At 39.0% G+C, this 72,089-nt stretch overlaps 1 protein-coding gene and 2 non-coding genes across 3 annotated transcripts; 2 read left to right on the forward strand and 1 right to left on the reverse strand.

Annotated features, from left to right (window-relative positions):
• Window positions 1-5,896: 5,896 nt before the first annotated feature.
• Window positions 5,897-6,002, forward strand: LOC145565122 (small nucleolar RNA R71). Its single transcript, XR_014094971.1, has one exon. It is a non-coding gene; the product is annotated as a small nucleolar RNA R71 (small nucleolar RNA).
• Window positions 6,003-21,014: 15,012 nt separating this feature from the next.
• LOC145566230 (small nucleolar RNA R71) lies at window positions 21,015-21,120 on the forward strand. The gene has a single exon (XR_014095385.1). It is a non-coding gene; the product is annotated as a small nucleolar RNA R71 (small nucleolar RNA).
• Window positions 21,121-43,124: 22,004 nt separating this feature from the next.
• Window positions 43,125-44,967, reverse strand: LOC145631734 (uncharacterized). The gene is made up of 4 exons (XM_081683899.1): window positions 44,456-44,967; window positions 43,980-44,333; window positions 43,608-43,705; window positions 43,125-43,456 (listed from the first exon to the last, which is right to left on the reverse strand). Exons 1-4 carry the CDS (start codon window positions 44,965-44,967, stop codon window positions 43,125-43,127), a joined length of 1,296 nt encoding a protein of 431 aa, XP_081540025.1.
• Window positions 44,968-72,089: the final 27,122 nt, after the last annotated feature.

Genomic DNA, 72,089 nt, shown 5'->3' on the forward strand with positions numbered 1-72,089 from the left:
AAACAGGAAGGCGAGCTTCCTGAAACTATCGATGGACCCGGCTGGCAGATTACCAAACCATTGTTGGGCAATGCCCTTCAATGTAGCCGGGAAGCACCGACACCAAGTGGCATCATCCAACCCCTGCAGATACATGAGGTTGGTGTAAGCCATGAGGTGGTCTTCCGGATTGGTGGTACCGTCATAGGTACCAACCAAGACATTCTTAACCTTGGCCGGCTGGGCCGCCTCGGTTATCTCCCAGGTGAACGCAGAAGGCTGTTCACCCAGGCGCAGCAGACAGAGCTTCCAGTCCAATGGCTGGACATTTGGATATGCTGCCTGACCTCCAAAGAGAGCCGGCTGCATGAGGTGAGGAGAATACTGTCCGTAAGCCTGAGTAGGCACGTACGGTACAACTCCAATCATATGAGGGCCATAATGGACGGTATTACCGCCTGTCTGGCTCTCATGCAAGGAGGGTGCACTCCCTGTAGAAAAGTTGTTGAAGCTGTCTGGAAAGTTCGACGTTGAAGCCGACTCAGACAGCGATTGGTTTCTCTTCCAGTTTATGATCTCCCGGGCATCGAGAATTGATTTTTTACTTCCCACCGGTTGCTGAGTCCGGCGGGTGTTGCTGGTATTCCTCTTCGGGAGAAGAATTTTTGACCAATCAATGGTCCCGGCTGCCTTCTCCTTTGGATGAGGAGTTGGCTGCCGCTCTCTGACTGACTTCCCCTTTTCTAGAGGAGTCTTCTTGGCCGACTGGCCTTTACTGGGGCCAGCCCGGCTCTGGGTGATCAACTCTTTAATTTCACCCTTGAAACTTGTCATGAATCTCATGAGTTTGTCTTGGGTGATAGGGGCTGATCCAGCGGCCGTTTGGGTTTCCCCTTCCGGCTGCCCAGAGGGTCGGCTTGTACCCGCCTGGGAGGCACCCCGCTCCAGAGTGTCTCTCGGCCGGATGCGCTTGATTCTGAGAGAGCCGTCATCGGCTGTAAAGGTTTCGACCTGAGGATCTTCATCCTCATGGTCTGTAAAGACTTCTGGGTCATCGCCCAGACGGTTAGGGGGTGGCACATACTCTTGAACCATCTTCGAGGTACTCTCCCCACAGACGTCGCCAAATGTTTTGGGTGTTTTTGTCCCTCGGGAGAGTTACAACACGAAGTCTGATCCGGCTGAGCTGTACCTGCAAAATAACGGAGACTCCGGGTGGTTGGAGCTCCGCCTCCGACGGTCAAGTTAGTAACTTGAGAGAAAATAAAGAGAACGGAAATTTAGGTAGATATCTGCTCGGATTCCAAGCTCAGGTCTTTCTCTGATGTGAGAGAATGCAGGTGTAATAAATGATTGAATCTGTCCCCAAAGTGGGAAATATCTCCCTATTTATAGGGTCCTTGGAAAACGTGCCCCTATCTAGGTCACCTGACCTACTTTCAGTGGGCTGCGCCGTAAAATAGCGCTTCTAGGGATTTGGGCCCTTGAAGGCCGCAATTTCAGAGGTGTATCTGAGGGCGCTAAGTGTCAAGAGGATGTTAGGCCACGTGGGCCATCCTGAGCTCGACACGTGGCTTCCTCTCATTGGTCCACGTGTCTAGGGTATTTTTACCCTAAACAAAATGTATAAGATCTTCTTGATTTATCTTATTTCCTGCTCTGTAGGTGTATCTTTGGCAAGTATCTTCTTGATTGATATGCTTGATGCTGCTTTCCTTGTTTATTTCAATCAAGCCGTTTTGTGTATTCTTGCTAATTTATTGGCCTTGGATTGGTGCCCTAAGTACAATGGGTCGTGTGATAATACGGGCCCAACAGGTGGTGCGTTAACTGGGTTGGAGTGCAAGGTTGATTCAGTGTTAATTGCGGTTTGTGTTACGCATGATTTGGTGAGTTGTGGTGGCTGGTTGCAGCTGCTACTGGTGGCTGATTGTTGCGGGATATTGGTCGTGATTGGAGGGTGGTTATTGCGGCTGGTTGTAGGCTGATTTGTGGTGAAAAGTGTGTGTTAAAATGCGGGAGTAGGGGAAGTGCGTGAACAGGGGAGCTGCGCTGGAGTAGGGCACGACGGCCGCGCCCGCGCCCGCGGTGAGCCCGCGGCCAGACCGCAGAGAGTTCCTGGTCGATTCTGCTGTTTTAGTGCAATAAAACCCGCGCCCGCAGCTTGAAGACCTGCGTCTGCGGCTATCATGGCTGCTGGGTTATGTTGCAACACTTAATTGATTTTGAATCTAAAACCTCGAAAACATCGAGCTTTAACATCGGAACTCCGAAAATGACAATTTGAATCGCGTCTTGTCCCGAGCAATCACGTACACGAACAACCGAACATGAGGGAGAAATAAGAGACAAATAAAATAAAATAAATACCATGGAAATAAATAAAGTAAAAATAAAAGAAATAAAACTAAAACTATGAATTAAGGACTAAAATCATGAAAAACTAATTAAAACCCTAAATGAGTTATTAAAATGGAAAACTAAGAAAAATTATATGAAAATTTAGAAAGAAAATATAGAAAAAGGACCTAAATCTTATTCTTTTGAGCGCCATAAATGACCCTCATCAGCGTATCCCTTGCATCGCACATCAACTCAAAGGGTAAATCCCATCTAGGGGCTTGGACAATGGGAGTAGAAATCAAAGCTTTCTTTAACTTGTTGAAAGCTTCCAAACACTTATCATCAAACACAAACTCCACATCCTTTTGAAGAAGATCATTGAGAGGCCTTTCAATGAAAGAAAAATCCTTGATGAATCTTCTATAGAACCCGGTATGGCCTAAAAATGATCTCACACCCTTCACATTAACCGAAGGTGGAAACTTTTCAATAACCTCAATCTTTGCCTTGTCCACCTCAATGCCTTTGTGAGAAATTTTGTGCCCAAGGACTATGCCTTCTTCAACCATAAAATGGCATTTTTCCCAATTCAACACCAAGTTCACCTTCTCACACCTTGCCAAGCACTTTTCAAGATTTTCAAGGCACGCCTCAAAGGAAACTCCACCTACGAAAAAGTAATCCATAAACACCTCCATCTCCTCCTCCAACATGTCTCCAAAGATACTCATCATACACCGTTGCAAAGTGGCGGAAGCATTGCAAAGGCCGAATGGCATTCTCCTATAAGTAAAGGTAACAAGTAAAAGTAGTTTTCTCTTGGTCATCGAGATGAATAGGAGTGTGGAAAAATCCCGAGTAACCATCAAGGAAACAATATTACTTGTGCCTCGTTAGTCTTTCAAGCATTTGATCAATGAAAGGAAGGGGAAAGTGATCTTTCTTGGTGGATGTGTTTATACGTCTATAGTCTATACACATTTGCCAACCAGTGACCGTCCTTGTCGGAATAAGCTCACCTTTTTCATTCTTCACGACGGTCATGCCTCCCTTATTTGAAACGATATGAACGGCTCTGACCCACCTAGAGCTTGAGATGGGGAATATTATTCCCGCATCTAAAAGCTTGGTAATATATTTCTTCACTACCTCCCCCATTTGGGGATGTAATTTCTGTTGTCGTTCAATAAAAGGAAGAGCACCCTCCTCAAGGGTTATGTGGTGTGTACATAAAGCGGGGCTTATACCTTTGAGGTCATCAATGGTATAACCCAAAGCACCTTGGTGCCTTCTCAAAACACTGCATAACGCTTGAGCTTGACTTTCACTCAAAGATGCACTAACGATCATGGGGTAAGTAGAATTTGGGCCTAAGAGCTCATACCTAAGGTGTAATGGTAGAGGTTTGAGCTCTACCATGGGAACACCTTAACCTTTCTTGGTTGAAGCCGCTTCCAAAGCCTCTTTGCTTGAGATTTTCATGCATATTTGCTCATCACTTCCTTCAACACTCCCATCTAACAAATTCTTATACAAAGCCATTTCCTTGCTAGGAGCACCTATATTTTCCTTGTTCAACGAAACACACTCAAGAGGATCATTAGTTGTGAGCAAGTGCTCATGCATTGAATGTACAAGATTGTCTAAAATTTCAACTCTCATGCAATTCTCAAGAGTTGAAGAAGGATATTTCATACTTTCATTAAAATTAAATTAAACTCCCTCATCTCCAATTTTAAGTGAAATCTTAGCACTTTTGACATCAATCAAAGCACCCGAAGTAGCAAGAAATGGTCTACCAAGAATAATAGGAATTGTGGAATCCTCATCTATGTCAAGGACCACAAAATCTATCGGAATGATGAAATTTCCTACCCTTACGGGAACATCCTCTACCTTACCCCATGGAATCCTAATTGATCTATTGGCTAATTGCAAGGTAATGTTGGTAGGTAAAAGTTCTCCTTTCTCTAGTCTTTGATAAACCGAGTATGGCATAATGCTAACACTAGCTCCTAAGTCACACAAAGCATTATCAATTTACATTTTATAAATAGCAAAAGGGATAGAAAAGTTTCCGGGATCCTTTAACTTGGGTGGGATTTGTTCATTACGATTGCACTACAATTCTCAGTCAAGTTAACCATTTCCGCCACATCACATGTCCTCTTTCCACTCAAGATTTCCTTAAGGAACTTTGCATAATTTAGCATTTGTTCTATCTCATCGGTGAAAGGAAGCATAAGAAGAAGTTGTCTAAGCATCTCTATAAATTTCCCAAATTGCTCGTCTAATTTGTGCCTATTAAACTTTTGGGGGTAAGGGAGCTTGGGCTTGTAGACTTCTTTTTCTTTCTCTTTCACCTTCTCAACTTGTTCCTTAGTGACTTCTTCAACCAAAGGGTTCTCATCTCCCTCATTCTCAATTTGACTCTTGCTAGGACTCTCTTTAGCATCACTTTTCTTAGAAACCTCACTCTCAAGGACCCTACCACTCCTAGTCACAATATAGGGCTCTTAGGATTTAAGCTTGGTGAAGTTAAAGAAGAAATATTTGTAAATTCCTTAAACTCACTAGCCAATTGAGAAATTTGGGTCTCCAACCCCTTATGGTAAGTTAACATGTCATTAAACTTCTCATTGCTTAGGGTCATGTAGGTGTTCAACAATTTGGCTTGCTCCTCTATGACATCCTCCAAGAAACTCCTAGAGGAAAATGGTTGATCATAAAAATTATCACTTTGCCCTTGGGTATTTGGAAAAAATCCAAGTGGGGTAACTCTTTAAACATTCGTTTGAAGATTTCCCCTACTTTGCTTACTCCAATTACCTCTACATTGATTTTAGCCACAATCGTGATTATGGTTACTATAACCTTGGTTATAAGCCCCATATCCTTGGCCATGACTTTGACCATTATAACCATGTTTGTTATAGCTACCACAAATCCCTTGGATTCCACGGTTTCTATAACCACTATTTTGGTTATAATTATCATAGTTCCATTGGCTGTGATAATTCCTATTTCCAACATTCCTTTGAGCATCAAATCTAGGTCCAACATTGTTATTAGCAACAAAATTCACATGTTCATTCTCATTCCCAACACATTCATCACAAGGAACATTAGGGCAAATAGAAGCTTCATGGTCATTCATTCCACACAAATCACAAGACCAACATTCTCTAACCATGCAACAAGAAGAAGGAAGAGAGTTAAGGGAAGAAGATGTACCTCTCCCATTAATTTGGTAGGGAAGAATCGGTGCTTATGAGGTTGCACTCTCGAGCTTAAACTTGATAGAAACTACCTCCTTCCCTAAGTCTGAAATTTGAGTTGACAAATTGTTGATAGCATTGAGTTGTTCAATAAAGCATCCCGTAGTGCTACTCTTGTTTATCGGCTCTTTCTCATCATCTTGCCATTCCATGTAGTGTCTAACTACATCCTCAATGATATCTACAACCTCTTCATCGGTCTTGTTCATGATTGGGCCTCCGGCTCTCGCATCAAGAACTGACCTCCCTTGAGGACTTAAACCGCCATAAAAAATTTGAATGATTAGGTAGTGGGGATTCCATGGTGAGGACACTTGCGTTGATACTCTTTGTATATCTCCCATGCTTCATAGAGGCTTTCACTAGACCTTTGCTTGAAACCTTGAATCAAAGATCTTGCCTCCGCCGTTTTCTTTTGAGGGAAGAAACGGGAAAGGAATTCTTTGGTGACTTCATCCCAAATTCTCAAAGAATTAGGCTTCACTTCCTTATCTAGCCATTCTTGAGCTCTTCCAATTAGAGAGAAAGGAAGTAGTTTAAGCCTTATGAATTCTCGAGCAACCCCGTTCACCTTAATTGTGTTGCAATATTTCTCGAATTCCTTATGATGATTTAGAGGACTTTCATTTACTCCTCAATTATATTTCCGCCTTTCAATCAAAGTTATCATTGCCGGTTTGATTTCAAAATTACTATCCGGGATCAATAATGGAGCAATCCCGTTCTCATACTTGTATGCACCTGGAGTACCTAACTCCTTCAATGTAACCCTTGGGACTTCTCCTATGTTAACTTGTACACACAAACTCAAAGGAAAATATTAGTAACACGACTACAAATGTAGCCAAAAGAGAAAAATCTTTTTGTATTTTCAAATTTTAGTGAAATAGACTCAACAACAATAGCAAACAACTATGCCACTCCCCGGCAACGGCGCCATTTTGATCAATGGTTGAGACTAGGTCGTTGGACTAATCTTCCCTTGGCCAAACAAAATTTGTATTCACTAAACACACCCTTATAACTAGCATAGGAGTAAGCGGAGGGTCGAACCACTAGGAATGGGAGGTGAATACTAATGCTAAAGCTTAGCTATCTCGAAGTAATGAAGTAAGGTGTGTATATTCTACAACAATCAAACAATCAAGATGAAATCAAATATATCAAACACTAGGGTTTAGGATCCACATATACTTGCAATGAATACAACTGATTCATATTGGAATTGACTAAGTCGAGTGTTGCGAGGAAAAATCAATTAAGCAATAAAGAGAGTATGGTAGGCTAATCTCCTAGACGTCAAACTAGCGCCAACTATGAGAGACTCTAGCTAGGAACTTTACAAACCAACTCAATCGACAAATGCAAGCCACAAATCAATTGTCTGTATCAATGTGAACTTTCAATGCAATCTAGTGCGAGTAACTAGGTTGATCACTCCTAAATTAAACACACACATGCACATAATCAATCAACCAATTTAATCACAACATCAACTCCATCAATTTCCCCCAATTAGCATAAATCCATTACTCATATATGCTTCACCATTACCCTAGCAAGAAAACTACTCACAATCCATGGAAATCAATATCAAAACTAAGTTAAACAACAAATTCCTCATCATCATATTAATCAAGCTAAAATCAATAGACTTGAACAATTAACAAATTAATTGAAATCAAAAGCTAAAGATTGCATTAAAGTAAAAGAAATCCTTACAAAATTGCTTCAAATCAATGGAGAAAATACTTAGAATCATCAATCTTTAATCATCAATCAAGAACTTCTCTCTACAATTTAGAGTTTCTCTCTCTACAAAATCTAATCTAATTCTATTCTAATTATAAAAGAATTCTTTCTCCCTCTAAGAATAGAGGGAAAATCTAAATATCGTAAAACTAACAAAGAGAAATTAGTTAGATCGTCCAAAATTGACCCGTATAGGCGCGACCAACTACCAGGGGGAGCACGACCGCGCAAAATTGGGTAAGGAACAGAGATCCAGAAAGGCGCGCTTGCGCCACCAGGCCGCGCGGCCGCGCCATAGTCGCGCGCGCCCGCTCCTGGGAATAAGGCAGCCCCCTTCACCATCATTTTGATGGTCCTTGTGCGCTCCTCTCTATGCGCTTGATAAACATGGTACAAGGAAAACCGAAAACTATATGATTGTGGGTTCAACATGAGAATTCGTGCCCCCACGGCTTGAAAGCACGGTCAAAGGTCTAAAGGAACTTGCACTTCTCCATGCTTAAGCTTCAAATGGAGCACATTAGGCATCCTAATCAATGCCAAACTTGGGAAGGGGTCTCGTGTAATAACCCGTATTTTATTTAAAATATGTATTTCGTAAAAGTATTTAAATAATTTTAATGTTTTAATTTTGGTATTAATTATTTATTCTATATAAATTTGCAAATATTTTATAAAAAGGGAAAGTTTATTGAATTAATTATTTTATAAAAGTTGGGATTTATTTTAGGAAAATATCATTTTAATAAATTTTATTAGGGAAGGGATAAGGAAAATTAAAAGAGGAAAGTTTAGGGAAAGGGTTAGTAGAGAAGGGGTACAAATATCCCACTTATGAGGCAAATCAACTTTGCCCAGAGTGGAGAAAACCCAAGGTAAACTTTTTTTTTCCACTTCCCCTTTCTTTTTTTTTCGGCTACCCTTTCCCCCCACCACTGCTGACCACCGGCAGCAGGTGGCCGCTGGCGCCAACAACATCAGCCGCCTGCAGCAGGTGGCCGTCGTGTTTCCTCCTCCCCTTTTTCGGTTTTTTTTTTTTTTTTTTTTTAAAAAACAAATTCAATCTTTATTGTTAAAAATTAATCTATGCTTGAATCTAATTATTAATTATGAGTTTTGGGATTTGATTTTGATGTTTTATTATAAGTAATATGTTAATTAATTTTCAGATTTATGTTTTAACTAGTGTTGGTGCACGAGCGCGATGCGCGCGCATCAATTTGTCAACCGGGATTGATAAATTGGTTATAAATCAACAAGCCGAATGTTATGATAATATTTTAGAACAACATTTTAATTTGGTGAATGTGTCTAATTTCTTATTCAAAAACATTTAGGATGCAAATAAGGTCTTCAATTTGTTGAGTTGATGGATATATTCTACTAGTTACAATGTGTTAGCTTAATAGGGCTAAGTATGTACATAGCCCAAACTTTATCCAATGAAAAATGTAGCTGGCCCAAATCCACTTTAAATTGGGGGTATTAAATTATTTCCCCATAAGTTATCATTTTTTTTGTTGTTCTTTTTAAAAAAAATATTGGGGAAATTTAATAAAAATGAAACAAGTCGAAGTAAATATGTTTGTTGAATTAATAATATATATTTTGATATTTGAGGTGAATTATTTAAAAGATTGAATTGTGTCTTATATAATTTAGATGATTATCTTTAATTGTCGAGTTAAATTATTACATGATATTTGTATTTACATTGAAAAATAAGAAATTAACTTTAGGTGTATTTTTGAAAAATGCTCATGTAGGTGTATAATAAAATTGGGTACTCAGTTTTTTCAATCTACCGCGGTTCTTGATTTATGTGCATAATATTATAAAACAATACAACTTCTTCCTTTTGTATGCTTTGAAAGATACTCGAAAAGACACAATATAACTGACGACTCGACAATGTAATAAAAGCCATCATCCCCATCACTTCTCTGTATTCACAAGTGTCTTTTCATTTCAACCTTCCTTCTTCTATTTTTTCTTTTCAAAGGTGCAATTCTCTGTAATTACAAAAAGCCTCTTTTGCTAAAACCTTCTTCCTCCACATTTCTTTTAAATTTTTCCATGGCAGGAAGTGATGATGACTCCCCTTTTGATGACTGGTGTAGGAATTTCCTTGTTAGAAGGAAAGATAATGTTAGGGGACAGATGTTTGCAGCTGACAAAGGAATAATTGCGCCGTCAAACAACTACACCTAAATCAAATACAATTATAACACTCGACTCAACCTATTACAAATATAGGGCAGGTAGAGGAGTCGAACCACAGGGAGAAATGCATAAACACCGCATTCATTACCTAGAGTCTAAGGTATATCGGAACAAGAAGTGTGGATAACTAAGAGATTAAACTAAGAACGAAATGGTATAAAATTAATATAACTAAGCACCAAGGGAAATGGGTAGATGTAGATGCCGCTTGATCATGCAATAACAAAGTAGAAAATCAATGGCAAACTAAACATGCATGAATATCGAAGTAAGGCCCAATCTAACCGCCTTCCGGGGTTAATCGGTTTCTCCTAACATAGCCTCTATGTTTCCACACTAGAACCATATATTAGAAGGTGCAATCAAAGAACTATCGATAGTAATGAATCTCAACTAAGTCAACTTCCGTTCCTTGTTAGCAAAGATTCACCTTTAATCAACTAACAATGTGCACTTGCAAGAAGATCAAAGAATATCAAGCATGCAAAGACTTTAATCACCATTAACATAACCCCAAAATTATAAGCATGAACAATTAGCAAGTACACCATCCCCACACCCTTGGCTAAGTGACTACTCACAAGTCATATTGAAGACAATATCAATCATCAAATCAACAAGCATCAACATGATCAATAAGCAAAGAAGGAAAATCAAAGCAAAGAAGGAAAATAAAAAACAAAGGTAAAGAGAAAGAGTAAGAGATTGCTCATTAATTGAAGATGAAGGTCTACAAAGGATTGAAAAAACTCCTTCTTCAAAATCCAAGTTATCAATGAAGAAAACCACACTTTCTCTCTCTACCAATGAAGACTAATAGTGTTTTTCTCTCTAGATTAAGCTAAAAAGTGCAGAAAATTAAAACTAAGTTCATCTAATTACATCAAAACGTTCTAAGATGAGACTTATATAGTCCGTACAGAGCCATCTGAGAAAAGGAGAGGTCCGACCGAACAATGGGAAGGTTCGGCCGGACTACAGGGTAGGTTCGGCCGAACCATGGGTAGGTTTGGCCGAACCTCCCTGATCCTGGTCTGGTCGAACTTCTGTGGTTCGACCACTCCTGCAGTATTGCCAAATTGCATCTTGTCCCTGCCTCGACGTTCGGCCGAACCACTTAGCAGGTTCGGCCACACCTTGGTTCGGTCACACCTTCAGGGGGTTCGGCCGAACCTACTTGATTCTTCCTTCCTTTAGCTTCTCTTGATCTTCATGCTCCTTCTCCATGGCACATCATGCATTCCAAAGTTCATCCAAAAAGGCCAAGAACCTACAAAACAACAAAGAAACACTAGAAAAAAAACAACAAAAAAGACAAAGGGAAAAGAAACACGCGAAAGGAAAGGGAAAGACAAAACTAAGGGAAAAATGCTTAAAAAGGCTTAAACAAGTGCAAATGAGGGGAGAATCCTTAGAGAAAAAGGATGGAAAAGTGGCATAAATGCCACTCATCAAAATCCCCCACACTTGCCTTTTTCTTGTCCTCAACCAAGGAATACTAAAACAAAAAGACAACACACACAACAAGCATTATATGACAAGGGTTAAGAAAATCAATCAAGCTTCACGATGGGAAATGCTCCAAATGGACTCCAACATAGGGACATGAATCAAAGAATGCTTACTTTTCTCAAATCAAAGAGGGGGAACACATTCTAAGATGCTCATGGTTGAAGGAGACAAACCTAAGCTAAGCGTAGAGAACTAATGATTTCATCCTCCGCCCTAGCCCTAACCAAGACGGTCCGTGTTCTCTCCACTAGCTTCAAATCATCCCCAAGTTAGCTCCTCATGATTCCTCGAGGGAACCGGAAAAATAAATTTTTATGTGGAATCATAAGGTTATCCCGACATCTCAACTATGCACACTCTCTCCATAGGATTGAAATCTATCTCCCTCCACCATTCTTTGGCCGCACTCCTTCAAGTCCAAGGGTCTTAACTCGGGTTGTATTGTCATGGCTAGGGGTTAAAGTTGGGAATTAATTTGAAAATTTTGGTGGTAAATCCTAAGTGAAGCAAAAGAGTGGCCATCTCTCAAGAACAACCTAAGAATTGAACCTAAATTCAAATTGCAACCTTCAATACAAAATTTCACAACATTACTCCATTTCTCTCATCATTTTCTCTTTCTTTTTTTTTTCATTTCTTTCACCCCCTTTTTTTTCAAATTCTTTTTCTTTTTGTCTTCATACGTTGCATCCTTCCTCACAAACTTTTTGCAAATATTTTCTTTCATGAAAAACTTCCAAAATCTCACTTGAACCAATATTCACAACTTTCTTGCCCCAAAACCAACACTCTCAAATTCAAACCTCACAAGCCAATGCTTCACTAACTACAAGGATTAGTAGAACATAGGTCGATAGGTTTGTAATATGGCTAGATCAAGAAAGGGGAATAAGGCCCAAATTGGTTAGCAAGTGGGTGGATGTAAAAATGAAAACCAAATTTGTAACAAAACACAAAGAAAACAAAGAAAAATGAGAAGAAATGCCCTCTTCCTCCTTTAAAGTTGTTTGGTCACGATCTCGGGAGCTAAATACCAACACAAAGATTAAGACATGCATAGTTAAGGATCCAAGCGCCGCTCACAAGAATGATGAAGGCTAGAACAAATGACGCTCACACGGGATAAAAATAAGCAAATACCAACAAAGGGAATCCTATTCACTACGGAGAGCAACACCATCTTACTACTTTCCCGTGAACTAGGGGTTCAAACGTCCTCAAAAGTTCTAAACCGGGCTACCTTAGCTTATAATGTGTCTAATTCAACCTTAAGCATTCTCAAACCATGTAAACCCTCATCAACTAGGAAGGTAAGCATTCAAAGACATGTCATCAAAAAGGCACACAAATTCTCAAATCCAAATGAATGAGCAAACCCACATAAAAAATATTTCAACTTGCCATAGTCATGCTTGTTACACAAAAGAGAACAAGAAAAACACACAAGAAAGAGGAAGAAATTAAAAAGGTTCATAATCGAGGCATGTAAATCAAATAAATCCCAATCGACATACACGTGATCGTTGATATCAACATCAACGATCCCAGGTTCCTTAGAACCAAAATCAATCAACCTCGAACCATTCAACTCTTCCTAAACTAGACCTAAACTAAGCACTCAAAGAAAAAGAAAAAGATGAAAGGTCTCACCAAATGCCGCTTGAAATAGAAGACAAGGTAATATATCCAATCTCACCAAGGGAGCTAGTGTTGCTTCTTAACGTCCTTCATCTCCGCTTTCAAGCTTCAAGAAAGGTGAGCCAAACAAAAGAAACTACAGCAAAACAAGAAAAAGTTAGAAAACAAAGAGAAAGACTAAAGAAATATACAAAAAGAAGAAAAAAATAAATAAAAGGCTATCTACAAAGTTTGGATTAAGGGGATTTGGATTTTTTTTGGGAGCATCTCCACCTACAAAAACTCAAGAATCATCAAAGAAAATCATCAGAAATCAGCAAAAATAATCATAAAACATCATCATCATCACCATCATCATCACAACATCATCATCTCATCACAACACCATCACAACATGACCATCATAACATCACCATCACAACGCCATCAACAATTACAAGGCCACTATCCTCACTATCCTCCTTATGTGCAAGCTAATACCCTACCACTCTACCCTCCTATGTACACTTCAACCAACCAAAAGGACATCCTCCCCCACACTATTCTTTTGCTCGTCCCGAGAAAAAGTTACAAGTTAGAAGACCGGGGGGGGGGGAAGGGAACCCTCATCACGGGTTATCATCTCCTTCCCCCTAGGTCGAGGGGGGTTGTCAGGATCAAACCCGGGAGTATCCATGAAAGGGTGGAAGGGTTGGTCGAAGTGCTTATAGGGCCACCCTTGGTCACCCCAACCGCCATCAAAAAGAGTACGGGTAGATGTGGATGCCGGGTCATAAGCCGGATCGCACCCACCCGGACGATAGGGGTCGTATGGTGGGGTGTCAACGCGTTGGGTAGGGTCGATGGGACCTTCCCAATAGGCGTAGCAAGGGGGGGGGGGGGTGGGGTTTTGAGGGTCATAGGGTCCCCAATGATTGACCGGACCCTCTTGAGGAGGTTGGTAAGGGTAGTTCACATAGGGCGCTTGAATGCCCGCTTGCACAAGATTGTCATAATTTGCCCTCGCGTAGTACCCCCATTGTTCAATGGAAGCTTAATTGTCTTGACGGATATCATCGAGGGTACTACGAAGGGCATTTAAATCAAAAGGAGGAATGGAAGAAGAGGAAGATGCCTCACCTCCCCCGTGAAAGGGGGGACGAATTGCTCTGCTTGGGGGACCGGTGGAGGTTGAGGAACTCCACCCCGGGCTCTAGGTCATCTCAGCTCATTGGGGATGTTTTGCTGAGGGATCTTCCATTTGAGAGGAGCGGAGTGGTCCACCGTAGTGAGGGTGGGGTCCGGGAGGACACACCACTCTATCTCCCTATCGACCAAGAGGATGAATCGGCGCTTGCTAGTGGTGTAGTTGATGAAGCGGTTGTGACGAAGGGCGCTTATGGAAAGAGCATAGGGAGGGGACTCGTCGGTGAGCTCCTCTCGGGATTGGTGCACGGGTGGGAGCAATTCAATTTGATCTTTTTATGCTCCATTCTTCAAAGAGAGAGCAATAATAGTAATCAGGCCACCCATGAAGATCTCATCACCGAGACGGTTATCCCTAGTATCCAAGAGTCGTTGGATGAAGGTGGAAGGGCATTGAAATTTGAGCCGCTGAGGGTTATCGTCCAAGAATAGGCAAGCAACCTCATCTTTTACCATGGAGCCGAGGTTTGCTTTGAAGAACACGGCATATTGGAGAAGCCGTACAAAATACGTCAAGGCTATGTGAATGATATTGTTGACCTTTGAGGCATTAGTTTGAAACCTATCCTTGTTGGTGATACTCCTCCACCACTCTTGCTCGTTGTAAGGTATGCGATGAGTGGAGGCCATTTCGGATGGGTGATCAAGTCCGGTGGCATGCCAAAAGAATATCTCATTTAGCTCACTTTTGGTTAAAGAGTGATCCTCGTTGAACATTCTAAAGTGGATCATAAGTTGAGGATCCTCATCAACATCTTCCGGCTCAATGACTTCCTTGCAAAGAGAGGCAAGGAATTCCAAAGTTACACGCTCGTAAGTGTAAGCGTGGAGGTGAATGAAGTCACCCCATCCAAAGTTTTGAGCCAACCTGACCTCCTCATCAAAAATACCTAGCTTCCTCAAAGTTGTGGGGCAAAAGAATCTTGTAGAACGGATTGGACGCTTGATGAGTGACTCATAGATGGGCTAAAATTGCTCGTCCGAAGCAACAATGTCGTGATCATTGATGCCGGGAGGAGGTGGGAATTGTGGTCCTGAAGATTCTCCCACTCTCTTCCTCTTTGACTTTCCTTTGCCTTTGCCGAGCATTTTGATTCTACAAATTCACCAAGAGCATATCATTAGAACAAATTGATAAGAAATGACATAAGAAGCTAAGAAGCTAGCTAGGGTAAAAGTGTATGCATGAGAGTATACAATTCAAGGCATGCATGAATACATTTGAACCAAGGCTTGAATAAGAATTCCTATGTCATTCCTATATGAGTCCTAACAAAGTCTAGGTGAAATTTCGCATGATGTCCCCTAATTTTCATGATAACCATTCATCAAACCATAAAAAACAAACCAAAACAATGAATAAAAATCTCCAACAACATCCAACTCATGAATTTATCAATCATAAAAAGATAACATGAACACCCTAGTATGAAATCAACATTCATAAGTAAAGACATTGAGATCAAAATAGAACCAAGGCATGTTATTACTAACCAATCATTTGCAACAAGTAAATCCAAAGAACCACATGAATCAAACAAGTTATTACTAACAATTTCAAGAATACCACAATTCATACTTAAACATGTAAAACATGGTAAAACTATGAGAAATTGAAGAAATAAACTTGCAAAAGCTAGGAAAACCATACCACAATTGATTGGAAGCGAGTAGAAACCCAAAAACACCAAAGCACTCAAACCCTTGAAATTGGGGAAAATGAAAAGATGGGATTTTTATGAGGAATTTTTGGTGGAGAATTGTAGAAATTGAGTAGAGGATGGAAAATAAGTGAGAAAAAGTGAATATTGGAGTGATTTTGATGGAGATTTGAGGTTGTAAGAGGGGTTGTAATGGAGGTTTAGAGTGAGAAGGAGGAGAATGGAGAAGGGGAGATGCGAAAATGGGAGTGATAAGCCACGAAAATCAGCAGCAATAATAAAATGGCAGCAACATACCCCTGGTTCGGCCGAACTACAGTAAACGTTCGGTCGAACATAACCCAGGTTCGGTCGAACCTAAGCTGCAGATCAATTTTTTCAAATCCTGGCAGAATGTTACAACAATTTTGCAAAAATGGAGGAGTGACCGAACCTAGGGACAGTTCGGTCGAACTACAGAACAAGGTCGGTCGAAACATCAAAAGGTCCGGTCGAACCTCAACTGGAACTTGATTTTTCAAATTTTGGCAGAATGGACTTGAAATTTTTCAAAAATTGAGGAGTGACCGAACCAAGGACAGTTCGGCCGAACTAAAATAAAAGTTCGGTCGAACCATCCCTAGGTTCGGTCGAACCTTCTGTCAAAATGCAAATTTGATCCCTTTAGTAGAATGCTGCCATAATTCCTTAAAAATGCTGTAGTGGCCGAAGATAAAGTGGTTCGGCCAAACTCCCTTAAAAAATCGCACAAGTAAAAATCGTCCTTAACACACATCTAAACACCATACAATCATGCTAGATGCAAAGCATATCAAAAATCCCAACACAATCAAAACTCATAAATCCTAACAATCCAAAATTGTAGATAGAAAGATAAAAGCAACAAGAAAGGAAGAAAGTAGAAAAGGGTTAGAAACTCGGGTTGCCTCCCGAAAGCGCTTTTGGTTAACGTCGTTAGCTCAACGTTCCTTGAGTTGATTAAGGAGGGTCAAATTGACGATGCACATCAAGAAGTGTCACAGAAATCGGTTCATCACTTGGGAATCCTTCATAATAGGGCTTGAGACGGTGACCGTTGACTTTGAAAGGAGAGTGGCCGTCTTGGGAGATTTCGTAGGCTCCATATGGAAACACTTCCATGACAATGTACGGCCCACTCCACCTTGATTGTAGTTTTCCCGGAAAGAGTTTCAATCGCGAGTTGAAGAGGAGCACCTTTTTCCCCTTGACAAAGTCTTTCTTGATGATTTGGGCATCGTGCCAAGCTTTGGTTCTCGCTTTGTACATACTTGCACTCTCATAAGCATTCATCCTCAACTCCTCTAACTCGTGCAACTCTAGAAGCCTTTGTTCTCCCGCATTATGGAGATCTAAGTTGACTTGCTTGATTGTCCAATGAGCACGATGCTCCATCTCCACGGGCAAATGACAATTATTTCCATAGACGAGCTTGTAGGGGGTGGTCCCTATCGGAGTCTTGAAGGCGGTCCAATAAGCCCATAGAGAATCAATGAGTTTGGAGGACCAATCCTTCCTCGTCCTAGCAACCGTCTTCTTCAAAATCACCTTAAGCTCTCTATTGGTGACCTCCGCTTGACCACTCGTTTAAGGGTGGTAAGCAAGCCCTCGCTTGTGAGACACCCCATACTTATCAAGTAGTCGAACAAAGGTGTGGTGCTTGAAATGCGATCCCCCATCACTAATTATTGCTCTTGGAACACCAAATCTCGGAAAGATCACTTTCTTGAAAAGATTGACCACCACCTTAGAGTCATTTGTTGGAGAAGCCACGGCCTCCACCCACTTGGATACGTAGTCAACGACAACCAAAATATACTTGTTCCCATGTGAAGAAATGAAAGGGCCCATGAAGTCTATAGCCACACATCAAAAACTTCAAGCTCAAGGATGGGGTTTTGCGCCATTTCATCCTTTCTAGAAATATTCCTCATCCGTTGACATCTATCACAAGTCTTGAAAAATATCCAAGAATCCTTGAATAGAGAAGGCCAAAAGAGCATAGATTGAAGGATCTTTGAGGCGGTCTTTTGAGCACTCATATGCCCACCACAAGAAGAAGAGTCACACATATGGAGAACACTTTGAACCTCGTCGTTCGGGACGCATCTCCTCAACAAACCATCGACCCCTCTCTTCAATAAAATGGGATCATCCCAAATGTATCTCTTGGCCTCGTGCTTGAGTTTTCGACGTTGTTGCGAAGTGAAATCCGGCGATACGGCACTACAAGCTAAGTAATTCACAATATCCGCATACCACGGCTCCGATTTCACTTCAAGGACATATAACACATCATCTATTAGAGCGTCCTCTATTGGCAAGCCATCATCTTCAAACCTTGCACCGCCCAACCTTGAAAGGTGATCCGCCACCACATTCTCGGCTCCCTTCTTGTCTCTCATCTCATAATCGAAGTCTTGGAGGATTAAAACCCATCTCAACAACCTTGGTTTAGCTTCCTTCTTCCCTATCAAATATTTGAGAGCCGCGTGGTCGGTATACACAATTGTCTTAGAACGAATGAGGTAGGTTTTAAACTTCTCAAATGAATGGATAACCGCTAGGAACTCCTTCTCGGTAGTTGTGTAGTTTCGTTGGGCATCATTGAGAGTTTTAGACAAATAATGTATGACATGAAGTTTCCTATCCTTTCGTTGTCCAAGAACCGATCCAATGGCCTCGTTGCTTGCATCGCACATGAACTCAAATGGAAGAGACCAATCCGGACCTTGGACAATAGGAGCGGTGCAAAGGGATTCTTTCAACCTACAAAAGGACTTATGACAAGCATCATCAAACACAAACTCCTTATATTGTTGCAATAGGGATGTGAGAGGCTAAGAAAACATTGAAAAATCTTTTATAAAGCGCTGATAGAACCTTGCATGGCCAAGAAAAGACCTCACTTCCCTCACGTTGGTGGGGGGAGGAAGTTTTTCAATGACCTCAACCTTGGCTCTATCAACCTCAATGCCGGCATGGGAAATTTTGTGCCCAAGAACAATCCCACTTTCCACCATAAAGTGGCACTTTTCCCAATTCAACACGAGTAGCCCTCTCACACCTTTCTAAGCAATGAGATAAATGAGATAGACAATCTTCATATGTGGCTCCTCCAACGAAGAAGTCATCCATGAAGACTTCTATCTCATCCTCAATCTTATCACTAAAAATGGACATCATGCAACGTTGGAATGTTGCGGGGGCATTACAAAGCCCGAAAGGCATCCTACGATACGCATAAGTACCGTAGGGGCATGTGAAAGTCGTCTTCTCTTGATCCTTGGGGTCAATCGGGATTTGGAAAAATCCCGAGTAACCATCAAGGAAACAATAGAAGGAATGCTTTGTAAGCCTTTCCAACATTTGATCAATGAACGGTAGTGGAAAATGATCTTTGAATGTACTTGTGTTAAGTTGGCGATAGTCAATACACATGCGCCAACCGGTAACAAGTCTAGTGGGTACTAGTTGATCATGATCATTTTTCACTACCGTCATGCCCTCTTTCTTAGGCACAACTTGCACGGGAGATACCCAATCACTATGAGCAATTGGGTAAATAATTCCCGCATCAAGAAGCTTAGCCACTTCCTTCTGCACAACCTCTTGCATGGAAGGGTTAAGCTTTCTTTGCCTTTGCATAACGAGTTTGGCATCTCCCTCTAAATCAATTTTGTGCATACATAAAGATGGACTAATACCTTTGATATCATCAATGGTATAACCCAAAGCTTTCTTGTGTTTTCTCAAAACATTGATCAAGAGGGAGGTTTGCTCCTCCGTTACGTTAGAATTTACAATCACGGGGAAAGACTCATAGGGACCAAGAAATGCATAACTCAAGCCCAAAGGTAGAGGTTTCAAGTCTACCTTTGGTGCTCCCTTACCATTGGGGCTCAATTCTCTTTCTTCAACTTGAAAGAGGTCATGAATGTAAGGAGCCTCTTCTTCCATGCTCGCATCCTTGCACTCCTTCTTGCTTTCCTCAAGCAAATCCTCATAGAATTGTATGTCTTCTTTGTGAGTACCTATCTTTGATTCATTCAACAACACACTTTCAAGAGGATCATTAGTAGCATGCAAGTGGGAGCGAGAAAATTCATTAAGAACAATATCAAGAACATCTACCCTAAAGCATTCACCACTTGAGGAGGGTTGTTGCATGACATTATTCAAATCAAACTCAATAGAATCATTGTGAATCTTCAAGGATATCTTCCCCTCCTTCACATTGATGATAGCTCTAGAAGTAGCTAGAAATGGTCTACCCAAAATTATAGGAATCCTCTCATCCTCATCCATCTCTAGCACATAGAAATCCACGGGGAATGTGAACTTTCCTACCCTAAGGGAAATGTCCTCAACTTTGCCCATGGGGAACTTAACGGAACGGTCCGCTAGTTGGAGAGTAATGTTAGTGGGGGAGAGGGTTCCTACACTAAGCTTTTGGTAGACGGAATAGGGCATGAGACTCACACTTGCTCCTAAATCACACAAGGCTTTATCAAATTCAATGACATTGATAGAACAAGGGATGGAAAAGTTACCCGGATCTTTCAATTTGGTAGGAAGTTTGTTGGAAATAATTGCACTACAATTGGCGGTCAAACTCACCGTCTCACACTCCCTTCTCCCACTCAAAAGGTCTTTCAAAAATTTGGAATAGTGGGGCATTTGCTTCATAGCATCAACAAAAGGGACGAAAATATGCAAATTCTTAATGACTTCCAAAAACTTCCCAAATTGGGCATCAAGTTTAGCTCTCACAAATCGTTGTGGAAAGGGTAGCTTCTCCTCTCTAGGTTGGCGATTTAGGGGCAAGGGGGTGGCTTCTTTTTCCTTGGGCACCTCAACATTTTTTTCCTTTTCAACACTCAAGAAGAGATGGAGATAGAGAATGAGGGTGAAAAACCCAATGAGCCATTGAGTGTTGACATTTTCCATATTATCATCATGTTCATGGGAAGGGGGTTGAACTTCACAAGCATATACACAATGAGAGGTATCATGATCATAGGTTTCACAATTAGAGTAAAACATGCATCCTTGGGGCATATTATTGTAAGAAGAGGAGGAGGAAGTATCCATACCATTGCCTCCCTTGGTTGAAGGGGAGGTATTACCATGAGGGTTGGACCTTTCTTTCATCAATTCATCCATTTTGTTGATCATTTTTGAGATTTGGGTAGAAAGGTTGTTGATTGCGTTGGCTTGCTCCAATGCATAAACACCCTTACTAGAAGTAGCATCCCTTTCTCCTTCGTACCAATCATCATAGTTCTTTGCGGCCTCCTCTATAATACACTCCACTTCATGCTCTCCTTTGTTCATGATTGGACCGCCGGCCGCGGCGTCTAGGCTTGTTCTTCCTTGAGGTGTGAGACCTCCATAGAAAGTGTGAATGAGTTGATACTTGGGTATCCCATGGTGTGGGCATTGACGTTGAAGCTCTTTGTATCGTTCCCATGCCGCACTTAGAGACTCACCACTCTTTTGGCGAAAACCTTGAATAAAAGACCGAGCCTCGGCGGTCTTCCTATGGTTATAAAACCTCCTCAAGAAAGCCGTAGTCACTTGGTCCCATGTTGTGAGAGAATTAATTAGGGGGCACCTCCTTCTCTAGCCATTCTAGACCTCTCCCAATTAGCGAAAATGGAAACATTTTGAGGCGAATATATTCTTGAGTCACTCCATTGGCCTTGATTGTGTCACAATATTTCACAAACTCTTTCAAGTTCTCATGAGGACTCTCAAACTTTCCACCCGAGAATTGTTTCATCTCAATCAAAGCAATCAAATTAGGCTTGATCTCGAAATTGTTGGCTTGAGTAGTAGGAGTGAGGATCCCACTTTGCGCTCTAAAATCTTCGGGGGCCCCAAGACGTCTCAAAGGCGTATTCTCTCCCATTTTAGTACCTTTTTCACTCTCGAACTTAAAGGTTGAGAAAGGGTTGATTTCCGAACTCGATGATGAGTTAGGGCTATCTAATTCTTCACTTGAGGGTGAAGAGGGTGGAGTATCTTCTAATTCTCTTACTTCTCTCGTTGGAGTGTGAGAATTTTTACTCCTTGCTCTTGCTTCTCTTCGAAGTAGGGACAAAGACCTCTCTAGCTCTGGATCGATGGGAATCAAAGATCTTGAGCGGGTTCGTCCTCTGTTCATACGACAAAGCTAAGAAGAACGTAATCACTGACAAGTAACAAAATTAGCAAACACTAACAAATAAAACATGAGATAGTCTCAAACAAGCAATGAAATAGCAATGGAAGTCGTCTTCCCGGCAACGACGCCAATTTGACAAAGGAATAATTGCGTCATCAAACAACTACACCTAAATCAAATACAATTTATAACACTCGACTCAACCTATTACAAATATAGGGCAAGTAGAGGGGTCGAACCATAGGGAGAAATGCATAAACACCACATTCATTACCTAGAGTCTAAGGTATCTCGGAACAAGAAGTGTGGATAACTAAGAGATTAAACTAAGAACGAAATGGATTAAAATTAATATAACTAAGCACCAAGGGAAATAGGTAGATGTAGTTGCCCCTTGATCATGCAATAACAAAGTAGTAAATCAATGGCAAACTAAACATGCATGAATATCGAAAAAAGGCCCAATCTAACTGCCTTCCGGGGTTAATCGGTTTCTCCTAACATAGCCTCTATGTTTCCACACTAGAACCATATATTAGAAGGTGCAATCAAAGAAATATCGATAGTAATGAATCTCAACTAAGTCAACTTCCGTTCCTTGTTAGCAAAGATTCACCTTTAATCAACTAACAATGTGCACTTGCAAGAAGATCAAAGAATATCAAGCATGCAAAGACTTTAATCACCATTAACATAACCCCAACATTATAAGCATACACAATTAGCAACTACACCATCCCCACACCCTTGGCTAAGTGACTACTCACAAATCATATTGAAGACAATATCAATCATCAAATCAACAAGCATCAACATGATCAATAAGCAAAGAAGGAAAATCAAAGCAAAGAAGGAAAATAAAAAACAAAGGTAAAGAGAAAGAGTAAGAGATTGCTCATTAATTGAAGATGAAGGTCTACAAAGGATTAAACAAACTCCTTCTTCAAAATCTAAGTTCATCAATGAAGAAAACCACACTTTCTCTCTCTACCAATGAAGACTAATAGTGTTTTTCTCTCTAGATTAAGCTAAAAAGTGCAGAAAATTAAAACTAAGTTCATCTAATTACATCAAAACGTTCTAAGATGGGACTTATATAGTCCGTACAGAGCCATCTGAGAAAAGGAGAGGTCCGACCGAACAATGGGAAGGTTCGACCGGACTACAGGGTAGGTTCGGCCGAACCATGGGTAGGTTTGGTCGAACCTTCCTGATCTTGGTCTGGTCGAACTTCTGTGGTTCGACCACTCCTGCAATATTGCCAAATTGCATCTTGTCCCTGCCTCGACGTTCGGCCGAACCACTGAGCAGGTTCGGCTACACCTTGGTTCGGTCACACCTTCAGGGGGTTCGGCCGAACCTACTTGATTCTTCCTTCCTTCAGCTTCTGTTGATCTTCATGCTCCTTCTCCATGGCACGTCATGCATTCCAAAGTTCATCCAAAAAGGCCAAGAACCTACAAAACAACAAAGAAACGCTAGAAAAAAAAACAACAAAAAAGAAAAAGGGAAAAGAAACACGCGAAAGTAAAGGGAAAGACAAAACTAAGGGAAAAATGCTTAAAAAGGCTCAAAGAAGTGCAAATGAGGGGAGAATCCTTAGAGAAAAAGGATGAAAAGTGGCATAAATGCAGTAAGGTTAATGAGGTTAAAGAAAATGGGGTTGAAAGTGGGGAGGCTGAGATGGACATAAGTGATGAGGAGACTGTAGAGAAGCAAGTTATGCCCTCATCAGTTATTGTTGGGGCTGAAGAAGTTCAAGTACACCCTGCAATTGGTGGAGGAAATGCCAATGATGTGCAGCCAGGACACTAAGGGCTGCAGCAAGGGGGGTTAGAGGACGAGAATGAAGAAGATGAAGAGGAAGAAGATGGAGAGCAGCAGAACGAAGAGGATCAATCTGAGGATGACTCTGGTGTTCCATACCATTATCACTCCCCAGAGGTCTCTCAAAGTGATGATGACGCATATGGCTTTGACTCTGATTAGAGTCTTTAAGTAGATTATATAGGTTTAAGTAGGTAGTAATTTAGGGACCATGTAGTTGTTTAAAGTACTTTTGATCTTAGTTTGTTGCTCTAAGTAATGGCTAGAATCCATTTTGGGTTATGCTTGTAATGATTCTAATGCTTTAGCTTATATAACTAATCTAATTTCGATGCTTAATAATTAAGTTATATAGATATTTTGGTTGGATATTGCTAATAAGTTTACTAATTTAAAGTATTTTTGCTTGAAATATGTTGGATGTAATATTGAAGTTGAAACATGTTTAGGGTATTTTTACCCTAGACACGTGGACCAATGAGAGGTCGCCACGTGTCGAGCTCAGGATGGCCCATGTGGCTCAACATCCTCTTGAGACGTGGACCAATGAGAGGTTGCCATGTGTCAAGCTTAGGATGGCCCATGTGGCTCAACATCCTCTTGACACTTGGCGCCCTCAGATATGTTTTCTGAAATGGCGGCTTTCAAAGGCCCAAACTCCTAGGAGCGCCGTAAAACGGCGCAGCCCACTAGAATCTAGGTCAAGTGACCTAGGTAGGGGCACATTTTCCAACGACCCTATAAATAAGGAGATATTTCCCCATTTTGGGGACACATTGAATCATTGATTACACCCTTATTCTCTTACATCAGAGAAAGACCTGAGCTTGGAATCCGAGCAGATACCCACCTAAATTTCCGTTCTTTTTATTCCGTTTCAAGTTACTAACTTGATCGTCGGAGGCGGAGCTCAAACCACCCGGAGTCTCCGTTGTTTTGCAGGTATTGCTCAGCCGGATCAGACTTCGTGACGTAACTCTCCCAAGGGACAAAAACACCCAAAACATTTGGCGCCGTCTGTGGGGAGAGTACCTCGAAGATGGTTCAAGAGTCTGTACCACCCCCTAACCGTCTGGGCGAAGACCCAAAAGTCTTTACAGACCATGAGGATGAAGATCCTCAGGTCAAAACCTTTACAGCCGAAGACGACTCTCTCAGAATCAAGCGCATCCGGCCCAGAGAGACTCTGGAGCGGGGTGCCTCCCAGGCGGGTCAAAGCAGACTCATTGGGCAGCCGGAAGGGGAAACCCAAACGGCAGCTGGATCAGCCCCTGTCACTCGAGATGAACTCATGAGATTCATGACAAGTTTCAAGGGTGAAATTAAAGAGCTGATCAACAAAAGCCGAGCTGGCCCAAGTAAAGGTCAGTCGGCGAAGAAGACTCCTTCAGAGAAGGGGAAGTCAGTCAGAAACCGGCAGCCCACCCCTCATCCAAAGGAGAAGGCAGCCGGGACCATTGATTGGTCAAGAATTCTCCTTCCTGGGAAGAATACCAATAACACTCGCCGGACTCAGCAGCCGGTGAGAAGTAAAAAATCAACTCTTGATGTCCGGGAGATCATCAACCGGAAGAGAAACCAATCGCTGTCTGAGTCTGCTTCAACATCGAACTTTCCAGACAGCTTCAACAACATTTCTGCAGGGAGTGCACCCTCCCTGCATGAGAGTAAGACAGGCGGTAATATCGTCCATTCTGGCCCTCATATGATTGGAGCTGTCCCGTATGTGCCTACTCAGGCTTACGGGCAGTACTCCCCTCACTTCATGCAGCCGGCCTTCTTTGGGGGTCAGGCGGCATATCCAAATGTCCAGCCATTGGACTGGCAGCTTCGTCTGCTACGCCTGGGTGAACAGCCTTCTGCGTTCACCCGGGAGATAACCGAGGCGGCCCACCCGACCAAGGTTAAGAATGTATTGGTTGGTACCTATGATGGTACCACCAATCCGGAAGACCACCTCATGGCTTACACCAACCTCATGTATCTGCAGGGGTTGGATGATGCCACTTGGTGTCGATGCTTCCCGGCTACATTGAAGGGCATTGCCCAACAATGGTTTGGCAATCTGCCAGCCGGGTCCATCGATAGTTTCAGGAAGCTTGCCTTCCTGTTTGCTTCCAACTTCTCAATGATTTGAGCACTGTTAAGCAGGGAGAGAGAGAAGGGTTGCGCTCATATGTCAGGCGGTTCAACCTGATCAGAATTCAGATTCAGGGGCTGTTTGATGAGGTAGCTTTTACAGAATTTTTCAAAGGTCTGAGAGACGGGTCGACCTTTAAGTTCGACCAAGGCAGAAAAGGGGCTTTCACCCTGCAGGCGGCCCTGAGGGTGGCGGAAAGCTACATTCAAGCTACCGACCTCTGCTCGCCTGGAGGCCAGTCGGACTCTAAGAAGTCTGACAAGCAGAAAGACAACCGGCCTGCTCAGCCGACTAAAAAGAAAGAGGAGAGCAAGAAGAGAAAAGAAGTCTGGGCGGTTACTGACTCTGACCAGCCGTCCCAGAAGAAAAAGAAAGAGTTTAAACCGTACGTCCCCAGGTACGAGTTTAACAAAGACTGCAACTCCATCCTCATGGAGGTAAAGGAGCGGCTGTCCATTGAGAAGCCGAATCCTTTGAAGAGTTATGTCCAGTCACGGAACAAAAATAAATTTTGTCAGTTCCATGAGGAGGTTGGCCATGACACCAACGACTGCTTTAGTCTTCAGCGGGCATTGGACCGTCTCGCTGACAAAGGGCTGTTGAAGTCCTACATTTCTAAGTCCCTAGCCGGGGCAAAAAAGAAAAACAAGGGTCAGTCCTCCAAGACTACCCCCCAGCCTGCTAGTAGCTCGGATACCGACAAGGAGCCGGTCTACACTATAGCAGGCGGGTTCTCATGTGGTGGCCCTACCATCCGGGGCACCAAGAGCCATCTTCGAAAGATGGACAAAGATGATGATGAGCAGGCGTCTGCCAGCTCTTCCTTCCCAGACGTCTTGATCACTAAGAAGGATAGGGGCAGCATCCGCCGCCCTCATGATGACCCGGTGGTCATTGAATGTAAGGTTGCCAACCAGCTGGTTGGACGGATCCTTATAGACACCGGCAGCTCATCAGACATCATCAGACTCCGGTGCCTGCAAAAGCTGAAATACAATGTCAGCAGCATGCACCTGGTCACCCACCCCTTGGTTGGTTTTGGGGGTGGGATGGTCTACCCAGCCGGTAGAATTGACTTACCCATCCGGGTGGGGGAGAAAGGCCAGGGACGACATATTGTCGTCAGATTCTTGGTCGTTGAGGAGTTGACTACCTACAACATCATCCTTGGCCAGCCAACTCTCAACGTAGCCAAGGCAGTAATCATCCCATCTCTCATGCTCATCAAGTATGAGAGGGATGACGGCACTGTGGGTTCCCTGAATGGGGATCAGAAGACGGCCCGAGAGTGTTATCTCTCAGCCGTCCGAGATACCGTGGCCCCAGGCGGTCAGGAACCCATAGACCTTGACAATGTCCAGGATGCCGACCCAGCTCCTGCCCCACCAGCAGCCGGAAAGAAAAGAAAAGCACCTCTGCTGGTGGAGGTGAAAAAAGAGAAAAAATAGCAATCACTGGCCGGTGAACGGTCAGATAAGCTCCGTCCCCAACCGGCTGGTGAAAGCGTTGATCTCATTCTGGATGACAGCCGTCCAGAACGTACTGTTAAGGTTGAGATGGTTGCTCATGCTACCTTGGGTGCAAGCTTGCACCTTCTGCTGAAGGAATTCAAAGACATTTTTGCCTTTGAAGTGGAAGAGATGCCAGGCGTCAGCCTGGATCTCGCTGTCCACAAACTCGCCATGGACCCCAAAAGGAAGCCCATCCGGCAAAAGAAAAGAAACCACGGCGAGGAAAAAAGTCAGGCGGCAGTTGCCGAAGTCAAAAAGCTGCTAGACGCCAGGTTCATTCGGCCTTGTAATTTACTCGACTGGGTGGCCAATGTGGTCCTTGTTAAGAAACCGAATGGGACCTGGCGCATGTGTGTTGATTACACAGACATCAACAGATCGTGTCCTAAGGACAGTTATCCGCTTCCGATGATCGACAGTCTGGTCGACTCTTCAGCCGGTCACGCCTTGATGAGTTTTATGGATGCCTACTCCGGCTTCCATCAGATACCCCTGTGGAAGAAAGATCAAGAAAAGACGGCCTTCGTCACTGATCAGGGGCTATTCTGTTACATTGATGACATGATAGTCAAATCCAAATAGCAGGCGGATCACCTTGCTGATCTCCGAGAAACCTTCACCACACTCAGGCAGCATAAGGTCATGTTAAATTCTAAGAAATGCATCTTTGGTGTTAAGTCTGGGAAGTTTCTCGGATTCCTGATTGATCAAAGGGGGATAGAGGCTAACCCTGAGAAGATACAGGCGGTGATTGACATGAAGTCACCCCGCACTGTCAAGGAAGCACAGAGACTAACCGGTTGCCTGGCTGCTCTGGGGAGATTCCTCAGCCGGTCAGGCGACAAATGCCTTTATTTCTTCTGAGCAATCAGGAAGAAGACCAGGTTCGAATGGGGAGATGAGGCCGAGGCGCCCTTTCAACGGCTGAAAGAACACCTCCACTCTTTGCTAAGACTTGTTAGTCCATTTCCTAGGGAGGTGTTATACATATACTTAGCCGTCTCAAATCATGCTCTCCGTGCCGTTCTCCTTGCTGAGAGAAACGGTGTTCAGCTTTCGGTCTATTTCATTAGCCATGTCTTAAAAATGCTGAGCTCCGGTACCCCATGGTAGAAAAATTTGGCTTTGCTCTGTATATGGCTTTCAAGAAATTGAAGCCATACTTCCTGGCTCATCCGGTGGTAATCTACACCGACCAGCCCCTCAAGCGGCCAATGTCTACTTTGGAGTCATCCCGAAGAATGTTGAAATGGGCTATTGAAATGCAAAGTCTTGAAATCACTTTTGAACCTAGAAAAACAGTGAAAGGTCAGGCGTTTGCCGACTTCATTGTTGATATGACCCGATCGGTGCAACCGGACAATTTTGACCAGGTTTAGAAAGTGTATGTAGACGGAAGCTCAACGAAGAATGGCTGTGGTGCAAGAATTATATATGAGTCCCCAGAGGGGGACAAATTTGAATATGCACTGCGGTATAAGTTTCAAGGCTCAAATAATGAGGCGGAATATGAAGCCCTGCTAGCCGGAATCCGCATGTGTAAGGCGGCAGGGGCAACAAAGATTGACGCCTATTCTGATTCACAGTTGGTCGTTAGCCAGTATGAAGGAGCATATGAGACAACTCATCCGGCTATGATCAAATATCTTCAGGCAGTCAAGGAAGAGACTGGGGTACTTGAGGAATTCCGTCTGAATCAAGTGCCCAGGTCAGATAACAACCAGGCGGATGCCATGTCCAAATCGGCTTCATCCTCCTGCTGTGATACCCCTCGGTCGGTCTTTTGGGAAGTTCTTGAAAAGATAAGCATACATAAAGAGCCCATTGGAACCTTAGACCGAAGCTCCACCTGGATGGATTCCATCCGGGCCTATCTTTCAAACGGTACACTTCCTGATTCACCACAGGAAGCAGCCGTCCTGAAGAAGCGAGCTGCAAGCTTCGAGTTGAAAAATGGAGAACTCTTCAAGCAAGGATTTCTTAAGCCCCTGTTGAAGTGTGTCACCCCGGAAAAGGGGAAGGAAGTTCTCGAAGACTTGCACTCGGGATTCTGCGCCTCTCATATAGGCGGCAGGTCCCTAGCCGTCAGAGCCAGACGACATTACTTTTGGCCCACTCTTGAGGCAGACGCCAAGGAATTGGTGAAGAAATGTGACAAGTGCCAAAAGTTTGGTAAACTCATTCACCGTCCGGCTACTGATCTGACGGCCATCCAAAGCCCAATCCCGTTTGCAAAATGGGGTATGGACATTCTAGGTCCTTACACGCCTGCTCTAGGCGGAAAGCGTTACATCTTGGTGGCTGTGGACTATTTCACCAAGTGGGTGGAGGCTGAGGCGGTTAAAAACATCAAGACCTCAGACGTAATTTCCTTCATTTGGAAGAACATCATCACCCGGTATGGGGTACCTATGTCTATGGTGTTTGATAATGGTCCTCAGTTTGAGACGCCTCAGCTAAAAACTTGGTTGGGAGATCAGGGGATCTCAAGCTATTTTGCATCTGTTGGCCGGCCCCAAGCAAACGGCCAAGTTGAAGCCTTCAACAAACTCATCTCAGACGGCATTAAAAAGAAAATAGAAAGAGCCGGTGGCTTATGGGCAGAAGAATTAATCTATGTCCTATGGGCCATCCGGACAACCGCGAAAGGGGCAACCGGTGAAACCCCATTTCTCATGGTTTACGGTGCTGAAGCCGTCTTGCCCATCGAACATTACGAGCCGACTCTCAGAGTCATGCTGTATGATGAAGAGGCAAACTGGGAAGCAATGCGCCTGGCATTGGATTCACTCCCAGAACGCAGGGGCAATGCCGCCTTGCGTCATGAGATTTACCGTCTGAGAATGACTAGATCCTACAACAAAAAAGTACACAAGCGTCCTTTGAAAGTAGACGACTTAGTGTTACGAAAAATGGAGGCAACCGGTAGGGCCAATGAGCTGGGAAAGCTAACCCCAAATTGGGAAGACCCCTACCGGATCTATGAAGAAGTAAGGGATGGCACCTTCTGCCTGGAAACCCCAGACGGCAGGCGTCTGCCTAGAACTTGGAATGTAGAGAACCTAAAAAAGTACTACTTCTGAGATTGTAAACTTTTTGTAAATAGTGAGTCAATTAATGAAGATTCAGACTCTGTTTGCAAAATCGAGTTATTGTTTAATTGTCCATCCGGGTAATACATAGGCGGATTCTTCCTTACCTAACTGATTTTGACACCTAGTAAAGGTTATATTCGTTGGATCGCCTGGGTACTACTCGGATCCTTTGTTTATTTAAGTTTGATACTTTGTTTATTAAACTGCCTGATTATCTGCCTGGGTAATACCCATACTGACCCGCTTGTTTAAAAAACTAAGTTTGATACTTAGTGTAAATTCAATACTGACTAAAAACTAAGCACAAAAACGTTTAGTGGCTATACAACCGGTCCCAAACAAGACCAGAGGCTAAAATAGCCGGATGGTTGCTCATTTTATAAAATTGCCTGTCCCAGCATGGACAAAGGCGTCTGGCGACACCCCTCCGGGTGCAATCGTCGCAGAGAACAGACTACTTGTCGGTTCTACGTACCCATGCAGACGACAAAAATTGAACGACCAAGTTGGCCAACTCATAGCCGTCTGACCAAAATAACCTATGAAGAACGAATAAGTTTCCAGATACCGGATGCCCACAGGCATCAGTCGGTCATTGATAGAAATTCTTACTTGGGTTATTTATTCCAAAGTTGCACTCACTTCCCCTATTGGGGCAAAGGGTTGTGTAATGGCTACGCGTTAACCCTAGACGGAATATAACCGCCCGGGTAAGAAGCTCAAAGCACCCGTTTTAATGGCCGGCTGTGCACTTGGTTTGGGGCAATCACCATTGTGATTGATTGGCCTAAAAACACTCCATACTTCTCCAAGTATCAAGTGTTTTCAAGCCAATCAATCAGCTTGACATAAAACCAACCACACAGCCGCCCAGGGGCAAGAGCACCCGGATTGCAAATTGTCGCATGCTTTTTTAAGTTAGGCAAAATACTAAAGAATTGCATACACATGAAAAATTCAAATTGAAAACAGACATATATAAAATCCGACTGAGTCGGAATACTTCATTTATATTTAAAATGGCACAAAGGCCAGAATAATTGTTAACCGGACACATCCGGTGAGGAAAGAAAGTAAAAATGTTAACCCAACCCCATGGTTGGTAAAAAGATACAACAAAACACAGCATGCAAGCCGGTAAATAACATTGATTGGCATACCGCCGCAGAAAGGTGGGAGGCTCGCCTAAGGCTGAGGCGGAGTCTTCTCCGGCTGAGTTTGGCTGGCTTGGCCCTCTTGATGATCATCCGCCGGCTCCTCATCATCAGAGACTTCATATCCCTACTCAGCAGCCCAGTCTTGGAAGCGAGGCGGAGGAGCATCACCCAGTTGCTGGGCATCATACACCTCAGTGGCGTAATCATACCTCAGCTTATAGACCTCAAAGTCTATTTCTGGGTAGAGGAGGCCCCAGGTGATCTTCAGCCGGGCCAAGTTGTCCCTTTCATTCTCCTCAGTCAGCCGGGTCTGCTCCCGGGCCAGCTCATCTGACTGCTTATTGCGCTGGGTCATGAGCTCAAGCCTCAGGCGGTCATTGTCAATCCGGAGTTGGGCATTCTCCTTGTCAGCATCTTCTAATGCCTTGAGATCAGATTTGGCATCTTTCAACTGCTTATCAAGGTCATCAGCCCGGATGTTAGCTTCATCGTTTACAGCCGTCAAATTTTGCATCAGCTCCTCCTTGTTCAACTCTACTGCTTTAATCCTTAAATTACACATATAATCAGAATGTTCAGCAAAGTTGAGGTTTTCTAGGGCCCTCCGTTTGGCGTCATTTACCCCTTCTTGCTTCCGCCTGAAGGGACCCCGGAGCTTGTCCACTCTCACCATAGCCTGAGTCAATAACAGCCGGTTTATGAGTTACTTATTCAAAATAAAGATTAAAGACATCAAGATAGAGGAATTATGTACCTCAGCCAGAGAGCCCATTATCCGGTCGAAGTCCACGACCTGCAGATCAGGTATGGAGGGCTTCTCAGACCGGGTGATGATCCTCACCATCCGCTTCGCAAAGCCTGCGAGATCCGGCAGGTTAGGAGTCAGATCTGCATCAAAAGTAGTTCTTTGTGAGATAGAAGCAGCGTAGCTGGCATTCATCCGTTGCCGGCTGCTGACTGACCCTTTTGAAGAATCAACCTTAGTCTTCATTCTCATAAAATCAAGTGGCCAAGGTATTTAAGTTTGTTCCTTACCGTGAACTTCCGGATGGGTCTCCGGCTTGTTCTCCTCCCCAGTGGTTGCCGCACCGCCTGCAACCTTAGGTGGCTCGCCACCCTTCGATGCCGTAGAGGCTTCCGGCGCTTTCTGCTGTTCTGAGCTTTCACTCAGTTTCTTCTGAATAGTAGGGGATTTGCCCCCAGTCGTTGGACGACCGGATTGGGCAGAACTTTGCTTCTGGTGGGGATCCTTCCTTGCGGCTTTGGCAGCCGGATCCTTCTCCAGATCATCTCCCTGCCTTTTGAGAAGCTTGGAGAATGATCGAGGGATTCTCTTGGCGGACTCCTTAGAAAGAAGCAAAATATAAGTATACCCAACCGGTATATATATATATAAAAAAAATGCAAACATAAAGTCAGGCGGTCTTACCCCGCCTTTCTTCGTGTCTTTAGCCTCGACGGCTGCCTTTTTGACAAGGGCCGCCTCCTTGCGCAGTTGCGCCGCAGATTTAGCAGGAGTCTTATCCTGGTCAACCATCCTCAGGGCTTCTTCTGCAAAAACAAGAATTTTAAAGTTAGAAAGAATCAAGGCAAGTTTACAATAAGAATAAAAAGACAATCATTCCGGATGAGAAGTATTCTACCCCTGGGAAACATCGTACTCAGTCCGCAGGCGGACAAGAAGCATTCATCTTTGAAGAAGTCCGGATGGGGGATCTAGTTCTTGGGAACAATAATGTGAGTCCCATCCCCCATGGGCTCAGTTGTGGTTTCAAAAAATCCCGGCTCCATGATTTGCTCCCGGGCTTTAGTAGATAGTGCCGGGAGAGGGAATTTACGTCCAAGAAGAGCCGGCTTAGTATTGTACCGACGCAGTGTCCGGTTGTGTCTTAGGGTTGGAGAGGAAATCAAATAGAACTTTTCCTTCCACCCGGACCACTTGGACACTTTGTCCAAAGTCATTAGATATTAGGGCAAGGTAGTCAGCGTATACCATGCCCCATGGCCGCCTAGGGCCTTGCTCAGGTAGTGCATATGAGCGAAGGCGGAAAAGCTGGGGTTCAAGTTTTGGAACTCGCAGGCGGCGATGTAACTTAATATGTTCACCCACGAATTAGGGGTGAGTTGCCAAACTCCCAGATCATACCCCTTGAGGATTTTCCTAATCCCGGGGTGGAGGGGGAACCGGAGGCCGGCTTCTATAACCGCCTCATAGCAGATGAAGTAGTCATCTGCGTGGTCAATGTCGTCCCCCTAGGCCATCACAGCATCAGCTGGAGGGATAATAACTTCCCAACCCCTTCCAAATGGATGTTTCTCTTTAAAAGCCCTGAACCCGCTATTAAGAAGGGCAATGTTACTCGGCAGCATCCGGGTTCTTTTGGGGTTGGGATGGTCGGCAACTTTGGGCGGCTGCTGATAGTCAGCCGCAAAATCTCCCTGGTCAGAGCCGAAGGATTCCGTCCTTGATCCCTGGCCGGCTTCAGCGTCGCCGGCTTCATTTGAGGAGGCGGCTCCTTCGCCGCCCGCCTCTCTTACTCCAGAGCTCCCGGAGGTAGAGGGAGCCTCTTCGTCAGATCCGCTCTCCTCCCAATTCCTCGAATCCCCTTCCGGGAAAACCTCATCGGTTGGCACTCTCATGGTGCGCCGGCTTTTAGACCGCCTGGCCGTTTGTTTCGTTCTGGCCATTGTGTCCTGCACAGACACAGAGAGGGAGGAATTCGGAGATGAAAATATTGGTTCTGACAGTCCAGAAGAGGCACCCCCTGTTCTAGACTCGGCCGTTTCGGGGGATCGGCTGAGTGTCCTAGGCAGTGCCGAGTGGGTGGATTGGGAACTCATTTATATTTTCTATTTTCTAAAAGAATCCGGGCATACAGGCGGAAAAAATGGTATGTAAATTGAAGGGGAGAAAAGCTAAAATGGTACAGGCGGTTACCTTGCTTTGACTCTGGAAAATCTGAAAACCGCTTCAGCTGGTGAACCAGGTGATGTACTACTAGCACTCGAAAGCTTGAAACTTGCTGTTATGCAGGCGGGAGCAGAGGAAACTCTCTCTAGAAATCTCTTTTTCTCTCTCTAAAAAGTCAATATGAACGTAAGGTGTGAAAAGCAGGAGGGGTAACTTTCTATTTATAGAAAGTAAAAGTGGGGGGAAAATTTTGATTTGAAATTCAAAATTTTACCCGTTACTGTTCACCTATGAAAGGTGGACACGTGTCACAGGCCTCACGTGACATGCACGTGGGACCTGTGAGGGGCAAATGTTTAAGGTATTTTTACCCTAGACACGTGGACCAATGAGAGGTCGCCACGTGTCGAGCTCAGGATGGCCCATGTGGCTCAACATCCTCTTGAGACGTGGACCAATGAGAGGTTGCCATATGTCAAGCTCAGGATGGCCCATGTGGCTCAACATCCTCTTGACACTTGGCGCCCTCAGATATGTTTTCTGAAATGGCGGCTTTCAAATGCCCAAACTCCTAGGAGCGCCGTAAAATGGCGCAGCCCACTAGAATCTAGGTCAAGTGACCTAGGTAGGGGCACATTTTCCAACGACCCTATAAATAGGGAGATATTTCCCCATTTTGGGAACACATTGAATCATTGATTACACCCTTATTCTCTTACATCAGAGAAAGACCTGAGCTTGGAATCCGAGCAGATACCCACCTAAATTTCCGTTCTCTTTATTCCGTTTCAAGTTACTAACTTGATCGTCGGAGGCGGAGCTCCAACCACCCGGAGTCTCCGTTGTTTTGCACGTACAGCTCAGCCGGATCAGACTTCGTGACGTAACTCTCCCAAGGGACAAAAACACCCAAAACAAAACATGTGTTACATTTTGAGTAAACTATTCTATTCTTCACTTTGGCATGGCTAAATGTAAGTAGTTGATGATTTCTATATGTGTTTTAGGCAAAATTACTAACATTTTAAGTAAAATATAATTAGATATATTAGACCAATTGGTATCTTAGTAGGAACCAAATTAATGTGATAATTGAAAGCATAGTAACACTTAGGATGCTTTGAATATCTCATTAGGAACATGCATAGCCTAGAGGAGTAAGACCACCAACAAAGGCTCGACAGTAGAGGATTTTGTTCAGTGAAATAAGAATAATTGCAAGGAGAAAGTTGGCTGAATGAATTAGAATAAGAAGATTAATATTCAATAATCTATTACTAAGGAACAGGACATACAAGCAAGAGTTGCTTGATTTGAAATGTGTCTGCTCATCATGATCATAATTTAAAAGTACACCCATTAGGTTTTAGTTTTGATGCTAGACATGATAGACATATATAAGCAGCTACTTAGGTACACAAAATATATAAAAGTTCACATGGTAGAGCATTTAAGGAGCATAAAATCATTTCAAGTGACTTGTGCAAAAGGAACCTAAGATTGTTTCAAAAGGTGTCTAGCAAGAACACGTTCAAAATGACAAGCTACTCTTGTTCGATATAACGTGTTCTTACAAGAAGCCTTAGTTCTTGGCATTCTTGGCTTTTTTCTTAGCAACCAGCTTGGTATTCATGGCTTCTTTCGTAACAACTAACTTGTCTTTTCTAATTTCTTCCGTAGCAGTTGACTTAGGGCTCATGACCTCTTCCTCCGTAGCAGTTGACTTCACATTCATAACTTTTTCCGTAGCAGCCGCCTTGGTATTCATGACTTCTTCCGTAGCAGCTGCCTTGGTAATCATAGCTTCTTGCGTAGCAGCCGCCTTGGTATTTATGACTTCTTCCCTAACAACCGATTTGATAACCCATTTGAGATAGCCAACTCTCTTAATTGCACCGGTTGGCCCAACTTCAACTTTCACTGGGTTTTGTTTAAGTGCAGCAGCTAAGTCTTCAAAACCATCCCAGCGTGACATCTGCATATCAAAGGACATTTGTTAATTTAGGTGTGGTTTTGTTTTGCTTAAATGATTTGGACAGTAAGTAGGTGAGCAGGAGTAGCATATTGGATGACCTTACCTTCTTTCGATCAGTTCTGCTTCTTTAAGGCCAAATAACTTTTCACATGGCTTCCCATATGCAGTCAGCCGAATACTTGCAGTATCATCGGCCGCATAGAAGGTGATGCTGACCTTATAAGGAGATGAATTTAGTTAGCAATAGAGCAGACTTCAAGCTGTGATTATGTGAGAGGTTACTTGACCTCTTTTCTGTAGTGCAGGTATCATTGCAATTATCGCAGTAAAATTTAACTGCTTCAACATTGTCACAGTGGTTTCCACAAACAGTGCATCCAACATAAGCAATAACATCTTCCTTACGTGCAGTCGGTATTGTGACATTGAGCCAGTGGCGTTCATGTGCAGTAGTTGTCAGAGGCTGTAAATGAAGAAATAAACATCATAATGGTTTATTGGATGTCATATTTAATTTGTAGCTATAAAAAAAATGCTTGTTTCATTACTGTTTTCTTTTTTAGATCTTCAACTGAATTAAGAACATTTGCACCGCTAACTTCCCTGGACTGCAGTTGATGCGCCACATGATCAGCAAGACGATCCTCATTTTCCAGTACCCTGTCCCATGCAAAGCAACAACTATTACTCAAATGTCTAGAGAACAAATTAACTATGAAGATCTAATAAGCTTACCAAGCTTTCAGTGCATTAACTTCAGGCCCAGTTGGCTCAGGATCAATTACTGTGGACATAGAAGATGCCAAGGAGAATCCTATGAAGTAAAATGAAAAATTAAGCATAATATAGTAAAGGTTACATGATTAAAGTATTTTGAGTTTGAATTAACCTCCATGAGTGGCTGCTTTCAAATGGCGGAAACTGACAACCATGAAAGAATCATACCAAGCAGCTAATTTGGCACACTCTTTAGTAGCCAGCTCTCCATACACAAAAATAACAAGAGCATTGGCCATCCTGCATATATACCAAACACTATTAAAAGAGAACATATAAATAAGTATTATGTGCTTGAATGTATGTGTTAATGTATAAAAACCTTTGCACACTGTCATCCACAACAACAATGTCTCGTACATCAAATTCATAACCATTGCTCGTCCTTTTCTTGCGTGTATCTTCCAAGTGCACAATGACTCCAAGAATGTCTACACATGAGTCACATAGTAAGGGCTAAGAAATAAGGTGCAATAAAAAGATAAATACAAAAACACACAATATGTATTACCATAGCGATCATCTTCACTGCTTGTAGGTGGGACCTCAGCAATGGAAGTATATTTTGGCATAATAGGACCTGAATTGGGATTGAGTGATTGAATTGCAGTTGTGCCTCCAAAAGACAGGTAGTAGTCACCTTCTTTGTGACGATACATGGGATTGGTATTCCTGATTGGTGCATCTGATATGATGTACTCTTTCTGGTGTTCCAAAACAGTCTTAAAGTTCTCAATGTCATCTTCAAACAGGGTTCCTCTCATTTCATTCCCCTAACAGCACAACACAAAAATGAATTAGAACATGCCTAACTTCTTTAGCTAATTACACAACAAATATTCAGAGCATTATATATACCTCATCGTCTTCAAACACAAGTTTTTGGTAAGCCTTCTTGCCTTCTGGATATTTTGCCAGAGACTTCTCCTTCACCTTAACTTTAATCTTGTACTTCTTGTTTTTGGGAGATAGCTTATCTAGAGGCACATATCAAGGTTTCATATAATTCATTTGCATACAAGGAAAGGTTATCTTACACAGATTAACAATCTTATAGGCTTTATAGGATCATTTGATTGTGGTCATTAGTGAACCTTGTTCTAAAATGCTTCAAAAGTTTGTTCAGAAATCAAGTTGTCTGATTTCTAATGTGCAAGTAACATGTTTTTTAACATTACCTAAATAATTAAAAAATTATAAAAAAGGGGAAGTGTTTTGATTGGCATATTAAGAGAACTTTTTTCATTTCAGACAACTTGCACATTTCAAACAACATGTTTTTTAGCATTAGTGAAATATGTAACACATATATGGCCAAAACTGAAAAGGACACAGGGTTTTGATTTTCCAGAAAATTTTCTTAGATATATGAAATACATCCTTAGTAGCACAAATTTTCTAAATTCAGAGGTAATAATTAAGTTTCACTTTCAAAAATGAGCTAAGCAATTTTATCAGACAATAGAAGATAAAACACAGAAGTTGTTGAGAATTCTGTTAGAAACATAGCAATGTGGTTCTTAACAGAAACCATATGAACCATATACTGGTAAACAACCTAGGAATCTTAAATATAGATCTTTTATAGTGAATTAAATTAAAGAAGACTTGCTTTAAGTTGGAAACAATACAAGCCTAGTAATTCAACCAGTGTGCATTCAGAGGAGCATTTATTGTGGCAAAGTATAGAAGCATCATAGTGAACAGAAGTGCAACAAAGATACTAATTGAGTAATAACAATCAAAACCATTAATGAAGGCATGCTATTAAATGAAGACAAGTAAGAACTAAATGATGTAAAGACATGAAAACAAAAACATTAATGCACATACCTTAACATCAGAAAGGTATGAGCAACCAGCTACAAAAATACTATTTTTATTAGAGAAATGAGGCAAACGTTCTGAAATGAACAAGGTTCTCTTAAATAGAACAAGGAAAGCATTTAAATTTACATTTTTTAAAAAAGGGAAGTGTTCTGATTGGCTGGAAAACCATAGTGTATATTGTCCACTGGAAACAAACATACCATGATGATACTTGGTTAACCAACATATATTTCAATGCTGAAGTTTTATTGGGACTTATAAATATTGCAAAACTTTTTGATAACATATCTGCTAATCCTTGGAACTCTAAAAATAGTATTTGATTTTAGCTGAAACTCTCTACTTTATTATTTTGTTCAATATAATTTGAAGTAAGTGATTATATAAGCTGCTTTCTGGAAGATCTTTCAAATATATCCTTTTTTTTTAAAAAAAAAATAATAAACTTAGTATGAAATGTATGTACCTTTATATTTCACACTATATGTTAGGTAAATAATGAAAAGAGAAATATGCAAATAAAAATATATCAAAATAATTACGCCATATACAAACAGTTGCAAACAATGTGCTGTTGCTGCATAGCAAGGCCAAGGCATCTAAAAAAAATAACAACATATGTTCATAATTTTTCCTTTTATAAAAGAGTAGGAGAAAGTATGTTGTTATAAAATAACTACTAAAGGTAGAATTTGTAAAACTTGTCAGACCAATCCGTGTTTTTGCAAAGAAAAACCACTGCAATATGCACGAACTACACGTACTAAAGCCTATCCTGAAGGAGCAATATGCATTACTAATCTCTGGAACAACTGCAAAACAAAGATATAAACATAAGCCTTCATATAATATGATAGTAGTCACCTTCTTTGTGACGATACATGGGATTGGTATTCCTGATTGGTGCATCTGATATGATGTACTCTTTCTGGTGTTCCAAAACAGTCTTAAAGTTCTCAATGTCATCTTCAAACAGGGTTCTTCTCATTTCATTCCCCTAACAGCACAACACAAAAATGAATTAGAACATGCCTAACTTCTTTAGCTAATTACACAACAAATATTCAGAGCATTATATATACCTCATCGTCTTCAAACACAAGTTTTTGGTAAGCCTTCTTGCCTTCTGGATATTTTGCCAGAGACTTCTCCTTCACCTTAACTTTAATCTTGTACTTCTTGTTTTTGGGAGATAGCTTATCTAGAGGCACATATCAAGGTTTCATATAATTCATTTGCATACAAGGAAAGGTTATCTTACACAGATTAACAATCTTATAGGCTTTATAGGATCATTTGATTGTGGTCATTAGTGAACCTTGTTCTAAAATGCTTCAAAAGTTTGTTCAGAAATCAAGTTGTCTGATTTCTAATGTGCAAGTAACATGTTTTTTAACATTACCTAAATAATTAAAAAATTATAAAAAAGGGGAAGTGTTTTGATTGGCATATTAAGAGAACTTTTTTCATTTCAGACAACTTGCACATTTCAAACAACATGTTTTTTAGCATTAGTGAAATATGTAACACATATATGGCCAAAACTGAAAAGGACACAGGGTTTTGATTTTCCAGAAAATTTTCTTAGATATATGAAATACATCCTTAGTAGCACAAATTTTCTAAATTCAGAGGTAATAATTAAGTTTCACTTTCAAAAATGAGCTAAGCAATTTTATCAGACAATAGAAGATAAAACACAGAAGTTGTTGAGAATTCTGTTAGAAACATAGCAATGTGGTTCTTAACAGAAACCATATGAACCATATACTGGTAAACAACCTAGGAATCTTAAATATAGATCTTTTATAGTGAATTAAATTAAAGAAGACTTGCTTTAAGTTGGAAACAATACAAGCCTAGTAATTCAACCAGTGTGCATTCAGAGGAGCATTTATTGTGGCAAAGTATAGAAGCATCATAGTGAACAGAAGTGCAACAAAGATACTAATTGAGTAATAACAATCAAAACCATTAATGAAGGCATGCTATTAAATGAAGACAAGTAAGAACTAAATGATGTAAAGACATGAAAACAAAAACATTAATGCACATACCTTAACATCACAAAGGTATGAGCAACCAGCTACAAAAATACTATTTTTATCAGAGAAATGAGGCAAACGTTCTGAAATGAACAAGGTTCTCTTAAATAGAACAAGGAAAGCATTTAAATTTACATTTTTTAAAAAGGGGAAGTGTTCTGATTGGCTGGAAAACCATAGTGTATATTGTCCACTGGAAACAAACATACCATGATGATACTTGGTTAACCAACATATATTTCAATGCTGAAGTTTTATTGGGACTTATAAATATTGCAAAACTTTTTGATAACATATCTGCTAATCCTTGGAACTCTAAAAATAGTATTTGATTTTAGCTGAAACTCTCTACTTTATTATTTTGTTCAATATAATTTGAAGTAAGTGATTATATAAGCTGCTTTCTGGAAGATCTTTCAAATATATCCTTTTTTTTTTAAAAAAAAATAATAAACTTAGTATGAAATGTATGTACCTTTATATTTCACACTATATGTTAGGTAAATAATGAAAAGAGAAATATGCAAATAAAAATATATCAAAATAATTACGCCATATACAAACAGTTGCAAACAATGTGCTGTTGCTGCATAGCAAGGCCAAGGCATCTAAAAAAAATAACAACATATGTTCATAATTTTTCCTTTTATAAAAGAGTAGGAGAAAGTATGTTGTTATAAAATAACTACTAAAGGTAGAATTTGTAAAACTTGTCAGACCAATCCGTGTTTTTGCAAAGAAAAACCACTGCAATATGCACGAACTACACGTACTAAAGCCTATCCTGAAGGAGCAATATGCATTACTAATCTCTGGAACAACTGCAAAACAAAGATATAAACATAAGCCTTCATATAATATGATAGTTGACAACCAAATTGCTGCAGATGTATATATAAAAGAGTATGTGTCATAAGCCCAACGTTATCTATAATGAATCTAGTTAGATGATATTGGCTAGCCTCAAAACATCATAAGATACGATATTCCGAACAGTTGTTGATGAAACAGAACCGGACAGCTAAGCTGTATACACTGTCACCTCTTTAGATTTTTTGCACGTGAGAGAGCAACATACAACTGACCATGTTAGAAGCATGGTTGTGGAAGGTACACTAAAACACGATTGAGAGTCTGCCCTTGAGACTTGTTTATAGTCATAGCAAAACTGAGTTTGAGAGGGAATTGTTTCCGTTCAAACTGGAAAGGGTACTTAGAAGAAGCTAAAGGCCTTAAGTTTACACGGGGAACAAAATAAAACGTTCCTTTGTAATGTCCACTTGCTATTTCACAAATAATTAAATTAGGAAGGAAGTGCCTACATATTAGGCGAGTATCATTACACATTCAATTAGATGGTGCCAGATTTCGTAATAAAACTACAGGGCTGTTAACCGTAAGCACAAGTTGATGTGGACTCATCCCTCCTGGGCAAAGTGTGTTTAAGAATTCTGTTGGATAGAGGCTACAACTATCATCAAGGATTGAGTTGTAGCTTAAATAGACAGTAGGTATGCCAGGAAAGCGCTAAATCAAATAGTCATTTATGGTATCAACTCCCTCATTCATTGGTGTGAGGATTCCTCTTTCATTGAATATGCCACTATCAAATGTTGGATTAGAGATTTCTGGGAAAATCTTTGCAGTTAAAAACAGAAATTGGATTCTCATCTACATCTATGTTCTGAACTATGTGTTCAGACAGCTGAACATAAGCACTTTCAGCTGATTGTAGTTGGCCATTCCCCAAGGCTAGGAGGAAAGCAGAATAGGGCAAGTCTTCTTTAGCTCTAATGTTCTCTGTTAGCCAAAATTTGACTAAAAGAGGCCAAATGTATGAGCTTACTATACTAACACCAACAACTTCTCTTTTGGAACAATGGGGCAAAATCGGCAGAACTTGCCCGAAATCTCCTCTGAAGACAATTACCTTGCAACCAAACGGCTGATTAGGGTGGCAAAGATCGCGCAACAACAAATCCAAAGATTCTATGTTCTCTTTGCTAGCCATGGAAGCTTCATCCCAAATTATTAGAGCATTTGCCTTGATCAAAGAAACTAAGCTTCCTTGTTTTGGAACATCACAAGCAAGTGACATTTATGAATCTAGTGGAATCTTAAATCTAGAATGAGCTGTTCTGCCAGAGGGAATATTAGAAGCAGCGATACCTGATGTCGTTGTTGGAAGCACAATCTTGCCTGCTAAGCATACCTCAGCACACAAAGAATTGTAAAGAAATGTTTTTCCTATGCCACATGGACCATCAACAAAGAAACAACCAGACTTCTCTTCATTAACATGAGCCATAATGCTATTGAATGCATTCGCTTGAGCTTCGTTTAACTTCTCTCGACAATCAATGCACTCTAGAGGAATAGGTGCTTCAAGTGCATCCTCAATATCCTTTGTAATGCGTATTTCATTGCTTTCTTATTCAATCAAATGGACTAAGCCAAAATCTTCTAATGACTTCCCCATGGCTTCTAAGTTTTTCTCAAGATCCCTTACAGTTAACTCCATAACTTTATCGGGATAGTTAGGATTTTGATGCTTAAAATCTTCAGAGAGTGAAGCATAAACCTGCAGCTAGAGAGCATTTGGGTTGCTTGTTTGGCAAAAGATCAACACAGTTGCAAAAAGCTGCCTCAATGCTGAAGGCATCTGTGCTTTCGATGCTTCTTGCAAACATAATGTGACTGCATTGTCTTCCTGAAATAACCCAAGTTTGATTGCAGCTTCTTGGAAGGTAGAGTAGAGCACTCCATTTAAATTTTTAAGATGATCAAATGAGACAGGGGTAATGACTTTGCTAAGCAATAAACGCAAGAAGAAGCGTTCTCCTTCTGCTTGGCTCACAAAAGCCATCCGGCCAACATTTTTTTTTTGTAGCTTCTTTTAACCCCCACTTTCTTGCTCGCTTCCCATCTATAATGTGCAATTATTTATGTATACCGATATCCTGTGCCTCCAGGGATGGTTGCATTTAGTCTGAAGAATTCTGTCAAGGCAGTAGTGCTTCTTTTTTCATCTTGTACAACAGCATTTAGTTGCTCATGAGACCTCATATAAATAGTCTGCATATTTGGCAAGTGAACTGGAAGAAGCTGCACAGAAGGAGTCATCTCAATGAGGTCAAATCCAAAAATTCTCCAAGCTGCCTCACATGGTGAAACCCATCTACCAGACTGGAAATCATTAATCTCATCAACACCTTGATTCTGTTGGCTAACAACATTGAAAGAGACACGGTCATGACCTTGTACACATACTTGTACAGGTATTTGACCGCTTAAATGGTGGAGCAGACTTCAACATTTAAATGGCAGTCGAATAGCATAGATAAGTATGGATTATAAGGTATAACCCAGCGGTTATCAAGATTGGCACCACGAATGCGTACATGTTCACCAGTGTTCCTTCTTCTGTACATTGGAAAACCATCTTCATTTGTCGTGGTCTCTTCTAAATATGGCTTAGGGTAGCTGTACTTACAGATAAATTCACTGCCATGTTCTTTTATCATGCTTGAACATTTAGGATTTAAAATGCCGCATGGACCATGCATCATATGGCCAAGAACAATTTTGCGTAACTGAGGACATTCAAGTGAAGGGATTTCTGCAGTAACGAATTTGTCATAATCAGAAGGTCCCTTTAAATTGTATGCATCTTCTAAGATAATCAGGAAGTGAGCATGGGGCAGGCCCCTCTTTTGAAACTCCACAACATATACCATAGCTGCAACTTTTCCAAAGACTATATCTTCCATTATTTTTTTTTTCAGAGCAATTAACTTTGCTCTGAAAACCCGAGCAACAATATCTGGGCGATCACATGCACCTTCTCCAGGAGCTAGCTCAGCTGCTATCTCAGGCCATTTGGCATTACACGTCATTGTCACAAACAAATCAGGCTTCCCAAAGCATTGTACAAGAGCCATGGCATTTAAGTACCTTCACTTCATGTCCCGTGGACCAATGATGAAGGTGGGAGGCAGTATAACTCGTCGGCCAATGTTGTTGGCACTTGTCTCTCCATCTTCAACTGTATCCAAAATTCCTTGATACAAATCAGCTCTGATTGTCTGCTGATTTTGCCTAAAAAAATTAAGCCTTGTGTTTTCAATTTTAACGTACATATCCACAATGTATTGTTGAAAACAACGCCCTCCCCGAAGAAGCATGTTTCCTGGCCTTATTTGTATCTTAAAGGAATAGTATTCCCGGGGGGATACATGTCTTCTAGAGCTCCCTGAATTGTCTGATGCACCTGTATTTTTTAAAAAAACTTGCTTATTAATCTGGCTATGTAAGCAAGGAAAAGTATTGAACTATGGAATCAGAATAAGTCATTATGTAGAACTTACGTCTTGCTTCCTCTGCCAGCAAATCCTCTTCAGTATGAACAACACATGAAGAAACAGGGTCAACCTCCATTAAGGCCTGCTGCTGTGCATTTACGTAATCCTATCAAAGACCTTGTGCCCAACCACAATCACCACATGGGAATAGAAGAGGATATTGCAATGGATCATAGCATCCATAATAGTGATATATTCGATGAGACTCGTTGGATTTGCCTGGTACAACTATGTATCGACTATTAGATTGACTGGAAGAAACACTCTCTGGCCATATAGCAGCAACTTCATTAGTGGAAGGTGCATTATACACACGTTGATCTAAAACTGTGCTCTGATTAATGATTATTTGTGTAGTTTCAGTTATAGAAAGCTCTCGTAACGATCTAAAGAAGCGAGCATAAGGATTTGTACTAAACACACGCATAAGAATGTTCACTATGTCTTCTCTAACTTCAGGAAAAAATTTTCGTTCTGCGTGCAGCTTCAAACTGTGCATCATAAAAATAAAGTTGCAAGTACTTAGGAACTTCATTTTCAGGTAGCAAATCTGGCAAGTGGTGATAAATCTGACCATGTAGTAAGAAGACGAAGATCCCTTTCTCAGAGCTAGCATTAGTTTTGCCTCCAAGTGAGCAAAATGCAAACAAATTGTTATACATACGAGCATATTTTTTGAAATGCAATGAATCTTCATCTTGAGATGTGAAAAGCCGATGAAGTTCAGGAGGAATATCATTTGTAGCAACTCTAATACTCCCATTGCCACAACAAAAGTGAAGCCACTCGTATTGAAACTTCTTAGCTCCACATTTTAGACAATAATGAGGCGCTTCCAGTTGTAAAGGGGCCAATGGCAGTGGTTGGCCAACAGCAGCAGCCGGGTCCTCTGGAAAATAGAACACTAAATATGATATTCTTACTAACATTGGAGAATATAAGGTAAAAACAACTAAAAACTCACTGGTTTTTTCTTTTTTGGCTGGCTTTGTTTTTTTTTTTTACTTGTTTTTTGTTTTTGTTGGTGTTTCTCAGCGCGCCTTGTGCACTGGTTTCGCCAAACTCACTAAATACACAAAGAACAAAGGAAAGGTTAATGCAAACGTGCCTACAAGATTAAAATAGATATACTCAAATAGCAAAGATGTCACAACCTTACTGAGCTATCTATGGAAAGGCTTGATGTTGCCTGTAAGGTATCACAAGCAACAGTCTTTGTTTCTATTAAGAACCCCAAATGAAGATTGTTAGCTACAATTTGCAAATTAAAAAACATAAGGAAAGTCTTCTTGCTCCTTTTTTTTTTTTGGTTTTGTTTTGGAAGATGTTGATTGGGTGCCTGAATTTCGCAGAGCTCCCTGTTCACTGGTTTCGCCTACCTCACTAAATTCACAAATGCAAAAACAAATCCTCAAGTCAAAACTTACCCATAGTATATAATACAGATAACAGATTTTGCACACATATTCTAACCTAACTGAAACTGGCTCAGAATGAGCATCAATCGCTTGTGAACGCTTGCTAGAACGTTTCCTAACATAATTTGCATATTCTTCCTGCTTATCTGGAAGGCAAAGTGTTCATATATTAGTCATAAGAGTAATGGCCGTAATGGTCTTAAGTGCAATTCCAATCCCAATACAAAATCTGCTTAGACTTAAACACCTTTTTTTCACTTCTTAATTTGTTTCCCCACCCCTTGGTTAAAATGTACATACCCATTTAAACAGCTACTCCTGTCTAAAACTTCTCTTGTAGCAATAGTATATGTGACTGAGGAGTAAAGCATGAATTCATGCTTAGCAAGGCTAGTTAAACATGGTATGAAGCACCAAACAATTGACATTTGTAAATTAAGAATGAGCAATCCAAATTTCCAACCAAATATAACATCGATAATTTCATTCACTTCAAATAAGAACAGTGCATTACATAGAACATAGCTGCTGCAAGTGAAATTCTTACATCCCATAGTCTAGCAAAATAAGGCATAAATAAAGCAAACAAAAGCTACATAGAAACCTTAGTGGTTGTGCCCACAAAATATTTAATCAGCAGCATAAACATAGTTGCGTAGATACCACAGGGATAAAAGTAAACTAATTTAAGTCTTCTTACGCTTAAAAACTAATCCTAAATCAGCTGGGACTGGAACAAATATAAGACTTGGAATCGAAGCTGAATGTGCCCGAGGCCTGTTGCCAAAAGAAGAGGAAGCCCTTGGCTTGCGAGGGGCGGCCGGAGGGAGTGCAGGAGTTGGGATCTTGTTGTCACCAGACTTGGGTGTCAAACAGTTAGTTTCACCAAGGAAGGGAGCCAAATGCAATTCCCCTTGTTTTCCGAGAACACGTTCCCTTACAGCCATGTAACTTTCCCTGGCCAATGAACACTTGATGCCAGAATAAACAGCATAGCCATAGTTCAGGTCAACGATGTCCACATTGAAAAAACTGCGCAGAAACTTCACGCCTCTCTTTGCAGCATCTTGCTTTGCACCCTTACAAGTCCCATTGAGGGAGCTACAAATGCACTCCATTCCAACACTATAAGGAGTGTATATTTTCAGCCAGGACACCCACTTATCCGCGACTAGCTCAACCACTTCTATGCCAGAAACTCTAGCCTTAGTTGCTACTGCAACGACCCGCAGGACATCAATGTAGTCAATGGTGATGCAGTTGGCACTTTGTTTCTTAACAAGTATCGCATGACACTTAGTTCGACCATTAGATGTGGGCTTGTTGAGTGACTCCAAGGCAATGTGCTTCATTTCATATAAAAAAGCACACTGATCCAGCTTATAAATATTCTCTGAAGTGATGTCAACAATATGCATCCCATATTGTGCTCTCAGAAAGCGGATAGTTTGCTCAGCAGCATGTTCACGAGAGGCATCCAATGTAGCATCAACACCACCTTCAAAGATATAAGGTGTCAAGATTTAATCAGTGACCAACTCTATGTTGACAGCATTCTTATCATCGCCTGCCAGGCTATAGGTCGGAGCCGGTAACCTCAAGAAACCCAACAACCTGGTTGAGTAAGCTCTGGAAAGAAATGACCACTTTGAGTGGTTCTGACCCCATAACCTGTGCGAACGATCAATGTATCACATCAGAAGGTGGGCTAGAGTAGGATCTAGGTAGAGAAATGATAACCTTACATTGCAGTCCAACATCCCAGCCAAACTTAAAACATGCTATTCACCTAATCTAGAAAGCCTCCTAATGACCGCACATCATAACAACACAGACTTTAAAATAAGACCAAAAATTTAGGGACACAAGCTCTTACAGCTAACAAACTCAACCAAAACAATAGGTACATATATATTAAGCCTGCAACAAATAAAGGTTTCAGCATAAACCAAGCATACAAATAACTAAAAACTTGCTTAGACAGTTAACAATCAAAGAGAATAACAACATGAGATTATGTAAATGTATATATATGAAAACAACAATATATATAAGAATAGCAAATAATCACAACTAAAAAAACACACACTAAAGCATGACTATATTGACAACAAATAATAGTAAGCAAGCAGCACATGTAAACTTACAGCAGCTTGTGAAGCACAAGGAAATAAAAAAACGCGATTCAAATCACCTACCAACAAAACAGAAACCAGGCATCACAAATCTATAACCAAAATACAGAATTTCTACTTCAATAGTATGTGCTCAAATTTAATCTACATAAAGACAAAAATGAAAACTGTAAAAGATTGTAGAACTAATGGTTCTAAACCAAAGCCTTAGAAATCATGATCCTCAGATGTACCATTGCATGACACCAAGTTTTAAAAAGACTTGAACACAAAAAAAAGGGCACACTTAAACAACTGAAATCATAAGAACTTTAAAAAGCTTTAATTATTTAATTAGGAAAGATTGTGTAATTAGCAAGCATCCCCTTTTTTGTAAAGAAATGTAAAGAAAAACCACAAACACCAACAATTGTTGCCATCACCATAACCACAACATATTTTCTTTTCTTAGAAACCTAAATAAAATACCCATCTAAACCGCAGAAAACAATTAGAGTGATCATAAGTTATGGCTAGAATTGGCCAGAGCATTTTTGTTGTATAAGCTAAGATAATTAACAGGTCATATTATACATCCAAGTCAATACAAATAGCTGTATACAATGTCCAAAGTGTCAATTCAAGTTTAATACAATAGTCATACTCTTTAGTTTAATACAATGTACATGAATTTAACATGATCAAATATTCAGAGCACCAAAATCATGGAGGCAATTAAACACTACCTCAACTGAAGTTTTTTCTGTTATATTTCTCTCTCTTGTACTGTTCATACCCTTTCCTTTGCTGAGCCAGAAGAACAGAAGCAACTTCCTTTATATAGGAAGTAAAATGTAACTTTTGAAACCTAAATCCCACTTGGTAAGCATGATTACACAGCTGTAATACAACAACAAATATACCCTCAAACTCATTTTAACATTGGTAATCTAAAGCATGCACATAAGGATATAGCAAAACACAGGTGAACCCAACAGACAATCCTATTACACAGCAGTTAACAAGAAACGGCCACAACAACAAGCAAACCAAACCGTGTGAACATCTAAAACAAATGGAATATCCATAATGAGACTAAACAAATAATATATTGCCTAATTGAAAATTTCAAGCATCCATACAAAAATTCTGAAACAAATCAGATAATTTAGGTGCCTTGTAAAAAGTTTTCTCTCAGAATTAGCAGAAAATTAAATAGAGTTAATAAGAAAACAAGCTAAATTAACACTAAACTAAAGCAAAACAAACTACACTTCCAAAAAACATGAAAAAATGTGAACTACAAAAGCAATTTTTTAGAGATAATCAAATCTGTTGACCAATAGGTAAAAAGATGTACTTCCATCATTAGGGAAATCAAAATATGCCAATGCAAAAAGCATAGAGAACATATATCTTGACACAAAATAGATCAAATTTTGCCGTATACTTTAATTCAAATGTTTATACAGCACCAATACCAACAAATTTAAAAAAATTTCTGTAGGTTAATCAAATAACATATTCCCTAATTCTAACATACAAACATCAATGCAAAAATTATGAAACAAATCAGACAGATTAAATATAGTGTAAAAATCCCCCTCCCATCATAAGCAAAAAATCAAATATAGTTAATAAGCAATCAAGGAAAATGAGCATTAAACTAAAGCAAAACAAACTAAATCAATCAAAAGCATGAAAAAATGTGAACAACAAAAGCAAATGTTTAGAGATGAGCAAACCTTTTAACCAGCAGTTAAAAAGATGTATTTTCATCATTAGGCTAATCAAAATCTATGAATGCAAAAAGCATATGGAACATATATCTTAACATAAAATAGATCAAATTTTGCCCAAGACTAAAATCCAAATGCATGTAGAGCACTAATACCGACAAATCTAATAGCTTAAGAAATTTTTTCAAAAATATCAATTGTGACATAACCTAAGTGGTTATTCCACATAATTAAAGCAAATGGTTATTGCCAAGATTTGTAACAAAATTTCCAAACTTAAAATTTCTCAAATTACCAACACCAACAAACTGATAAATCCAAAGAAAAACAAAAATTAGTGTATAATTTACCAACAAACTGATAAATCCAAAGAAAAACAAAAATTAGTGTATAATTTATAAATTTCATTTTTCAAAGCATACAAAATTAGTAAGTAATTAAAAGCAAGAATTAAACAAAATTAACACTGAGAGTGTAATAAATAATGATTTTAAGTTCTGTACAAAGTAATCAAAAATGGAATCAGCCTAAAATTACATCACAGCTAAGCCCATAAGCCTAAAATTAGAGAAAATAATAATACAATGAATTTGTGATGAACAACTACTAATTTACAGTCGCTGCAACTACTTCAACCATTAAAGAATTTTAAAAAACAGGAGGTAGCAATTTCAGCATCCGTCCACCATGAAAGAGAAGGCAAGACGATCCACCATGGAAGAGAAGTAAGGTCAACGTGGCTGGCAAAGGAAAAAAGGCGCCCGCACGTGGCAAGCCAAAGATGAGAAGCCTCAACATGCATGTGGCAGCTGTACAAGACACACGTACAATAAGGAGTAAATAGTCTTTCCACTTTGTAAAGGGACTTTTTTAAGGGCAAAAGGGGTAGAGCACTGTTCATAAGAATAGGAATGAAGATCCCATTTTTTCACCAATTTGGCTTTTAAGAGTTATAGATTAAAAAGCCCCAATTTTTGAAACCCTAGGTTCTTGATTTATGAATTATTGAAGGATTTTAATGTTTTATGGTTTAGATTTATGATTAAAGTGTTTATGGCTTAATTACAGCAAGTTTTAATTAAAATTTAGTGCTGGAATTTTTAGTAGAGCATTTAAAATTAAGTTTCTTTAAGAAATTTCAATTACCCATTAATTGGGACTAAAGTATGATGTTCTAAATATAATTTCAACATGTTTTAATTAAATTATGAGGGGTTTTATAATAGTATTTATTGCAGGAAATTTATGTGGAGTGGATTTTAATTCTCCTATATGATTTTAAATTGTAGGAGATTTGTGTAGAGTTGATTTTAATTCCCCTATATTCAAGGTACGTACGCGTACTTGGCATATTTTGGTGATACAGTATCATGCTAGGCTTGCCTCAAATTAATCTTAAGTAGTATCATGCTAAGGTTTTTTGTTGGAAATTGTGAATTTTTTATGTTGGTGATTGAATTGTGAAGCATGATTTAATTGTGATGGATTATGGAATGGAAAATTATATTTTTAGCATGGTTGTATGGACTACACTTTTATTTATGGCATATTAGAATGCATATTTAATTAAACTACATGTTTAATTTGGCTTGGAATATAAAAAAGGAATTTTAATATAGTCCATATAATTTTTTATTGATGCTAGAAGCATGAAAAATGAGCTATATAAGTGTCTAAGTACACGAGGAATAAATTGTATGTTGGTGCCTTAGTGGACTTAAGGTGTTTCTAACACCGAGGGATAGGATTTGTGGCGATTTATGTGTTTAAGGTGTCTTTGACACTGAGGTAGAATTAAAAAGGGTTCAACATTAAATATTATGTGGTCACTAATTATTCAAGAATTAAATTGGTATATTTGGTTGATTGAATAAGTATTGTTGATTAAATAATTATGATTTGAGAGTCATCACCAAGTTTAATAATCGGTAAATAACGTAAAGTGAAAGAGATTACGCACCAAAACTCTTGGAACGTATATACCTTGAGTATGAACATATGGGGGGAGTTATGGGGTTTTAAATTTAACCATAACTTCTACTGGAGTATAAGACGCTGTTGTAGGGAATATTTCAAGCATTACCCCTAGATTGAACCCCACTGTGATCATACACTTAAGCATGGTGGCGTCCAAAGGGAAAGAAAATAGAGCAAAAGAGTCACCAACAAGTTTTAGGAACTTGTAAACCGTTCACAGGGTAAAGGTTACACCCCTTAACGATCCAGGAGATCGTCAACTCCAACAGGTCTGGAACCATGACTGGTAGATCATGGATGAAGGTATAAATCCAACCTAAAAGAGATTGAACCTGCCCTAATAATAGGCCTCTACTTTGTTCTGATCGTATTCATGTGCGCTTTATGACTAATATGCAATCAATAGGATTTACCCTAAATCTGTTTATCTATGTTGGTTGAATATTAATGCACAAATAAAACTATTATTGGCGATCACTTGAATTATAATCAAATTAACCTTAAACAAGATTATTAATTATCTTATTAAGCGTGATTACAAGTACAAATTCCCTTTAAACATGCATAAAATGTGTGATCAATCAATAACGATAAATATCAAGCAACATAATAATAATCAAAATAATAATAATAAAAATTATCATAATAATTATAATAAAAATCATCATCATCATGTTAAAATATAATAATAGCAAGATCCTAGGCATGTACTAACAAGATTAATAACAAACCCTAGCATGTCACCAAATAATAAAGATCATAGCTTTAACCCTAACATGATACTATTATGATATTAGGAAAGAAAATAGGAAGCATCGCAGGAATCATAATAAGCATATTTGATATTATAACCTTTTCCCTAAACATAATACAAGGAATCATAATAACAACCTAGACATGATACTAGGAATCAAAATAATAACCTAGACATGATTTCTAAAATTCATAATATCAATAAATCAATTAAAGCAATTACTTGGATGTATCGTACCTCTTTCTAATAACAAAATACACGCGTTAGTAACTTCAAGAAAAAAATAATATCAAACAATTAAATTAAACAGTTGAAATAAAGATTTGGGACCAAACCCTCATAAATTAAACCTTTCACGTCTAGGGCGAAGGCAACTTCGAACTTGGCTAGGTGTGTCTAGTGCTAATGTATGAGGAATTGTGTTTGTAAAAGGTTAGGCCAGAAAGAGAGAGAAAGAATTAAGAAATTCTTGATTAGAGTTGATGATTGAAACAGGGGAGAAATGACCTCTATTTATAGAGAAAAAAGAGGGTCGAAGACTAAAAAAAGAATCAGAATTCGAATCTAAAAAAAACTCGATGGACAACAGTTTTTGCGGATTTTGTTTTTATCATATCTTTTGATCCAGAAGTCTAAATAAGTCATATGATATGTCGTTGGAAAGATCTTGAAGTCTACTTTATAACCCACTTAAAATAAGATTAAAATAGTTTGTAAATAAAAATATATGGCCGAAATAGTGGAATGATGTCAGTTTTGGATAGAGTTGTGTATCTCATTCATATCTTTTTCGTTATAACTCGAATTTAATATTATAATATATCATTAAAAAGATAATTTCAAGATCTATACAACCGTATAAAATTTGGATAAAAATTATGAGGCACGAAAATAATATCTAACTGTTTTTGAATATCTTTAAATTCGAATAGAATTAGGATTTAAGAAAAGGAAAGTTTTAAAAAAGGAAAGTTTTTATATAACTCAAATTCTTTAATCTTATCTTTTCAAAAAGGATAATTAAGATCTTTTAGAAACTTATAGAAACTTCTAATTCATCCTAATTAGTTTAGTTAAAGGACTAGACCTTTGGACCCTCCACATGATCAGTGGGCCGTTGGTAAGATCAGATTTGGGCCCAATTTAGTATTTTGGCCAATATTTCCTCATTATTCATCGGAATTGGGCTTATAATATATCGTTGGAAAGGTTTTTTCAAGCCCCATCCAACTACACCATTACTGGACCCATATAATGGATCAAACTATATTGGAATGCACATTTTTCATAAATAGGGTAAGAAAAGAAATATTTTCAAAAACAGAAAGAAGAGATATAATAATAAAAACATCCTAATCACTATACTTTTCACACTTTCGCTTTGTTCGATCATCAAATGACGTGAAAGGTATTCATCACTGGGTTTGGTTTTGGGGATACATTTGAATTAAAATAGAAATCCTCTCCAGTGAAGTTGCCAAAAACTGTAGGGAATATTTCAAGCATTACCCCTAGCTTGAACCCCACTGTTATCATACACTTAAGCATAGTGGCTTACAAAGGGAAAGAAGATAGAGAAAAAGAATCGCCAACATGTTTTAGGAGCTTGTAAACCGTTCACAGGGTGAAGGTTACACCCCTTAACGATCCAGGAGATCGTCTACTCCAATAGGTCTGGAACCATGACTGGTAGTTCGAGGATGAAAGTACAAATCCAATCTAAAAGAGATTAAACCTGCCCTAATAATAGGCCTCTACTTTATTCTGATCGTATTCATGTGCGCTTTCTGACTAACATGGAATCAATAGGATTTACCCTAAACCTGTTTATCTATGTTGGTTGAATAAGAAAGCACAAATAAAACTATTATTAGTGATCACTTGAATTATAATCAAATTAACCTTAAACAAGATTATTAATTATCTTATTAAGCGTGATTACAAGTACAAATTCCCTTTAAACATGCATAAAATGTGTGATCAAGCAATAACGATAAATATCAAGCAACATAATAATAATCAAAATAATAATAATTAAAATAATCATAATAATTAAAATAAAAATCATCATCATCATGTTAAAACATAATAATAGCAAGATCCTAGGCATGATACTAACAATATTAATAACAAACCCTAACATATCACTAAACAATAAAGATCAAAGCTTTAACCCTAACATGATTATATTATGATATTAGGAAAGAAAATAGGAAGCATTGCAGGAATCATAATAAGCATATTTGATATTATAACCTTTTCCCTAAACATAATACTAGGAATCATAATAACAACCTATACATGATACTAGGAATCAAAATAATAACCTAGACATGATTTCTAAAAATCATAATATCAATAAATCAATTAAAGCACTCACTTGGATGCCTCGTACCTCTTTCTAATAACAAAATACACGCGTTAGTAATTTCAAGGAAAATAATAATATCAAACAATTAAATAAAATAATTGAAATAGAGAATGGAGAACAAACCCTCAGAAATTAAACCTTTTACGTCTAGGGCGAAGCCAACTTTGAACTTGGCTAGGTGTGCCTAGTGCTAATGTATGAGGAATTGTGTTTGTAAAAGGCTAGGCTAGAAAGAGAGAGAATCAAGAAATTCTTTATGAGAGTTGATGATTGAAAAAGGGGAGATATAGCCTCTATTTATAGAGAAAAAAGAGGGTCGAAGACTAAGAAAATAATCCGAATTATAATCGAAATAAAATTCGATGGACAATAGTTTTTGCGGATTTTGTTTTTATGATATCTTTTGATCCAGAAATTCAAATAAGTCATATGATATGTCGTTGGAAAGATCTTGAAGACTACGTTCTAACCAAATTAGAATCAGATTAAAATATTTTGTAGTTTAAAAGAAATGGCCAAAATAGTGAAAGGGTGTCAGTTTTGGAAAGAGTTTTGTATCTCATTCATATCTTTTTTTCGTTATAGCACGGATTTAATATTATAATATATCATTGGAAAGATAATTTCAAGATCTATCCAACCATATAAAATTTGGGTAAAGTCTGTGAGGCACGAAAATAATATCTAACTGTCTTTGAATATCTTTAAATTCGAATAGAATTAGGATTTAAGAAAAGGAAAGTTTTAGAAAAGGAAAGTTTTTATTTAACTCAAATTCTTTAATCTTATCTTTTAAAAAAGGATAATTAAGATCTTTTAGAAACTTATAGAAACTTCTAATTAATCCTAATTAGTTTAGTAATAGTACTAGACTTTTGGACCCTCCACATGATCATTGGGATGTAGGTAAGATCAGATTTGGGCCCAGTTTAGTATTTTGGCCATAACTTCCTCATTATTCATCGCAATTGGGCTTATAATATATCGTTGGAAAGGTCTTTTTAAGCCCCGTCCAAATACACCATTATTGGACCCATATCATGGACCAAACTAAATTGGAATGCACATTTTTCATAAATAGGGTAAGATTAGAAATATTTTCAAAAATAGAAAGAAGAGATATTTTAATAAAAACATCCTCATCAATAGAATTTTCACACTTTCGCTTTGTTCGATAATCAAATGACGTGAAAGGTATTTATCACTGGGTTTGGTTTTGGGGAGACACATTTGAATTAAAATAGAAATTCTCCCCAGTGAAGTCGCCAAAAACTGTAGGGAATATTTCAAACATTACCCCTAGCTTGAACCCCACTGTGATCATACACTTAAGCATGGTGGCGTCCAAAGGAATAGAAGATAGAGCAAAAGAGTCGCCAACAAGTTTTAGGAAATTGTAAACCGTTCACAGGGTGAAGGCTACACCCCTTAATGATCCAGGAGATCGTCAAATCCAATAGGTCTGGAATCATGACTGGTAGTTTCGGGATGAAAGTACAAATAACACCTAAACGGGATTGAACCTGCCCTAATAATAGACCTCTACTTTATTCTGATCGTATTCATGTGCGTTTTCTGACTAACATGTAATCAATAGGATTTACCCTAAACCTGTTTATCTATTTTGGTTGAATATTAATGCACAAATAAAACTATTTTTGGCGATCACTTGAATTATAATCAAATTAACCTTAAACAACATTATTAATTATCTTACTAAGCGTGATTACAAGTACAAATTCCCTTTAAACATGCATAAAATGTGTGATCAAGCAATAATGATAAATATCAAGCAACATAATAATAATCAAAATAATAATAATAAAAATAATCATAATAATTATAATAAAAATCATCATCATCATGTTAAAACATAATAATAGCAAGATCCTAGGCATGATACTAACAAGATTAATAACAAACCCTAGCATGTCACTAAATAATAAAGATCAAAGCTTTAACCCTAACATGATACTATTATGATATTAGGAAAGAAAATAGGAAGCATCGCAGGAATCATAATAAGCATATTTTATATTATAACCTTTTCCCTAAACATAATACTAGGAATCATAATAACAACCTAGAAATGATACTAGGAATCAAAATAATAACCTAGACACGATTTCTAAAAATCATAATATTAATAAATCAATTAAAGCACGTACTTGGATGACTCGTACCTCTTTCTAATAACAAAATACACGCGTTAGTAACTTCAAGGAAAATAATAATATCAAACAATTAAATTAAATAATTGAATTAGAGATTTGGGACCAAACCCTCATAAATTAAACCTTTCACGTCTAGGGCGAAGACAACTTCGAACTTGGCTAGGTGTGTCAAGTGCTAATGTATGAGGAATTGTGTTTGTAAAAGGCTAGGCTAGAAAGAGAGGGAGAATCAAGAAATTCTTGATGTGAGTTGATGATTGAAAAAGGGGAGATATGGCCTCTATTTATAGAGAAAAAAAAGGGTCGAAGACTAAGAAAAGAATCCGAATTTGAATCGAAATAAAACTCGATGGACAACAGTTTTTGCGGATTATGTTTTTATCATATCTTTTGATCCATAAGTCCAAATAAGTCATATGATATGTAGTTGGAAAGATCTTGAAGTCTACTTTTTAACTCAATAAGAATCAGATTAAAGTAATTTGTAGATAAAAAGATATGGCCGAAATAGTGGAAGGGTGTCAGTTTTGGATAGAGTTTTGTATATCATTTATATCTTTTTCGTTATAGCTCGGATTTAATATTATAATATACCATTGGAAAGATAATTTCAAGATCTAACCAACCATATAAAATTTGGATAAAGATAATGAGGTACAAAAATAATATCTAACTATCTTTGAATATCTTTAAATTTGAATAGAATTAGGATTTAAGAAAAGGAAAGTTTTAAAATAGGAAAGTTTTTATTTAACTCAAATTAATTAATCTTATCTTTTCAAAAAGGATAATTAAGATCTTTTAGAAACTTATAGAAACTTCTAATTAATCTTAGTTAGTTTAGGAAGAGGATTAGATCTTTGGACCCTCCACATGATCATTTGGCCGTAGGTAAGATCAGATTTGGGCCCAGTTTAGTATTTTGGCATAACTTCCTCATTATTCATCGGAATTGAGCTTAAAATATATCATTGGAAAGGTCTTTTCAAGCCCCATCAAAATAAACCATTATTGGACCCATATCATGGACCAAACTAAATTGGAATGCACGTTTTTCATATATAGGGTAAGAAAAGAAATATTTTCAAAAACAGAAAGAAGAGATATTTTAATAAAAACATCCTCATCACTAGACTTTTCACACTTTCGCTTTGTTCGATAATCAAATGACGTGAAAGGTATTCATCACTGGGTTTGGTTTTGGGGTGACACATTTGAATTAAAATAGAAATCCTCCGTAGTGAAGTCGCCAAAAACTGTAGGGAATTTTTCAAGCATTACCCCTAGCTTGAACCCCACTGTGATCATACACTTAAGCATGGTGGCGCCCAAAGGGAAAGAAGATAGATCAAAAGAGTCTCCAACAAGTTTTAGGAACTAGTAAACTGTTCACAGGGTGAAGGTTACACCCCTTAACGATCCACGAGATCGTCAACTCCAATAGGTCAGGAACCATGACTAGTAGTTCGGGGATGAAGGTACAAATCCAACCTAAAAGAGATTGAACCTGCTTTAATAATAGGCCTCTACTTTATTCTGATCGTATTCATGTGCGCTTTCTGACTAACATGTAATCAATAGGATTTACCCTAAACCTATTTATCTATGTTGGTTGAATATTAATTCACAAATAAAACTATTATTGGCGATTACTTGAATTATAATCAAATTAACCTTAAACAAGATTATTAACTATCTTATTAAGCGTGATTACAAGTAAAAATTCACTTTAAACATGCATAAAATGTGTGATCATGCAATAACGATAAATATCAAGCAACATAATAATAATCAAAATAATAATAATAAAAATAATCATAATAATTATAATAAAAATCATCATCATCATATTAAAATATAATAATATCAAGATCCTAGGCATGTAATAACAAGATTAATAACAAACCCTAGCATGTCACCCAATAATAAAGATCATAGCTTTAACCCTAACATGATACTATTATGATATTAGGAAAGAAAATAGGAAGCATCGCAGGAATCATAATAAGCATATTTGATATTATAACCTTTTCCCTAAACATAATACTAGGAATCATAATAAAAATACTAGGAATCAAAATAATAACCTAGACATGATTTCTAAAAATCACAATATCAATAAATCTATCAAAGCACTTACTTGGATGACTCGTACCTCTTTCTAATAACAAAATACATGTGTTAGTAACTTTATGGAAAATAATAATATCAAACAATTAAATTAAATGATTGAAATAGAGATTTGGGACCAAACCCTCAGAAATTAAACCTTTCACGTCTAGGGTGAAAGCAACTTCGAACTTGGCTAGGTGTGTCTAGTGCTAATGTATGAGGAATTGTGTTTGTAAAAGGCTAGGCTAGAAAGAGAGAGAGAATCAAGAAATTCTTTATGAGAGTTGATGATAGAAAAAGGGGAGATATGGCCTCTATTTATAGAGAAAAAAGAGGGTCGAAGACTAAGAAAAGAATCCGAATTCGAATCAAAATAAAACACGATGGATAGCAGTTTTTACGGATTTTTTTTTATCATATCTTTTAATACAAAAGTTCAAATAAGTCATATGATATGTCGTTGGAAAGATCTTGAAGTTTACTTTCCAACACAATTAGAATCACATTAAATTATTTTGTAGATAAAAAGATATGGCTGAAATAGTAGTAGGTTGTCAGTTTTGGATAGAGTTTTGTATCTCATTCATATCTTTTTCGTTATAGCTCAGATTTAATATTATAATATATCATTGAAAAGATAATTTCAAGATCTATCAAACCATATAAAATTTGGATAAATATTAGGAGGCACGAAAATAATATCTAACTTTCTTTGAACATCTTTAAATTCGAATAGAATTAGGATTTAAGAAAAGGAAAGTTTTAAAAAAGGAAAGTTTTTATTTAACTGAAATTCCTTAATTTTATCTTTTCAAAAAGGATAATTAAGATCTTTTAGAAAGTTATAGAAACTTCTAATTAATCCTCATTAGTTTAGGAATAGGATTAGACCTTTGGACTCTCCACATGATCATTGGGCTGTTGGTAAGATGAGATTTGGGCCCAGTTTAGTATTTTGGCCATAACTTCCTCATTATTCATCGGAATTGGGTTTATAATATATCATTGGAAAGGTCTTTTCAAGCCCCATCCAACTACACCATTATTAGAATATATCATGGACCCAACTAAAGGTATTCAATACTGGGTTTGGTTTTGGGAAGACACATTTGGGTGTCTACAGCTGTACTTTTCTTTTATTTATTATTATGCTCAGGAATTCTGCCACCTATGTGTGGTTTTGATGCTAGCACGGTTAGCTCCCGTGTTGGTAACCTCAATTAATTTGGGGGAGGTAGAGTTGGAAACCCGTTCGATGCGTGATCAAAGCTAAATAAATTGTTAAGTGTCTAGTTGTTAAGTCTTGATGGTTGTTGTGTGTGTGTGCCTGTAACAGGTGCAATGAGGTAAGTGTGTGTTGATAAGTGAAATCATGTTAGTGTGTTTGATTATGCTTATGTACTCAGCTTTGCTGATTGTGTCTGTTTGTGTATTTTTGTCATGTCTTTACCTTGGCCCTTTGATGACCCATTTTTAATGGAGAGTAGTGGAAACAAGTAGAGATAAACTCTTTAGGTATTGAAGCATATTCATGACGGGGCATGAGTGAAGAGCGAATCATGCTAGTTTCTATTAGTTTACCATGTGTTTCTGCTTTAATTATTTATGTTATTATTTATATGTGGAGCTAACATCAAGTTTTGGATTTGGTTTGGTTTTAATGTATAAGGGCCTTTTAATGGTTCCAAGTTGTAGGTTGATTTTCGTTTTACCTCATTTGACTATGGTTGACTTTACTTTCGTTGCTTGACTTTTCAAGTTGATTTGTTTTGAAAAGGTTTTAAAAATTAGTCTTTCGCTGTGTATCTTTGATGTTTGCCTTAACCGTTTCCACGGTGGCAGTAATGTCTTAGATATTCCTATTTTAATTTTTATACAGGGCAAAACAAGTATTTTAAAATAAAGGAATTTCTAGGGTGTTACAAAGTGGTATTTGGGAGCTTTGGTTGAGCTTTTTAAAATTACCACTAAAACCAAAAACATTTTTTTAAAAATACTATGTTTTAAACTTGGCCAAATGCTTATTTAATCATGCAATGTTAAAGTAATCTATTTTAATTTTTGTTCTTATTTTATTTTTTTAATAGGACCAAATATTTTTTTTAAGGGGTCCGAAATTTTTTTTTTAAAAAAGGGACACCTGTAGACACCCATTTGTGTCTCCCCAAAACCAAACCCAGTGATGAGTACCTTTCACGTCGAATCATAATCGAATGAAGTGAAAGTGTGGAAAGTTTAGTGTTGCGCAACGTTTTAATTTCTTTTCTCTTCTCTCTATTTTTGAAAACTTATTTTAAGAAAACATCCAATCCAGTTTGGTTGGTACATGATATGGGTCCACTAGTGGTGTAGTTGGATGGGGCTTGACAAGAGCTTTTCAACGATATATTATAAGCCCAATTCCGATGAATAATGAGGAAGTTATGGCCAATTTACTAAACTGGGCCCGGTTTGAGCCTTATATACGGCCCAATGATCTAGGGGAGGGCCTAATATAGATTTATCATTCCTAATGCAATTAGGAATGGTTTTAGTCTTCTAGATTCTTCTAGAAGGTTCTTTTCATTCCTAATTCAATTAGCATTGATAAATTGACTTTTGTTGACTTTTCAGAGTTTTAATTAAAATCAAAGAGCATTTTTGAGAAAAAAATACGATTTTATCCTCCTATACGACAATTTTTATCTAATTTTAAGAAAACGCATAATTTTCCAGATCAGCGCCAAACGCCAGCTGTAGCGCCTGACACGCTTGGCGCCTGGCGCTAGCATTGGCGCTTGGCGCTATTGTTGGCGCCTGGCGCCAACAGCCAGCGTTGGCGCTGGTTCAGTTTTACGTGCTCCAGACTCTATTTTGATATTTTATCTTTTTGGCTGATTTTCTCTATAAATAACGTATTAAAAACTCCGTTTTCGATAACCAGTTTTGAATCTAAAAACCAGTTTTCATCTATAATCATTCACCAACTCTCATCAAGAATTTCTTGATTTTCTCCCTCTTTTCTAAGCCTAGCCTTTTACAAACACAATTCCTCATACATTAGCACTAGACACACCTAGCCATATTCGAAGTTGCCTTCGCCCTAGACGTGAAAAGTTTAATTTCTTAGGGTTTGGTCCCAAATCTCTATTTCAATTATTTAATTTAATTGTTTTGTTTATTATTTTTCTTTAAGTTACTAACGCGTGTATTTTGTTATTAGAAAGAGGTACGAGGCATTAAAGTAAGTACTTTAATGGTTTTCATTGATGTTATGATGTAGAGTTCATGCTTAGATTGTTATTATGATATTCCTAGTATCATGTCTAGGGTAATTTTAATATCAAGTATGATTAAAAGTACGATGCCTTTTATGTTCTTCCTAATATTTATGATTGTTAGTATCATGTTAGGGCTAAAGCTTTGATTTTTATTGCTTAGTGACATGGTAGGGTTTGTTATTAATATTGTTAGTATCATGCCTAGGATCTTGCTATTATTATGCTTTAACATTATTATGATTATTTTTATGATTATGATTATTATAATTATTATTATGATGATTATTATTATGATTATTGCTTTAATGATTATGAATATTATTATTATTGATTATGATTATGTTGCTTGATATTTATTGTTATTGCTTGATCACGCCTTTTATGCATGTTTAAAGGGAATTTGTACTTGTAATCACGCTTATTAAGATAATTAATAATCTTGTTTAGGGTTAATTTGATTATAATTCAAGCGATCACCAATAATAGATTTATTTGTGCATTATATTCAACCAACATAGATAAACAGGTTTAGGGTTAATCCTATTGATTGCATGTTAGTCAGAAAGCGCACATGAATACGATCAGAATAAAGAGATGCCTATTATTAGGGCAGGTTCAATCTCTTTTAGGTTGGATTTGTACCTTCATCCCCGAACCCTTATTTGGTTCAAGACCTTATGGAGTTGACGATCTCTTGGATCGTTAAGGGGTGTAACCTTCACCTCGTGAACGGTTTACAAGTTCCTAAAACTTGTTGGCGACTCTTTTGCTCTATCTTCTTCCCTTTTGGTCGCCGCCATACTTTAGTGTATGATCACAGTGGGGTTCAAGCAAGGGGATTAACGCTTAAAATTATTCCCTACAACACCCAATTTTTTTTTTTTACTTTTTTTTTTATTTTTGGGGTGTCCAAAACTTTTTTTTTAGGGAGGGTCGAATATTGGCCCCTTTTTCCCTTTTGATTTCGATTTTTTTTAAAAAGGAGGGTAATAATGTTTTTTTCTTTTTTAGTTTGTTCATTGTGCAGGGAAGCAAGGATTGAGGTAATATAAGTATGTGTTAAAAGCTTTTATCATGTTGGTGAGCTTGGGTAGGAAAAGAAAGGGCATATAGTCTAGAATTTAAATTTTTTTCCCTATGTGCATAATTTTTATTTTAAGGTGTTCAAGCATGTTGTATGACTAAATGTTTGAAGATGAAAGCATACAACATGTGAATTATTAAATGTGACCTTTAAAGATTGTATGATTGAAAACCAAACTTAATTTTCTGCAAAGACTGTATTATTTATTTTATTTTATTTTATTTTGGGAAGGGAATTATTTTCTAAGTATTTTCCTTTACAGGATGCCAATATTTCCTGGCAAATTCACTCAGTTGGGCACACTCGTTAAGAAATATAATGAACACCCCTACGATTATGTAGAAAAGATCAGATACTTTTGTTCCTATATGAGTAATGTCTTATGGGACAGAGTTTATGACACCCCTGACCACATCTCAGCGATGATTATCCATTGCTTTATAGAAGAGCCCCCTTACATTGCTGTCAAAGAAAGATTTTCTGATTTTTACCTTCCAGGAGATATCCCAAATTACTATAAATACAAAGATTATCATGGCCATTGGTATCCAGATTATTCCTGACTAGTTACCTTGTAAGAGTGGATCAAGCTCATTGTTAACACTTACATCTTCCATACCCTGACTACTACTATAACAATCCAGTATGGATTAATCCTCCACCTAGTAATCAGTCAGGGAGTTCCTCTTTGTCTTCTTCTTCAGGGGAAAATCAGGTTGAAAATGAAGGACAACAAGAGGGAGATAGCTCGCTTATGGAGATTTCTGATCCTAATCCACCTCCAACTCCAATAATAATAGACATTTCATCTGATGAGGAGAAAGAGGGGGAATTTGTACAATTAGAACCCGAACTTGAGATTCCTGAACCAATGGAGGAGACAGATGATTCTGAATTCGATCCTGCTAGCTACAAACAATCTACTGACAAAACAGACAATGTTCGAAAGGTTTAGATTCCTAAAATTTCTTTCCATTAAATAATTCTTAGTTTATTTTCTGCATTAGGATTGTTTTCGGTCTAAGTAATAAGTGGCATGTCCACAAGGACTCAGTGAACTTATGAGAATTCATAAGTGATTAAAACCCATTTTTATTTCAGTACTTTATTCTTTCTCTGTATTAATAAAATTCCACTTTATTTCTTTTCTTATTTCTGTAAATTCAATTCATTTCAATCACAACAAGTAATTCCAACTCCAAATTATCCAACTCGTGTTTCTATTCCGAATTGCCAAAACCTTACTCAATTTTTTTTTTTGGAAAATATGAGAAATTTTATTACCAAAAGGAAAAGTTACAACTTACAAGAGCTAAGTTATAACAAACACCAAACCCCACAAGACCTGACAAAACAGGCCAACCAACCACCAAACAGTTCAAGCTCAATCTCATGCCACCTTCTAGGAAGGGTTCAGGAGAAAGAGACAAGAACAACCTGAGCTCAAGCTTCCAGCCACCTTCTAGGAAGGGTTATGGAAACAAGGCCCAGGAACACAAAAACAAGCACAAAGCAGGACAGACCTGCAAAGAAGAAACACCACCCCTACAAACTGTATAAAAGCAAACCTCCACCTAGACTCAGCTACAAAAGCAACAGGACTAGACAAAAGAAGGTAATACATAAACTTAGAGAAAGCAACCAAGCTAAGCACCAGAAAAGTATAACAAAGAGCTAAATGCTGCCTAAGAAAAACAGCAGAAAAGCAAAATAAAAACAGCAGCAGCAGCCACCCAAACCAAACTGCAGCAAGCTTGAACCAGCCTGCCAAAACAGCAACTGCAGAAACAACAATAAAACCCAGCAACAGCTGACCAGAAACAGCAACAGCTCAGCATCAGAAATCAACAACAGCAGATCAGAAGTCAGCAACCGCAACATAAACCAACAGCAGCAGCAGAATTCAGCAACATCAACATGAAATCGCAACAGCAACAGAAAACAACATTAGAAACAGAAACCAGCAACAGTAACAGAATTCAACAGCAGCAACAGAATTTAGCAACAGCAACAGAATTCAGCAACAGCAACAAAAATCAACAATAGCAGCATAATTCAGCAACAGCAATAGAAAACAGAAGCAGCTACAGAAAACAGCAGCAACAACAGAAACAGCAACAGTAACAGAATTCAGCAACATCAGCAACAAAACCAGCAACAGCAGAAGCAGCTCCCTGATAAACCAACTAAGCAATCAAGTATTTGCTTCCCGCTGGGATTCTACAGGCTGAATGAAAGAAAATATCCCTAACTAGGACATCAATAGGATTGCAACAACCAGTGAACAAAACTGCATTCCTCTGTATCCAAATACCATAGACTGTTTCAGTGAAGGCAACTTGGATCACTTTGTTTTTCAATCTAGAACTTCTGCAGATTTTCTTCAACCATTCAATCTCATCACCAAACTGTTGAACAGGCTTGGAAACATGTAAGATACTTAACACCTTATTCCAAACCTGTCTAGAGTACTCACAATCAAAGAATAAGTGTTGAACACTTTCATTTCTATTCAAGCAAAAGAAACACCTTGGATCACAAGAGATGTGCCATTGTAGCAACCTATCCTTAGTGACAAGCCTATCCCACAAAGCTAGCCACAAGATAAATACACTTTTAGGAGTTGCTAAGTTATGACAAATGACCCTCTTCCAAGGAACCTTAGGAACTTGAGGCCTAATAGCAGCATAAAGCTTCTTGATTTTCATCTTCTTGCCCTGTATGAAACCATCACATCCCCCTTGATCATTCACAATATCTCTACAACTCAGAATCTTCTTAAAAAACCAAGAGCATTTAGCTGGGGTAGGAGTGGTCCAACAATCTTTATGCTTGAAATAATAGATATGGACCTACTTAACCCAAAGATTATCAGCCTTGTGAGCAATATCCCAAAGTAACTTAGTGGCAGCTGCTTTATTCCACTCAGGAAGAGAAAGCAAGTTCCAGCCACCACAGACTTTAGGAAGGCAGACATAATTCCAAGCAACCAAAGATTTCTTAGCAAGGGCAGAGGATCCAGTCCAAAGAAAGCATCTGAATCTAGCCTCGATCTCTTTCAGAATTTTCTTTGGCAAGATAAAGATTTGAGCCCAATATGTCTGAATACCAAACAACACACTCTTCACCAACTGAAGCCTCCCAGCATAGGAAAAGTGTTTAGCCATCCACCCTTGGATTCTAGCAGTCACCTTCTCCACCAAAGGCCTACACTGAGCAATAGTAAGCTTCTTAGAAGAGAGAGGGACCCCAAGATATCTAAAAGGAATAGAACCTTGAGAAACACCAAGAAGCTCTTTCAGCTCTGACTGAACATCAACAGAAACTCCCCCAAAGTAGACTTCACTTTTATCAAGATTAGCAGAAAGCCCTGAAGCACCAGAAAATTTCAAGAAAGCTTGGAAGAGAAGCTTAACAGAAACACTATCTGCTCTAGAAAACATCAATAGATCATCAGCAAACATCATGTGAGTTAGGTTTAACTTTTCACATCTAGGATGAAAGTTAAAATCAGAAGTTAACCTAAGCTCATCAAGGCACCTGGAAAGGTATTCCATACCAATAGAAAAAAGAAAGGGAGACATAGGGTCACCTTGTCTTAAACCTTTCTTAGCTTCAAAAGGAGGGGTAGGAAAACCATTGATAAGAATAGAATAAGAGACAGAAGTAAGAAAAGTCCAGATCCAGCTAATAAATCTTTGAGGAAAATCAAGCTCTCGCATAACAGTAATCAAGAATCCCCACTTAACTGAATCATAGGCTTTCTTCAAATCCACCTTAACCATGCATCTAGGTGAAATAAATTTGTGATCATAGCCTTTGATCAACTCAGTTGCAAGAAGGATATTGTCACCAATGTGCTTGCCTGGAATGAAACGTGCTTGAGCATCATCAATGACCTCACCAATGATAGCAGCAAGTCTAGCAGTTATGACCTTAGAAATGAGCTTATAAACCATAGTGCAACAAGCTATAGGTCTAAAATCCTTAACATGGGAAGCATTAGGGATTTTAGGAACAAGAGTGACAGTTGTGCAATTCCATTGCTTAGGCAAGGTCCCTTTAGTAAAGAAATCAATAACACTAGCATAAATATCATCTTTCACAATATGCCAAGCTCTCTTAGAGAAAAAGGAGTTAAAGCCATCAATACCAGGAGCTTTAGTGCTATCAATTCCCTTAAGAGCAGCATCAATTTCAGCATGAGAGACATGCTGAATGAGATAGCTCTGAGCCACAGAGCTAAGCTGTTTACCCCTCCTCATAGTAACAAGGTCAACAGCAGGAAGCCAAGGAGCCTGAGTCCCCTCAAAGAGACTTATAGAAGGAGATAATTTCATGAGAAATAGCATCCGGATCCTTAAGAAAAACCTGGTTAGAGTCAAAGATGGAGTCAATTCTGTTCCTTGCTTGTCTATTCTTCATCACTGAGAAAAAGTAATGAAAATTTCCATCTCCAAGCTTAATCCAGTTGATCCTAGATTTTTGTTTGAAGATGCTTTCTTGAATATCATTCCAGTGTTTGACAACCTTAATAGCATCATATTCATTAACATATAAATCCAAATCATCAGGATTCTAAGCCATTAAGTTATGAATTCCAGCAAGCTCAACATTAGCTTGATCAATCTTCTCCTGAATGTTGCCAAACTGCTTGCTATTAAGAGACTTGATACTAGACTTCACAGAATTAAGCTTCTTCCAAACAGAACCACCAGAACACCAAGCCTGAGAAACAGTATCAAGGAAATCAGGATGATCAGCAATGCAGTTTAAAAACCTGAAAGGTCTACCTCTCCCAGCAGGAGCAGGACAAATATCCAACAGAACAGGACTGTGATCAGATAAGGAAGGGGGAAGATAGACAGTCTCAATATGCCCATGAGAGGCCAGCCAAGCTTGGTTACCAAAGACTCTATCAATCCTAGAGATAGTTCTAGGACCAGTGTGAGCCTTATTTCACCAAGAGTAAAAAGCTCCTTTGCTCTTAACCTCAGTAAGGTCCAAATCATCAACCAAACTCTGGAAATCTCTAATCTCATAATCAGTGACATCAGAACCATGAAGCCTATCTAAAGTATGAAGAACAGAGTTAAAATCACCAGCACAGAGCCATGGAGAATGCTTAATAGAGATGTTCCTAATTCCTTCCCACATAGGAAGCCTATCATGAATAGAGTGAAGCCCATAGACATCAGTGAGATGAATTTGAGTAGAAAGATCCTTAGAAGAGACACTACAATGAATAAACTGTTCATGAATCTTCAAGACATTGACAGTTACTCTATTTGCATTCCAACCAAGCCAAATCCTCCCTTTAGGAGAATGATCATAATTGCACATCCAAAGTCAAGAAGAGCCAAACTTCTTCTCGTAAGTGAGAACATTTTTTGATTTGATTTTTGTTTCAGGAAGACCAATAACATCAACTGAATGAGAATGAAGCAACCTCCTTACAGAGGCAACTTTGCCAGGGTCATTCAGGCCCCTAACATTCCATATAGAGTAAATCATGACACCAAAGGGGGATTAACCTCACCCCCGCTTGGATTTATCGTGAAACCACCTGCACCATCCATTTCATTTGCAAATAGAGCAACAAAAGCATTAGAGGTAGAAGCAGGCTGATTAACCCTAGTTTGCTGACTTTTTGTCTTCCTTCCAACTATTCTCCACCCCTCATCTGAGTTTTGAGAAGTATGAACCTGTGGGGTGATAATAGATTTCCCATGAACAGAAGCATCAACATCAACAACAGGAGGAGCTTGACTAGGCTTAGCAACCCAGACTTGCTGCACTTTAGGAGCTGCAGTTATTGACTGCTTGGGAGCTGCAGTCACCGAATGCTTAGGAGCTGATGGCACTTTAACAGAACAATCATGTCCCACTTTATTACACTTAGAGCAAAAGGGTGGAGTCCATTCATAAACTACCTTAAGTTCCAGAGTTTCCTTCGAGGGGCTTTCCACAAACACAGATTTAGGCAATGGATTGGTAACATCAATTTCTATTAAAACTCTAGCAAAAGAAAGTCTTAGTTGTCTTGTAGTACATTCATCAGAGCAAATTGGTACACCAAGCAAACTACCAATACGACTAAGATTTTCAGGACCCCAGCAATTTAAAGGTAAGTTTGGGAACTTAACCCATAAAGGAATAGTTCTCAAAATCTCAGCACCAAAATAAAATTTAGGACTCCAAGGTTTAATGATTGCTGGTTTTCCCATGAACATATGCGGACTAGAGCAAAGAATAGTATCCTTATCACTAACTGAGAAACAATTAATGATAAAATGCACATCGTCATGCCAAAAAATTTCTGGTTTTTTCACATGATGCCATTGTTGAACTATGAAACGATGAACATCATCAATAGTAGGGTAATGACCAACAACATAAAAAACTAAAGCATTAGACCATTTCCTTTTACCTTCCAAAAGTTCAGATTCCTTAAGCTGGGCAACCTGCTTCCCATTCTGAATAACCAGAGCAACGAAGAACAGGAAAGCTCCCTTAGCAGCTAACTTCCCAGAGAATGAGCTTCGATCTTCACCATCCTTGTGTGAGTTCTGTTCCAGGGGAGGTACAGAGTGAGAATCAGGGATAGCTGGTTCAGATCGATGAGCAGCAGCTTCAGCATCCAATGGAACAATAAACACAGAAACCCTAGGTACTGTTTTACTGAAACTCGAAGATGTTGGTCTAGCAATGGCTTCAGCAAATAGGGCAATAGTTTCAGCATCACTCCGGGGAATAGAACCACAGACCGGATTGACCAGTGTCGGCGCCGGAGTGACAAGCTCGTCTACCTACAGAATCGGGCTTGGAACAAAAGTTGTACCTGAGTTTCGCAAATTCTGTAAAATTTCATCAGTAGAACTTCTATGTTGTACTAATTGGGGTGTAGAATTGTTCTGCTTCTTCTTCTTAGCCATCAAAGCTCAAGATTGATGAAGAAACCGATCAAAATCGATTAACCATGGAGAAGAGGAAGAAGAGAGAAAGTCAACGAAAGTCAAACCCCGACTAATCCAAAAGGACATCCTTGTTCAATTCAACCTTACTCAATTTAATTCAATGCATAGTTTCAACCTTGAGGGTTCATGGGGATTATTTTACTTATTTATTTATGTGATGCTTTATTAAATGTATGGTTAGTTAGCAATAAATAATTAATTGATAAAGCTACAAATTTTGGAAATTTTAGTACTTATATCCCAAAATTTGCGAGCTTCTAATTTATTGTTTATGTTTTAAGGGTGATATTTTATAGGTGAGTGTATGCCTTGGGAGCTAACCTAAACCCTGTTTAATATAGACCTTATTCTTTTAATTCAGGAGAAGAAAGATGGCAGGAGGAAGTAGCACTAATAATGATGGGGGTGAACTTAGCTAAGTAATAAGGCAATTGGCAGCAGTTGTCCAACAACTGGCAAGAAACTCAACTGGTAATTGGGATGCTCAAGGGGAACTTTTTAAGAAGGTGGCTCAGAGTAAGCCACCAACCTATCAAGGAGAGCCTGACCCTACTATATTAGAAAACTGGTTGAGGGAGTTTGAGAAACTGTTTGGAGCAGTAGGATGCCTAGAGAATTCTAAGGTAGGCTGTGCTACTTACTATCTTAGGGGTGAAGCTGACCTTTGGTGGCAACAGAATAAAGCTACCATTAGAGCATTACCTGGATTCAATTGGACTAAG

Source organism: Chenopodium album, chromosome 1, assembly GCF_948465745.1.
Source record: "Chenopodium album chromosome 1, dcCheAlbu1.1, whole genome shotgun sequence".
Taxonomy (NCBI): domain Eukaryota; kingdom Viridiplantae; phylum Streptophyta; class Magnoliopsida; order Caryophyllales; family Amaranthaceae; genus Chenopodium; species Chenopodium album.

Bases quoted from the DNA above. Each gene is read 5' to 3' on its own strand.
- LOC145631734 (XM_081683899.1), bottom strand. From the start codon at position 44,967: ATGGCTCTTGTACAATGCTTTGGGAAGCCTGATTTGTTTGTGACAATG. The intron at 44,334-44,455 runs GTACAGAAGAAG...TAAATGTTGAAG, and splicing joins AATGAAGATGGTTTTCCAAT to TCTGCTCCACCATTTAAGCG. The intron at 43,706-43,979 runs GTATACATAAAT...TATGTTTGCAAG, and splicing joins CCTGGAGGCACAGGATATCG to AAGCATCGAAAGCACAGATG.